At 40.0% G+C, this 72,089-nt stretch overlaps 1 protein-coding gene across 1 annotated transcript; it reads right to left on the bottom strand.

Moving 5' to 3' along the window:
* Nucleotides 1–11,536: 11,536 nt before the first annotated feature.
* WASL (WASP like actin nucleation promoting factor) lies at nucleotides 11,537–59,511 on the bottom strand. Its single transcript, XM_066318574.1, has 11 exons — nucleotides 59,107–59,511; nucleotides 33,819–33,953; nucleotides 32,483–32,569; nucleotides 31,874–31,970; nucleotides 26,930–26,953; nucleotides 21,950–22,118; nucleotides 18,703–18,745; nucleotides 18,160–18,313; nucleotides 14,584–15,113; nucleotides 13,391–13,499; nucleotides 11,537–11,954 (listed from the first exon to the last, which is right to left on the bottom strand). Exons 1-11 carry the CDS (start codon nucleotides 59,218–59,220, stop codon nucleotides 11,893–11,895), a joined length of 1,524 nt encoding a protein of 507 aa, XP_066174671.1. The 5' UTR covers nucleotides 59,221–59,511; the 3' UTR covers nucleotides 11,537–11,892.
* Nucleotides 59,512–72,089: the final 12,578 nt, after the last annotated feature.

The raw sequence follows: 72,089 nt of genomic DNA on the forward strand, positions 1-72,089 counted from the left end.
TTCAATTTGACTATAGCTTTTTTAATAGGATATTTTCTTCTTTGAAATTCAAGCTTAATGCCTCTCTTGGGCAAACTCGGTGTCTCTCTCTCATTTGATTTTAAATTAAGAAGTCTGGAGAGTTCATTACCTCTGGGGCAAATGGTTAAACTACTCAATTCTTCAACAAGCCATGAGGTGGAAAACTGCAGGGCTGTTCAGTCCTCTTGCTGGGTCTGGGGGAGCTGCAATGATCTGTGAAAAGAAGATTCAAATGTGTTCACCTTGTTGCAGTATTTGTCAGCAGATGATGCTGCCTGCTGTCCTGAGGTCATGGGAGGTTTCCAGGGCCTTTCCTGGCCTTTAAAAGCAAGCAGTGGGCTTGAGTAGTTATTTCTGACACACAATATCATACTTTAAAAGCAGAACATCTGGTTTAGTTGAAACCAGCTGGGGTTGACCTGAAGGCAAATCAGGAGTTGCATAATTACACTTAGCTTCTAAGTGAAATTAGGGATTTAGTCTGGAAATTCTGTTGAAGCTCTTGCTCTGCTCTGATCTCCTGCCTCTTACACCAGCTATATTATAATCCTTCAACATGCAAACACTGAGCTAACCAGTGCTGGCAGAATTTCCTTCATGGTATCTGTACAGCTGCTCTTGAGCAGGGCCCACACTGTGCTGCAGAGGGGAGTGTATTCAAATATAAGAGGAAGAAAAGATGCTACACCCCAGCCCAGGAAGGACATCTACCTTGAAATGAGTCCAGAGGACGCCATCAAGTTGATTAGAGGGATGGAGCACCTTTCCTGTGTGAAAAGGCTAAGATAAAGGAGATTGTACAGCCTGGAAAAAAGGTGGCTTTGGGGCCACCTAATTGCAGCCTCCCAGTACCTCTAGGGAGCCTACAAGAAGGTTGGAGGTGACTTCTGTAGATCAGATAGTGACAGGACAAGGGGAACGGCTTCAAACTGAAAGAGCAGGTTTAGATTAGATATTAGGAAGAGATTCTTGACTGTGAGGGGGGTGAAACACTGGAACAGGTGGCTCAGAGAATTTGTGGATGCTCCAGCCCTAGAAATCTTCAAGGCCAAATTGGATGGAGCTCTGAGAAACCCAAGGTGTCCCTGTCCACGGCAGGGGGTTGGAACTAAATGATCATGAAGGTCCCTTCCAGCTCAGGCTCTGTGACTCTCTGATTTTATTTGCCTTTCCCCCAAGCAGTGTGTGAGGGATCACCTGCTGTGGGGTGACCACCACCCTGCCAGTGATCTGACTTCTCACTTGAAGGGCTTTCTCACCACCTTGGCCTCCATGCTGCACAGCACCAAGAAAAGCTTGACTATGGTCATCAGTTTTTTTTTCTTTCCATCTCTCTTGCTATTGCTCCAATTACCACTTCCAAAATTATGAAGGAATAGTCTCCATCCCTTCAATTTTCTTCTGCTGACCCTTCCCTTCACTGCAGTGTTTTGCACAGGAGAGGCTGGATTTTTTCCACGTTTGCTTTGGGGCATTTGTCTGTTTAATAACTCTCTTGGAAACATAATCAGTGTGATTTGAATGTTATCAGCTTGGGCTCAGGGGCTCTCATCAATGTCAATCCTTTCCTCACATGTCTGTCTGCTGAAGTCCACATTTTTATGTCAAAAGACACCCTGCAACGTTTTTTTCCCCTCTTTAATCCTCATTTGGCATTGCTCAGGTAATGGGAGATGAAAGTATCTGAGGTAAGGGAAAGCCAAGCCAAACCATGATGACAGTCTGAATCAAAGCTTCTTCAAGCTGCTTTTTCCTTCCCACTGGCTCTGAACCAAAACAAAGAATAAAACATATTTTTATTTTGTCTCACTACTGATGAAGAATATTCTCTCCTAGCAGATGTCTCACAATTCCTGAACTGACATCTCTCACTGTGTTTCAGGTAAAAGGGTCGTGTCCTCGTGGTTGTGGTATCAAGCCCCTCAAGATCTGAGCCCAACAAAATATGAATCAAATGGAAAATTATCTTTTTGTTGTTAATCAGTAGCTAGAGCTGGACAGTTATGAATAAGCAATTGCATTGTGAACGTTGTGTGCTTGACTAATCTTTTAAAGGAAAGGGAAGACAGTCCCAGGCTGGATGGGCTGTTTGGACAAGAGCCACCAGGAGTGAAGTCAGCAGAACTGAGCAGGAACTGGGGGAAAGGTAATTCCAGCAGTGGGAGATCCTGACCACCTACTCCAAATGAACCCAACCCAACTGGAGGGAAGAACTGTGCGTGCAGAGTAATTAACATGAGAATGAGAGAGGTAACTTGGAAACAGGAGTTTCAGTAGCAATTAATGAAAAAGTTATGTAATCTGTAACCAATGAATGCTGGTGCCTTTGTTAAAATGTATACATAGCATAAAGTTTTGATGGTTGAGGATCAGCCTTTTGTGAGTTACATCCCAGCTCCCTGCTTTGCACAAACTAGAGTAAAAAAAGAGAAATACCTCATCTTGTTGTGAATTGGTAACAAGCCTGTGTTTGGGACAATAGCTAGAAATGTGACAAACATAAATGAGAGGCTTCCTTGGCATATAAAGATAAAACTGAAACTTCCACCGTGAATCTAAATAAATGTGCTTCAGCATTAATTTCTTAAAAGCAAAACATTCACAAAAGCGTTTTTAATATAGATTTGCTTCTGTTCTGTATTCTAAAAATCCTTTTTACAGACTTTATTGGAAAGCAGTTACGTAATCACCTGCACCACATATAAAATATAAATTGTATGTTGGAGGACAAAATAGGCTTGTTCTGGTAATAAAACTTCTCCATCAGTAGAATTTTATAAATACAGTGCAGCATGCAGAACCAGCCTTTTTTTTAAAATGCCTCCTCCAGTATCAGAAGTATGCCTGTCTCACATCTGCAGTCTCTGGTCAGCACAACAATGACCAAATGTTTTGCCAGTTTGCAAGAACCACCAAAACTGTATTGAGAACTTGTGGAACTCTTGCTATAACCTTGCCCACACTGATATCCTTCTGTGGAATGGGGCCCTGGTTCAGATAACCTAGCCAATCCCTTCTGAACTCTCCAATTCCAGTCTTTGTTTTGCCCTGTGAGTTCTGCCAAACCCTCGTGTGCCACAGCAGAGAGACAGGGGCTTTGTACACACTCTGCAGGTTGCTTCAGGTGCTCCCATCTGCAGTGAAAGCTTGGACCTTGTGTCCCAGCTGGGTGCTTCTCTGAGTTAGCAGCACACGCTTCAGAAGAGGAACAGCGATGAAAAGCAGAGACAATCCCATAGCACAGGGGAGCTGCTCTGTGGTCATTATGAAAACTAATCCTCCAGGGACTCACTTGCAGCCTAGTAACTCTATTCCTGTGGGTGAAGTATCACACCAATTAAACACATATTCTTCTCTGGGACTGGGACTATTGCTAGGGAAGTACAGAACTTGCTGCTGCAGAGCTCCCATCCTGCTGTTTCCAGGACATCCCAACAGCATCCTCATGCATGCACAGAATGAAGTGGAAAAAAAAAAAAAAAAAGGTGTTAGTACCTCTGTGAGCTTCTGCTGAGCAAGACCTTAACAAATTGTGTAGGGCAGAAACATTTTGCCAGTTTCACTCCAATTAGCAACACAGAGGCCAAAGGTGTTTCTTTTTCCTTCTTTAATGCAACACAATAAGAACCCCTCTTCATAGTAATAAAACAGGAGGTCAGATTTAAAGAGCTGTGCTTGCCCTTGTGTTTCTTAGAAGCCTTCTCTGTCTCCATGTTGACAGTGCAGCTGTTCACTGAAAATTATGCAGAAAGCTTAATAAAATCTTAGCTGGAATCTAAAAACTTATGGCCAAGTCCAAAAGTTTTTAAGTAAGCACGGATCATGTTGTTCAGATGCAATAGCTGACACATTTTTACCTGGTTGTGGTAGTTATCAAGTGCAAATTGTAAAAAAAGAAATGTAATAGAGGGAAGTAAATTAATCTGACTTCAGCTACATCCTGTCACAATTTCTGCTGTCCCATGATGCTCCAAGAGGCTGGGGAATATAGTGTGACTATCATCCAACAGCAAAAATATTATCACACACTTCAGAGCTACTGTGTGCCTTTCCTCTAACAAAGTCAGAGGTCTAAGGCACACCCTGATGAAAACAGGATGACCCTTTTCCAACTGAGATGACAGACGAGGCAGTAAGATGAAACCAGCAGCAGCCAGCACACACAGAGCTGCAGTCAATCTGAGCCACAAACAGAATGCCTCCCTCAAACCTTCCAAGGGCCCTGCACTTTCTGAAAGCAGGGCACCTTTGACCTTGCAGATCTGTTAGGCAGTCAGAGATGCAACAATTCTGGTGATTTTAAAATGAGTCATGCCCATGAAACTCCCTCTTTTCGGGTGTTTGGGGAGGAATGTGGCTGTAGGTGGGCAGCCTGGTGCAGCCCCGGGCACAGGCACATGATAGTGCTGCCCACACTGCTGCAGGACTCCCTGTTCAGGAGCAGTTAAGCTTCTGACACCGTCACTCACACTGAAGTGCTCCTGATGGGAGCTGTGCTGCAAACTTGGCCTGTAAACCAGGGGATTAGCAACTCGTCTGTAGGTCCCAAACCTCCTGTCTTTCACACAGTGTATTAAAACATTTTTAGTTTGTTAACACTAAATCCATGGGGAACTGCACGCTGTGGCTGGGTTTCCAAAATATTAAATCAAAGGCAGTTTGATGCAACACTAGAGCATGACCCAATATTTGCACACACAAGTAATCAAACTGCTCAGATAAACTGCTCTACAGACGTGATTCATGTTCTGATTTTCATTTTGAGAACTTCAAAATGGCTACTGATTCTGAAAACCAGACCTTGTAGAAACGAAGAAGTCTCACCTAATGTTTTTTGTTCTAAGAACAGATAACTAAATTTGAACAAGGAAAACGGCATTTAAAAATATTTTACGTGTCACACGTCTGGACTGCAGTACACGCCTGGACTAGATGTATTTATATGCATTGTGCTATTAGCACCATTAGAAAAATGAGCAAGGGAGGCACAGGGCAAGACAGATTTGGTTTCATTTAAAACACCTGCATCTAAGTGTCTGTAGTGCAAGATGGCACCTGCTCAGCGTCTACACGCTCATTACAGCGGGTGGACACGAGTAAGGGTCAGAAGAGTGACTGAGTTGGACAAATGCAGGATTCCACTTTGAGCTGCATCCCTGATTGCTCAGTTACACATCGATCACATTTCTGGGAGCACAGCCACCCCTCCTGAAGGCTGGGCCATGGGGTTTGGTGTATGGGACATGACCCCCACACTGTTCCCTGTACTTTCTGTACACGCCACTGAGATAATCTGACACAATCCGGCCCCCATGGCCTGGTGCCTCTTTGAGTCACCTTCAAAAGAGCACCAACAGAGAGCCTGAGTGATGTTAGACAGGATGCTTGTCACACACAGCAGCAGTTTCATTCAGGGCTCTTTCCTCCTGCCACCAACCTGAATTTGTTTTATGGCAAAGAATGGACAAGACAGCAAACGTACAGATAGCTTGACTTTTCCGTCAGAAGGCACTAGTTCTATCTAGGCAGAGAAGGAGTATTTGAAGAAAGGGCCAAAGGTTAAGAGGCTTAGTGCTGAAAACGGCTTGGGGAAGGACAGAAGGAAGCACATCATCTAGTTTTGGTGGAAAGTCAGGAACTACTGGAAATTCTGTAATGATTTCATACTGTAATGATTTCATATTGCGTCACTCTTCTGGAGGATTTTAGGACGAACAGATAGGCTGTTCTGACTAAAAACACAAGGGATGCAACTAACAATCTGATCTACCAGAGTATTTCATTTCAGTCAGGAGGTTGAAATTACAGCCTTTCAGAAAAGAAGCTTACCTTCTGTGTCTGCAAGTAACACTGTGACAATTCACTTCTGCTTGGCAGGTCTCAGCAAATCCTCCCCAATGCAGCACAGCTGAAGGTAACTCAGGTAAAACCTATCATCCTGGGCACAAAGTGTAAGGAATCTGCTCTGAGCTCATTCCCAGTGCAGGTATCATCTCCAGACTGGACAGGCAGCTTGACTGAGGATGCACAGCCTATAGATCAAATGCTGGAATGATGATCAGCCTGACTGCCTGCTGCACAAGGTGTGTGTGGTTTCCTGAGATTCGTAAGCCAGGAGATCAAGCACACACAATACCAGTATCAAAGAAAGGCTGTAGTATTTTTCTGTTTGTTTTCTATGCAGTGATCTACCTTGGGTTGATTCCTCTTGGATTACACCTACCCTTTAACCAGCCACCCACTCACCTCTCACAATGGACATGAGAGCAACCAGCAGAGTGTTTTCCTAAGTGGTCACTAAAGATCTCTGTTGTTCTTCACCTTGGTACACGGGTAAGACCTGTGTACTTTTTTCCCAAAGAGGAATCCACATCAGGACAACTTCTGTTCCCTTGAAATGTGTTAGCTCACAGCTGTTAAGCTGCTGAAGGTATTTGTGCCAACTGTATTTCTACCAGGAGGTTTAGGGGCATTGATAGTGAAGACAAGAATGGTCAGGGTAAGGGCTGAGATGTGCTAACATCTGAGTTATCCAGGCAGGACATTAGTGCAGTGTGAGTCAGAAGAGTATCCCAGCTCCTGTAAGGCAAGCATCTAAGACATTACAGCACAAAAGGGATCCTTTAACATTACAGAAAGATTTCATACTTTTTCTTCTACCAACTGCAGGCCTGAGCACTGTGAACACAACTGACAGCAGAGAGGTTTGCTCTCCAAAAACTACACTGCTTACCTGAGACAGTAGGTGAGTTTCAGTAACATTCTCTGGGGATCAGGTACTAGAAGCTACTACAGGTGAAGAAGACTGCTATAAATTAGCAGATTTCTGCTTTAACCATGGGCCTTTCACATTCATACACAGGAGATGACGCACAGAAAACATATTTCATGTTAATTTGGTGTAGTCTGCTTTTTCCATTTAGTTTTGAATCTTTTAAAAAAGCCAGATTCTCTGCTGACAGCTGGAGAGCTGTAAGCCTGAACTGACTATATTCTGAGGATTATTTCTTCTTTTGATTATTAAATAAGCACTGTTTTAGTCCAAAGGACTGCTACTCTGTAGTATTATCCAGAAAAGAGAGAGAACAGAAAATGTGCAAGCTTCTCAATGGTTTGTCAGCCTGTGCTTCTTGTATCTACCAACAAAGTGCTCCAAATCCAGCTCAGATGCTCCAGCAGTTCCCTGGTTTTTGGCATCAACATCCAGAAGAGTCAATTCCCAATTCTGTGTTTGTGCCAATGTCATTTAAGCAAATACTTTGTCTCTAATACATGATATAACCATTACGCTATTTCTTAAGCTTTAAACACCAAATTTTGTTGTGTTCCCAAAGTGGTACATACAAAAATATAATGCTGGTTATGTCTGGTTTTTTAAGCAAAACTTGCACTCCCTCATCTAGTCCTTAAGTAATAAATTTAGAATTTACACTGCACAAGTAACCCAACTCAAGATGATTAAGCTTCAGGGAGGAAAAAGCACACACATGAAGTAATGGCTCAAGAATTTCACTCCAGAGAGAACTCCAAAAACCCTTTACAGCACAAGAAAAAACGCCTTAAAGTATTATTTGTTGATACTAACAGATTAAAGAAAAAACAAACAAGCCCCACAATAAATATAACAGATCAAATTTCCTAATTTCAGGCACTGTTTATAGATGGGTAAGTCCTGCAGTTGTTACCTAAAAGCATGTTAGAGAAAAATTTCAGTAACTGATAAATTACTAGTCTAATTCATTTTAGCAGGTTACACCTGCAAATAATGTAAAATTCAGCATAAAATAAAATCTGTCCGAAAACCATCTAACTAATTATATTTGGGAATATAGAATAGAAATATTCTATTTCTCAACATGCATCTGAATTGTTTTCAAATCTTTTTTATGATTTCAAACCACCAACAGTTTGTTGGTTTTTTTTTTTTCCAAGCACAATACAGCAGACTAACCATAGCAATTTGGCAATTAAAAAGCAAACCAAAAAGGCTCCTTCACAACTGGGTAAACAGCCTCAAACTTTCAAAGACTGTCTCAGATGTGTCAGGCTAGAGCTGGATATAAACACGGATATTAAACCTCCTCAGCTCACGTTCTAGTTCCTACTACCCCATCCTTTCCATCTCCTCACTCACTGAGAAAATTGCAGGCAGTAAATAAATCCATAGCAACAGGAACCCTTTCTGCAGTGCTAGAGGGTGACACTGGCCCTTTGAGAGACAAAGGCTGAGGATCTTCTAAGCTTCCCTAAACCATTTTCACTTTTCTATAAATAAAGCTGCTTATCACTGTACTTAAGCTTCAGGAACTTTAATTAGACCAAGAATTCCTCTAATGATTAGATAAAGGCTGTTGCAGTGGACTGCTACCAGTCTTAAAAGCAATGGGATCTTTCCTCCTTTTTGCTCTTTACAAAAATCTTGCTTGGGAAAGTAACCACTGTCCAATAAAATAAAATAAAAAATAAAAGCTTCCTTCTAAAAGCATATTTTAACCTTCTGCTTATGAAGTGGAAAGGAAATGATTATATACCTCAGCTCATCCTGCAATTACCAATTCCAACTTTGCCATGCACTTAAGGCCTAGAAATCAGATGACCACTGAACCTCAAAATAAAGTGTTCACCAGGTAACAATTCAAAACGCTGGACTCTTCAGATGCTTCAGGAGAGAGAAGCAAACTTCTGAAGCATCCTGAACACAAACTCTGTAACGTGCAGGACGAAGATTTACATCTCTATAATCCAGGTTAAGTTAGAGCATTCACTGACAAAAGTTAATTACTTAGAACTCCTTCTAGAATGTTTATGCACGATCCCATGTTCGTTTGACCTTGAAATGTTGCTGGTTTCTGGCACTTGCCTGCAGCAGTAGCTGTTTCCAAGGAAGCCGCTTAGCCGTGGTGAGATCTGCCAGGAGGACAGGGTGTCACATTCTTACTCATTGTGTTTACTCAACAGCACAATCCAACTTTCCAGAGACATGAAACTACTGCGAGCTGACAGTGGCTATTTACTGCTTTGTGAACTTAGCCAGGTGACCAAAGTCACTTTTCAAGTGTGTAATCAATCTACGGAGCTATTTTAAAACCTGTGCCGCAATCGGCACTTAAAAACCACACAGTTTTACACTAGTTGGGTCAAATTAATTTTATTATGCTTCATGATGAATTGCCACCAGTGCAACATCCTATTCACTGTACATTTCAAAAATTCACATACTAAAAATTTCAGTCTGATAAATGGAAAACTGAATGATTGAGAAGTTCTTATGAATTTCATACGTACAAGTGGCTAGCTGATATTGTCTATGCACATAGAGTGTTGAGATACAAAAGCCTCATGCTAGTTTGTTAATTGCTAAGGCTATCTGGACAGTCAATTAACCAGAATATATAAGAGGCCTTCATTACAATGTTTAGCAACAATGCACCAAAATCATGAAATGCTTTTTTCTGCTCGGAGTGCAAGTGGCAGAGTGCTGAAGCATGCAGCTGTGACTAACTGAACTGCCATGGCAGTCTGGATGCCTGAAATTTATCATGAACAAACACTATTTTAAAGTAAATACTAACCCGGACACCACAGGTGTGAGTGTACTTTTTGTACGAAGAAATAGAAAACCCAAAAAAACTTTCTTTGGCCAGTATCTACAAATCAAAAGTTTTATTCAATAACGCAACTTCAGAGCTCCTAAAATCCAGAATAGAAATTGGATTAATGAATTGTGATGCTTAATTATTAACTATATTACAGAAATTCCAATTCTGGGAACATAACAGCTAAACATATTTAGTAAGTAGCATGTTAGGAAAAACCTCTAGGCCTCATCTGCTTAATTTTAAAATGCCCTATATGCAGTAGAAATAAGAGTGCAGTGCCAGAAGTTATATGAAAGCCATACAAATATTTTCCTTATACACAAGTTGTTAGCTCCACTGCCATTAGCTACACCAGGCTGCACTTGCACTTGATTCAAAGCTCAAGCCATTACAGCAGCAAAGCTAGCAGGAATTGTTTCCAGCAGTGGAGGCCAATGCCAAAGTTACTGCAAGAAAGTGAGACCACTTGGCAATTTGTTTTTTCTCAAGTTATGTGCTTAAATTACTCTTGGAAGGAAGTTAGCATCCTCTGAATAATTTAACTACAACCTTACCTCTCCCACTACTTTTCAGCAACTTTCTTTTCTCCTCCTACGACTAAATTAATTTGCTAAAGACTAGGTTTTAACTGGGTTAGAAATCCGAGCCGTATCATGCAGGTCCAGCCTGTCAAGATCAGGTCAACACTGGGTTTCAGTCAGTACTTTTCTGATAACTTAAATTTTGTTTGATACCCTGACTACAGTCAAAGACCCAGGACACTATGTATGAGCTACACTCCAAACGTAACTGACTTAACTAAACATTCTGTGTCAGATAATGTGGTTTTCAAAAAAAGATTTTTCTACCTGAAAATTACAGTAAGTACAGTAATTAATGCTGCAGATATTAAATACCCACGTAGCATAGATTAGTATTTCATAAGAGGCAGATGTGCCAATGTTTACTGCACTACTAAGTACAATGTATATAAATGTGCAAGCTGTGAAATGAAAATCCCATTTTCTGTCCACTTATTCAAATACTATTCGTGTGAATCAGGTTCTTGATCTTTATCACAACTCTTGGTCTTAAAGCCAATATATGAAGATAAAATACTGTCATAAAGTTCAGTACTTATCCAAAGTGTATAAATCTGAGTTAATGACTTTCCAACCTACAGGATGTAGGATTGGTGTTTCAGCATCTGCTGTGTACCATAAAGCAAAGACTGCAAAGTAATACCACTTGTGTTTATTAGTACACCAAGGTCCTACAAATTTTAAAAAGTAATTAAATGCTATTGAAGCAAGCCTTAAATGCAGCCCTTCAGCCTAAGAACCCCAAAAAACTGATTTTAAAAATAGATCAAACTGTAGTGATTGCCAGCCTCCAGTACAGCCCCCAGCAATTTAGACATCTTCATTCTGAAAGTATGAGCAGGGAAGAAAAAAAACCCCCAAAACCGAAAAAAAACCCAAACAAAACCCCAACCAACCCCTCCAAAATCCCCCAGAAACCCTCCCCAAAACCCCAAACCAAAACAAATCAACCAAAAGTTGAACTTGTCTGCACCAAAGTTGCCTTTACCACTACAACAATATAGAGCCACCCTGTTTAACTTCAGATAGAGGTCCCCAATTGAAGAATTTAATGACTGCTGCTGCTCAATAGCAGTCAGTCCTATCCTTAGGGCAAGGTAATTTTCACAACTAGCTGTGCATTTCTGTAGTGCTTTTGAGTTATGTCAAGCATACTGCTAAGATTTGAACTGCAATGTTTTGATGTATTTGAAACCATGCAATAGTATAAACCAGCCTCAATATTCACATAGCATTGCATTTGAAATCAAGGGGCTAAATAAACTAAGAGCTGCATCACTTAAAGAACATAGTGCTATACTAGGCTTTAATAAGAAAATTTAGATACAGAAAAAGTAGGGTATGAAAATAGTGTTTTCCTTCTTGCATTATAACTAAATTACATTAAGGTTTTTGTCAGTCTCACATATTACATTTAAACTCCCTTATTGATGGAATGGAAAGTATTCACATGTACATGATCATCCAGGTGTAAACTTGCACACATTTACAGGGAGTAGCTTTGTAGAGGATTATGACAAACCTTTACAGATTAAATGAGGTATTGCACAGATTAATAAAAAAGCAAAAGGCAACAAAAATATACAGCAAATTGGTAGAACATTTACATGATAATTTTACAGAATCCATAGACAGAAAGCAGTGTTTAGTATATCATTCACCTTAAAAAATATATATATAATAATATATGATCAATCATCCCATTCGTCATCATCCTCAAAGTCTTCTTCATCATCTTCATCCTCATCTTCATCTGTAAGATAGGAAAAGCAAGTCACTTGCATGCACAGAATTACCATGAGAAGAGGATCACTGATTTCTATCACAGTTTTCTGAAAAGAGAATGATCAGTTCAAGGTCGTCATGACAATACATTCAGTAATACTCTATTTTAAGATTGCCAGACATGACACACAGTTTAGAGTTACTACCTAGAAGTTAAATCTGATTTGTTTCTTTTCTCACTCTTTTCCTCATGTAGGAAAAAATGTGTTTTGTTTTAGAGAAAAAGAATCAGAAGCTCTCATTTAACAGTTAACTACTTATTACTCTTTCTTAAAGAATGTGCAAGGTGCAAGCTTGTTCCAGACTGGGTGTTAAACTTCAGGATCAGATTAATTTCTGGAATGTAAGAACTGCTTCCCCAGGTTTACTACATAATGGAATTTTTTACTTTACAAGCAAATAAAAAAACAGCCTCCCAACAAAGGTCTGGTGAGCTAAAGACCATCATGGATACTGGAATATTCAAAACTGTGTAATGAACATCAACTTCAAAGTCAATGCTTGCTGTGACTTTATTCAGCATTCCACTTTTTTTTATGTGCATGATTCTTTAAAAAAATTAGCCTATTAAAATTAAACTACTTATTTGTTGGGCATTTCCTTCCCATAGGAAAACGCTGCATTTAGCTCCTTTCAGGTATTTATGTTATGTACCAAAACTGACAATTACTACATAGGGCAGCACATCAACAAACCACACTGCTCTTGGTCAGACACTCTGCAGACTGCACACCCAGTTCTGATAGCAAAGTGAGCTCTAGAAATGTATCAAAGCCTAAACACAACAGATGTACCCAAGCAGCTGCACTGCAGCTACTGAATTACATTTATTACAAGCTGGTATTTGAGAAATGCAAATCCTCTTGCAGCCTTAATTTTTCCCAGCACTTAGGCACGGGAAGTTGATTCAGTCCAGGCAGAAGCCTAGTCAAATAACACTGAATATCTGCTCCTTATCCAGGAGGTGGCAGCCAAAGCCCACCGGGAGCCACAGCACAGGAGCTGAATAGTGACGAGAGATTTAGTGGCAACAAACAGAAAGCATCAAAAACTTGCTTCCAAAATACTTTTGGCAACTTATTTCATCAGAGAGCCAGTAAATAAAAACAAGTCAGTTGCAACAACAACGAAGTGTTTATAAGGATATTAAGGTTGCTCAATAACTCAGTTGAGGATTACTGTGAATTGCTACACCCCAGTAACTCAAAGCAGCACGAAGGAACCGTTCAGCCCATTGCCAGGGCACTGCTGAGAGCACTCTGCCCTGCACTGTATGCTGGAATCCATGCTTTTCTCCAGGAGTGTTTTATGATAAATGTTAATAGATAAATTTATGATAAATATTAATATGATAAGTCTTGAAAACCTGATGCCATGAGGTCAGAAAAATTCCATCAGGCTCACCTGAAGAATGAATGGCTTTGCTCCTTTTCTGCATAACTTCCATTAATGCACCCACAATTCCTGAGGTGGGTGCAGGTGTAGGTGGTGCACTCTCCTGACCATCAGATACCTTGGGAAAGAGGTTACATAAGAAAGACACAATTAGCAAAACAACCTCTGTATTTCGAGACAAGTTTCCTTGTACAATTAATGAATTTATTTTCCACCAGAAGAAAGTGTGGAACTGCTTGTTCCTTTAGCTCAAACTACAAAATCTTTATTTATAAAAAGTCAACCTTTTTACCACGTAACAGAACTGTAGTTAGCCATACCCAAGATTAAATATTCCAGCTCTGATGAAGTGAGCACTCATCTAAATGAAAGCTTCTAATACAGCTGTACAGGCATGACTTGTGTGGCTCCATAACCATTATTCATTTTACCTTTGGTATATACACAAAATATTTCTCATTGTTTGGGTTTGGGTTTGTAAACTGAGACTGCTTGGGGCTGATAATCCCTTCTGAAGTAACTAAATTTGATAGTGCCTACCTCTAATGGCAAATAAATATGAACACACCCTTATACATTTTACAGCAGATGCCTCAAGTGCAGAGGAGCGGCAACAAATAAGTACCAACAGGCAAAATAGTTTTTAAGAAATTATTTTTAAGATAATCAGTGGCATCAGTAAGAAACAGTAACAGCCTGTGCTGCAGCAGGGACAGCTATGGCATCTCTTAAGGGGCAGCACTTGTTGAAACACAGGCAGCCACCTTCTTACAAGGCTCAGTATTTGAGAACACAGGTCCATTTTAAGATGAAAATAAAAGCTAATAAATCTAGTGTTTTCCTTCCACTACCATTGCTCCTGAACTCATCCCCTGCAGTTTAATTACTTTAATGAATAGTCAGGAAAGCAGCAATATTTCATAAATCTTGCATGAGTTCTGTACAGCCACGATACTAGGCATCATCACTGTAGGATTTACGGCTTTTACTCAAAAATGACAAATGAGTTTGAAAGGGTAATTTCATACACCAAGACTCATCTGTAGTAAATATGTGTTCTTTGCATTTTCTCAGTACTACTGTTTAACCATCACTTCAGAAACTCTAAAACCTACAGTCCAGCCCCCAAATCAGAGCCACATCTCACTGCTCACACTCTGTACCTCCCAAGGGGACCAGGACGAGAAACAACTTTTACTCACAGATTTCAACTGTATACCCTGTCGTATCTGGTCTAGCAGCGCATCTCTTCCTGAGCAGGACACGGGTCGGCTGTTCTGTTCTACCTTCTTTAAGTGCGCCCCCTCTCTGATCTGGTCGAGGAGCGCCGCCTTGCTCCCGGCGGGCGCGGGGGGCGGGTGTTCCCCGTCGGCAGGCAGACCCGGCGGAGGAGGGGGGCCGGGCGGCGGCGGAGGCGGCGGCGGAGGAGGAGCAGCGGAGCCCCCGGGCGGCGGAGGAGGAGGAGGAGGAGGAGGAGGGCCGGGAGGGGCGGCCGAGGAATGCACGGGCGGCGGCGGGGGATACACCCGGTTGGGAGGAGGCGGCGGCGCGGCGGCACCGGGTCTAGACGGCGGCGGCGGCGGAGGGGCGGCGGTGGGAGCCCTGGAAGGAGGCGGAGGCGGCGCCCCTCGGCCCCTGGCGGGAGGAGGAGGAGGGCCCGAGCTGTGCGGAGGAGGAGGAGGAGGAGGAGGAGGAGGGGGTCCTCCTCTGCACGGCGGCGGCGGCGGCGGAGCTGCAAGGAAACAGAACGACGCTGAATTACCGCCCGCTAAAACATCCCCGAGGCTTCGGGAGCCCAGCAGAAAAAGAACGCGGGCTGTGCGCCTCGCCTTTTGCAAGGATCTCTGTGCCTCTGCAAATGCGGCCAGTTCTGGATTGAACTGGATACAGCTGAATAGAAACTATATTTTTGCCCTATAGGGCAAACTCAAGCTAAACGTAACCTATGTCAGTTGTGTATTTTGTAAAAGAGTCAACCACTGCAGGAAGCAGGTGCAATACACGGAGTGACTGATAAAATTCCAGAAGACTCCTGTAAAATTTTGTTGAGCGAGGACAGAACAGAAGAGAAAAACTTTTCAGAAAGTATACTTTCAGTGAAATACAGAATTTCCACTTTCTAAACTATCCATTATTTTATTAGGTAATTACAGAAGCAAGCATTTTTTGAAGCAGTATCTTCTAGTAACACCACCTCCCCCACCAACTAATGCATTCTAACGCACCATAAACTGACTCGCAGTCTCTTTTACTGAAAATTACTTCCAACAATATCTTTATGGCAGGGGCTGTCAAAAGGAAACAACTTTAGGGCTACACACGGGATCACTTCTCTGTGAAGTGGCCTTGAAATGTACTTGCTTTGCTAATGGCATTTTAAATAGCGCCGTTTCATTTCCTCTTCCATTAAGCATCTAATGGCTCATGCTACTTTAGGTTGTGTGGTTGCTGCACGTAACTACTTAATAATCCAGGTGCCATCATATAACTAAGAAAATTCATGTTGGATTTCACATGCCTTTATAAAAAACCCCAGTATTACACTCAAGAAGATACTTCTTTACCCCTTATTATCCCCTTCATATTACTTGCAAAGAAAGGAGGCTGGCTGCATTGGCAGAGAAGGCAACATCCATAAAAATGGGGTTTTTGGGAAGCAAGAGTCATCAGTATCTCAATGCCTCCTTCCCTGTTCATCCTCAGAGAAAGCTACTACTCTTCAAACCACGTATTATGTTCTTCAGTTCCACTAGCTGCTGCTTTATTTTTTTCCATCCCTCCCCAAGAGCAGCACAGAGAGACCTGCCCCTGAAACGCGATGTATTTTCCCAGAGACACTGTGCCAGCATTGGTGATTTTTGGCGCTGCCGTGGTTACGGCAGTAGCTGTGGCTGTAGTTCCCTTTGCGGCCGCTGGAGGGCGGTGCAGCCCAGGGGAACAAGCACCACCAGGGTTTTGCGGTGCACTGGAGACACTCGGCGTGTCACGGCTCCACAGGCTGTGCTGTCCCTACACTTCCAAAACAAGGTTTAGGTCCTCCTCCGGGGAAATGCTTTATTCACATTAGAACAGAGAGATGTGCCGCATCCAATCTGTGGAAACAGCGTTCTGCCTGTCTGCACTCAACTGTAGTGAAATGAGGGAGAGAGCATCATTAACTCATCCTCTCTCCCGTCCGCCTCAAACAGATGGTACAAGCAAAGCAAGAAAAGAATTTTAGGGGTTTTTTTATAAATGCACACTAATCTGTACACTGCTATTAACCATAAAAATTGTATAATCATCTATAGATGGTACTATTACCAAAAAAACCAACTAGTACCAAAACTGGGGAAAGGGCAGGGAAAACAGGAAAATCATTTCCATCACAGCAGAATGGCTTGTCTGCAACCCTCTAGTCAGCATCCTAGAAGGGTGAATACATAAGCACAGAAATTCTTGCAATAAACACAGAAAAAAAATGTTTTCCAGTTGGGAAAGAACACTTCAAACAGCAGTCAAGCCCATACATCAAATAACATGACTGTGGATAAAGCCACTGAAATATTGCAGAATTTTATCTACCTCTATCAAAAAGCACAGAGGTAGATTATCATCATGCAAATTATAGATGAGGTAGTTTTTCTTTTAACTGCATACATGCAAATAAAGTTAACACATACAGAATAGAAAAATAGGCATTTTTAAAATATTTTAAGCTCCGAGGCAAGTCTCCTCCAACTAGTTTTAGAATCAGCAATCTGGGATCAACAACCCTGTAAATATTTAAACAGAGTTAAGACTCTATAGAGAAGCTGACAGATTTCCTACTGAGAAAAGAATTCCTAATTGGGAGTTTTGCTTGCAATTTAACTAAGAAGTTCAGACGTAATTTTTAGTATTGCATTCAAACAGGTGCAGACTAAGGTATCAGCTAGGAAAGAAATCACACAACAGCATGAATACTTGGAAGCATATGCTGAGATGCCAGTACATACCACTCCACCGTGGGGGACCTAAGGAATAAATGTAACAAGTCATTGTACCCTGATTCTGTATATCTCTTAAATCACTGAACAATGTACTCACTGCTTTCAAACCACTATAATTTCACCTGAGGTAATTTTTCTGTTGAGAAGAGCGCTAAGCAAATTTTTGGAAGTTTTACACTTAAGAACTTCTAAGAAGTTTTACATTGACTTGCTATCTTCTACTAGATAATGCATCAGCTGAGGTCACATTTAAAAGTTAGGCAGGCAGCAGCTTATTTGAGAAATTTTTTTTGTAGCAGAAGCATGTTCAAACCTAGCATTTTTAATTTCAAATTAGAAAAACCCCTAACTTTAAAAAACCTAAAAATGGCAGGTCTGTAGCTGTTGCAAGGCTTTCTAAAGAGTGCTGCCAGGGTAAATAGGCAGGATACATCCCATACAGCCATCTACTATCACTACAGCTGACAACAGCATTATGGCTTCCAACACTTTAATTTATTTATAAGATTGAGATTATAAATAAATATTTAACGTACACAGGCTGAAAAAATCTGTATCAAACATCCTGCATAGCTTTGCATTCAGACTAAGTGCTACTGGAAATGACTTAATTGGCATCAATATCCTTATTCCTCAGGGTCATGCCTATACATAGCATATAGTGTATGGAAACATGATCCAGTGCAACTGCAGTGACATGAAACCCAGAGAAGAGAATCAAAAACTGCTCACCACCAACAGTTTTTACTGTAATCCTTAAGGCAAAAAAATCTGTTCATTTTTACGTGGAAAAAAAAGGAATCCCACCTTGTCTGCGCAGTTCATTTTTAACAGCTTCCACACCTCCTGTTTTTTCAATGAAATCATATATGACCTTTGAAGTTTCTTTGTCTTTTAGTTGAGCCTCTGAAATTCCACACAGATCAAACAGATTTTTCAGTTCTGGGTCTAAGTTGTTTACCTGCAAGTCAGATACATTAGTTTTAAATAGCTTGGAATGTGGAGATATTTTTAAAAAATCATTTGTATTAGGGGCAAAAAAATAGCCACAAATTATATAGTTAAAAGGAGCAGCAAGGTGATGTACATGTCTCTGAGTCAACTTTTCAAAGGGGAAAGTACTATTTTAGGACAGGTAAGTACCCTGCATGAAAAACAGAAGGTTTTGAATCTTTTCTCCCCTCAGACCCCCTGCCTATTCTATTTTACTCCAACATGTCTCTGTTTACATCACATCATAAAATCCCAATATATAACTATTTAATTGTACAGTTCACTTTTCCTTTAATGCAAATCTTTAGTGCAATAAGTCTTAAATCACTGTCTTCAGTAACTTATTAAATTACTTACATCAAAACCTGTGTTTGGATCCCAACCAACATGTCCAATGTGTCTAGAAAAGCAGAAAAGACCATTTAATCAGCATAAAAAGCTTCTTGTTAACTAAAATAAGAAGACACCAAGACAACTGGAGATGATTACCAGCTTCTAAGCAATCCTTATTCCTCAGTGCCCCACTTGAGAGTGGAATTGTGAAACTTCTTTACTTTTATACTTTTTGTCTCACGTCCAGAAGACCAAGTGGAGAATTCCTCACCTTAGGTTACAATCTGTGGCACAACATGAAGGCTTCATGCCACCCTGTGGTGCACACAGATAATGATGAAAGGACTGCACAGGGATCAAGGAGAAGTTTAGCCTTTACATAGCAACTGGACCTTGAGCTATTGCCAAATTTTTCAGTGCCATGCAGGTAGAAAACCTCCTCCCTGTCACCACTGTGGGTTCTATCACCCCTTTCCCATTCACATCTTTCCAAGATAAGTCAGGACTGTTTTCAGCTGCCATCTTCCTAAGCTCCTAGTAACTATTTTATGTGGCTACTAAAGTATTATTTTATGTGATGCTATAACCAGGTAGAACACAGACGAGTTTTGTGCCCTGCACAATACTGCTCCTGGATATGGAAAAGAGCCATAATGTTATCAGGGCTCCACCTTTTGTGATTCCTTTCACAGACAGTGACTTCCAGAGGCAAGATAGTTTTTAGGAGGTTCAATTCAGAGTTATAACAAATACCAGGTGATCTGTTAGTAACCAATGTAGTCTAAATTACAAAGACAGTTTGGCTGCTGTTAAACAGTGCCTTAGACAACAGGCCTTGTATTCTTGTTTGGGTCTCTTTTTATCAGCAGAACAAGTTTTCTTCATTAAAATACTGAAGTACAATGAGCAGTTTTGGTTTTGGTATAACTGTGACTACTTAACTACTCACTTTAAGGAGCAAGAAAAGTAAAAGGTTTGGTTTAAAGTGACATTATGCCATAAAAACAGAAAACCAATGGAGTCCCCATTTTGCCTAATTATTTAAATACCTAACTACCAAAATATGGGATGATCTGTTGATGACAGAATTCTGAATGCTAAGCTACAGTTTGGTTCACATCAATTAAACCTGCATTTCCTAACAGGGTCTCACAGCTGATCACAACATATTAACTTGGTATATGTAAATTGACATTAGTTTACCACTAATAGAATCTTACCCACATATTTGTGCACATCTGTGTGACTTGGGATGCTCTTCCAAGAGGCTGTGAGCATACAACTCAGAATTTACTGCACTTAATTGACACCAAAGTTTTATATGCCATCGTTTTAGTATTATTTTTCATTTACTTTTCACTCTTCAGATAAGATCAATTAGTTGTAACTCACTGACTGTAACACACATTTTTCAGATCTTTTCAATGCAAATACATACTTATCAGGTAGCCCCAAGTTTTATGCTTATATATATACAGTAATAAGTTACATTTATGTTGAGTACAGATTGTGTTTTGAGAAAAAAACAACTCACTCCACATCTGTCTAACAGAAGGCATTTAAAAATTTTATCTACTGATTGCAACTTTGATCTGGCCTAAAGAGTGACCACGTTGATCTTCACAAGTATCACAGCACAAGTGATACAAGTTATCCTATTGGCTTATTTGCCTAACAATACCAAATGCCAGTTTCCATATGTTTGTACAAAACCAGCAATTAAAGTATCTTTCTTAGTAAAATGACACAGCTGCTGCACTCTACAGGAAATAACCAAAATAAGCCAAAAAGACTTTCAATGGACTCCTTTTGTAAAGGTTCACCATTTACAGTTTAATGATACCGGAACATGTATTTTGTTTGAACAGCATGAAATATTTTATCACCTTACTCTCAGCTTCTCTAGGTCCCAATCTGATATACATCACAAACAAAGTCTCAAAGTAATTTTATATCTATGCTGCTGCACAACCCCTTCCACAAATTACCAACAGAGATCTGACGGGGTAATGCAACTTTTGTCAGCATATGCTCAAGTCTGCATCAGTGCAGTCACAACAGTGACCAGCTACCAAGGACTCTTCATTTCTCTTTCCCTCTTCCTTCTTTTCTGCATTTTCTGCATTTTCCTGTTCAAGTGACACTAACAGATGCAGCACTTCACTGATACTCAGATTAGTAAGAAGAAGGTTGATGCCTAAGCAGAGCTCATTTAGGGAAGTGTTTTAGCCCACCTCTTTTATGTACCATCCACTATCACCATTCCACAGAGCACTGTCCAAAACACTGTGCACCACTGTTACTGTAACTAGCAAAGCCAATATTACTTTAAAGGAATTTTACTCTGGGAAAACACATCAGTGTAATGAAGCAACACACCAGCTCAAAAGAGTAAGACATCCATTTGACATGTAAACGTCACACTGGTTTTCTCATGCCCCACAGAAACTGATCTCTCCTGTAACTAACTCATGCTCTTTAAGTTCCTGTTGCTTCAGCACATAAAGCACATATTTGCTTTAAAAGCAGAAGATTATTACATCAATTAATGATCAGGAAAGCAACGGTTAACTGAGCAGAGTGACCAAAAACAAGTTTCATGAAAGTGAAACTTAAAGTGGTACATCCTAACTACTTTCATAAAGTGGTACATCCTAACTACTCCCAAAGATTAAAGATATTTTATAAATTACAATAGGAAAAACTCCTGAAGGATGTATGCTGTACTTTCATCACAAGATACAGGTCCTAGGCTGCACATCAGAGAAAGTTTGTAAACAGAAAGCCAAAGATGAAATTATGGGAAGTAATTTCTGCAGTTATGACAAGTCAGGACCCAAATGTGTATTTCTCATGATAAAGCACAGCTAATTATGTGCTGTGTAGGAATCACAGTGATAAAGAGTTGACCACTGAGGCTGAATATGGGTCTCCACTGAGCTGACAACTTCAGTAAGGCACCTCGATGCAGCTGAAGTGTTTTCTAAGCTGATTTTGGAGAGCAAGTTAGTTTTTGTTTACAGCTGCAGGAAAATCCTCATCTGTGCTAAGCTAACCTTCTTTTAAACCCCACAGCATTCCACCTAGTTGAGGTTTTAGTTGAAGTTTACTTTACTTAGTTAAGGTTCCACAGATTCAAGAGTTGGCCATTTTCAAGTGTAACTGACACAAAACCCCAAAAAATCAGAAAAGGAAAATGCCAACACCCCCTCGACTACCCCAAAGAACAAAACTCCCCTAAAACCAAACACAAACTCAAGAACATACTTACTGGAAATTAGATGGAGTTCCAATATCTGCCTTCGTCAATCTTCTCTTTTTAGTTTTTCCTTTCTTCTTTTCTTTGGTATATGAAATATTGTTTACTTGTGGAGTATAAAATCTGTTAGTCGTAATTTCTGGGTTTTTGATATCAACAGTTGCCATTGGTAGATTTGGGCCTGTAAAAGTAAGGAACAGGATTTTTATTACTGTGTTTCACCAATGCCAGGTTCAATCCACAAACTCTGGGAGTTGTTTTTGTGCTGTAGAATTCTTGTACTCTAGCTGTAGCTCTACATGCCACATGCATCCAGATGGGTTCTGAATGTCAGATGCATAAACTAAGATATTTGATGAAAAAAAAAAATGTTCCTAAAGCAGAGCAACAGGAATATTTTCTGAACTACATCTTGTTCTTTGCCACATTCACAGAACACATGATGAGACACATTAAGTGAGATAAAACATAGCTACAATCCTAGATAAGATCAAAGATGTGACTTCCATGAACAGTTAGAGCCAAAAAGCCAGCAGGCCATTACCTGGGCAGCACATTAAACTGATTTTTCAGGAGACAGAACCTTCATTTAATAAGCCCTTCTGCCACCACACACAAACCCTGAACATCTCAACAGCTCCTGAAGGCTGCTCTGGACACACTGCTGTCTTCAAATATAAGACAATATCTGTGGAACTGTTCAGGATTTCTTATGTCTTACTCTTTAACAGGTTTTCAAACCAATGGAATCCCAGATTGCAGAGACAGTAAAAAGAGCACTAGAACTACAATTAATAATTTGTGTGTTTCATTTATGTTCTCAAACTTTGTTTTTCTGAATTATTTTTCTAGTTAGTTAAAATGCATCTGAATTATACTTCTGCCAATTTTAGCATTTTCGTTTTATGTTATTTTTTTGTGCATTATTAGCAAACATACCTAGTACACATTCCATTCAGGTTTTTTAGCTTTGACAGAAGCTAACTCTTGACACAAGCAAGTGATAGCAGTACTTAAGTACTAAGAGGCAATTTATGCATTTATCATATACATACACATGGACACATATATATATACACAGATGTCTTTTTAAAGAAACCTACAAAAAGGATAAGTAATTTCAGTTTAGGAAGAAAGAGATTAGGCAGGTCATTTAAAACCAGTTTGGCCAGAAATAGTTTGAAAACATTCCCCACTTCCCTGTGAGTTAGGACCCAGTGGTTAGTAAATCAACTAAAGCAAGACACAGTCTCACTGAGTAGATGATTAAAAAAAAAAAAAAAGTCTAATTAGACTTTGATAAATCTGAACGTTTTGAGACTATTTTTTCTTAACTGCATTCAGAAAGAACCAACAAGCCTTATGTTCACAGTCCAATATGAAAACCAGAAAGGACAAGTAGACAACACTACAGATAACAGAGATGACACTTGCAGGTAAACACCTCCGTGGGAAGCACCCAGTCCTGGCCAGGACAAGAAACAAGAACAGAAACATGACACTGGGCTAGACAAAACTCATCTAAAACATACGACAACTCCAACAGTCCTGTAGGAGTCTTAAAGGACAAGATTAAAACTGCACTGAAACTGCATGAAAAAAATTCTAAAATTACTTCTGCTAAGCAGAAATGCTTTTATTTAGAAATGTTTTGATCTAGACAATTGTCCTTTGAGCATACCAAAACAAACTGACCACATAAGACTACACAAAACAATTTGCATTGTTAGAGTTTCACTGAAAATGAGCACTGAATTGACTAATCATCAAATATTATCAACTCTAAACTTAACAATAAGTTCAGTAAAATCTTCAGAATGAGTTGAAAATAAAAGTCTTAATTTCCTTGGTACAAAACAAAAAACACTAGGAGCTAATCTTCATTTTAATCACCTCTTACATTTTCTGTTCTATTCTGCCCATTTTCATCTGTGATATTGGTATTTATAGTTTTAATAGGTGTACTGACATTCAAAAACAAACAGGTACCTTTATAATGCTAGTAAGTAGCTGATATTCTTCTCTCAATTTCTAGCAGTCTTTGAAATGCATCTTTTTATATATAAAATCCTGAACTAACCAAACATGGTCAGTCAAACAAGCAGCAGCAATTTGCAAATGGAAGTTTTATTTGGCTGAGCTAAAAATCAAGGACTGGCAGCCTGATTCCTTGATAATAATATTCATACAAGAGCTCACAGTAAACTTAAAGATGAAATTTTTTTCTTACCGTCTGGTTTAGACCTTAGCTGTCCACGAGGGATAAAAGACTCTTGGAAAGAACTGTACTCTTCTAGAACTGCCATATTTATATCCAGTAAAATTTTTCCCATCATTACACATGCACCTTCCCCAGCAGCTGTAGACAGCTCAATAAATGAAGATGAGAGAGGCATATAGAGCTCATCATTAGGAAGTACCTGACAGTACAGTGGTTTTAAACATCCACTGTTATCAGTATCTGTGACATCTTCAGAAGGGCCTCCAGAAAACGTTGTACAGAACATTTTGAAATGTTAATTCTAGTCTGTATTTTATTTAGAGCCTCTCTAGGTATCTGTCCCAGACTACAGACAAGCCCTAAAAGAAATGCAAACTGTTCTAGTTAACAGCTGAAACAAAATTCTGCCACATGGCTCTTCATGATTCTCTCAAAACCTAATACTCTGACAAATCCTCATTTCATCCAGTACTTCATACTAGGTCAGTTCAACCACAATAACTCTTCTTTATTTGCATAAAGAGACCTAGCTATTACAAATGAGCAGAACACAAATCCCAGGAAATTACAGACTAATACATTTTACATAACTGTTAATGCCAATTTGAGTTTAATCCTGCAATTCTACAAAAAAAAAAAAAAAAAAAAAATCTTAAATCCCTATCACTGAAAACGTCATACAAAAGAACAAGTGCTTTTTCCATGCAGCTTCAATGTATGCAAAAAATCCAGACTAACAAGTCCCAGTAAAACAAAATTCCTCACAGTATTTCAACCGTGGGTCATGTGAGTACAGAAATGTGACTGTTCTTGTTTTTCAGTTTTAGAGCTAATAATGCATTAATACCTAGCAGACAAAACCCCCCAGCTGTTTCATCTTTTCCCCTCCAACAGAATTTCTGAACAGAAACTGCAGACAGAGAGTAAAATAAAATCTAGCTGTTATTACAACAGGTTTGGTTTTTATTTCCTTGGGTTACATGCTGACAGTATGTATCTGCTCTAGTCTTAATTCCAAATACTGAAATGCAAAGTCTGTGCAGGGTGTAACAACCTGACACTATAATCCCTGCCTTGACCATGTCTCATCTGTGACTACTGAGGACATGGCCACACAACTTTCCACCAGCAGAGAAAATAGGCATTAGAGAATGTGACAAAATCAGAAAAGGAAAAGGTTTTGACACAGAGTATGTGGATGTCCCAAGGAAACAGCTTATTAAAAAACAGATGCTGAAACCTTTGCAGTGGTTATAAAACTGAAACACTGAACATAAACCCTATTTCTTCCACAGAACATAAAGGATAAATTCAGCATAGAGACAATGACCGCAAGTTTAGTATGACAGAATTTTTCTCAGAAAAATACTGTTCCCAAGCTCTTACAGCATGAATTATGGAGAGTATTTTAAGCACAAAAGTTATTGCAGGCTTGGTTTTCTTAAATCTTGTTCTATTCAAGGATAGCAACATAGACCAATAAATTGTTTGTGTTAGAATAGAAACAAAGGCTAAATTTTTTGTGGGAGGTGTTACTACATGATCAGCGCTGCTGCTGTAATTCCCATCTGCTCTGCAGACACTGCTGTCAGGGAGGTGCTGTTTAGGTGAGCAGAGCAGTTAAAACCTTCTGAAAGCTCAGAAAAGCTGGCAAGAGCATCACAGATGGTTTTACTGTGAGTGTTTCAAAACTTAACAGCCCAGCCAAAGTTTAATCTATACTAAAAATGCCTGGCCTAAATTGATGACTGCCTGTATTTCCTCAAAACTTAAGATTTGTGAAGAAGAAAATGTAATTTTTTCAGAAGTATTCCACATGACAAAGGTTTTATCTGGGTATATGAAACGAAATCATTAGTTCCCATAATTCAGGATTAGTTATGAATTACCTATTTTGGTGACCTACAGAGAAATGCTTGAATGACTTGGTGCGAACACATTTTAATGCTGCCTCAAGTCATAAGCAGATTTCAGAAGATCAGTTGACTCTACCCTTGCTCAAGCAGCAAACTCACAGATACATGATATGACCTATGATCTGGATCACTGACAGAAATATGACAGGAGAAATCCCTTTTTAACTTTAGTGTGAACTCAGAAATCAAAACCACCAAACTTGATATTCACTGATGCACCTTTATCATGATTTTAGAATGGACGGCAAAAAAGTTCTGTGTCAAAGTGATACATAGTTTGATTCCTTCCACCAATTTAATAAGAGAATCTCCTGAGGAACCTGTATCTTCATGTTCCTGAGAGGCAAGGAGATTCAAATAATTCTTCATTCAAAAGGAGTTTTATATTGATGAACATATGACACAAACCCAGAAGACTATGTTACTTGGTTAGCCAGATATACTGAAATTGAAATATATATTCTTTAAATCCATCATTATTATGCCTGCCATTAAGACAAATGGACTAATTTTGTACAGTGACTCTATACAAGTATATTCTGAAGATCAAGCACCAAATGTAAAGTACAAAGTTTTCTTCTCAGTTGAAGCTGAAGAGCCCACTCTCCTACTTGCAACAGAAAATGCTCCTCCAGAAAGAAACATTCTTTAAAAATGCCAGCTAAGCCACAAAGTTTTCAATCCACAACTAAACAAATACCAAAGAACACAAACAGAAAGAATACTGTAACCTCCAGTTTACTGCTTTTGTCACTACATGAGTATCCTGAACAAATGTGAAACAAAGCTATACATAAACAGTAAATGACAGCAGAAGGAAAAAATAAAATGCAGTGAATCATGCAAAAAGCTTACCATTTGGTGGGTCTCGTCTTTTTTCTGTTGAAAAAGAAAAAGAGCCATTTAATCATAGGTATCACAGGAAAAAAATTCTATATTTTAGTGTCCAGTGAACCCTTCAATGACCTTGACCTCAAACTTAGGAATCTATTAATATCCTTAAAATCTACTTGTGCAGTTGAAAGAAAGTATTACAGAACAAAACCCCCCAGTCTTAGACAATAAGCACTGATTTCAAGCATCCAAACTGAGGAGGAGCATAAGGCAATAGCTACCAACTTGGTTTCAGGCACTTCAACCATGAAGTAGAGTGAAATATTAAAAAAGTATCTGTTTTAAATACAGCCTATCAAAGTAAGATTTTTGAAGCATTATGCTTTCTGATGCCCACTGAATGAAACTGTTCTTTCATTTTTATCTGAAATGTATTTAGCACTTTGATAGAGTATTGTTCCCTCACAGAACCTAAAATTTAATTAATTTTTGCTTTATGCATAAAAAATAGGACACATAGTGGCAATGCACTTCACCTATGCTATCCAACAGGTAACTGAACAATATGGAGAGAACAAGAATCTCCTTAATACTAATAATGTTCTATTCATAGCACCACAGTGTTTTACAGACTATGCAGAATCTGCCTTGATGATTTAAAATGCAAACATTTCACACCTCAATATTCTCAGCCTATAATAGTAAGTTCCTCTTTATAGGATATTTCCCTCACTTGCTATTAATTCCAATCCACCCCCAGTACACATTTACACTATCTATCTATACACACAAGAAATTTGGATTTAGCAGCACCCATAAAGGCAGGCAGTGTATCCTCTCACTACAACAAAAGCCAGAGCTCTTTAAGGATCTGGAGCATCTGCAGTCTAACAGGGGCTCCCAGGAGTTGTGTAAGAATTTTTAAGAGGCACTTCACTTTCCAGTAAGCCCTAAAATAACAGTTAACTTGTTATCTTTTTCCAGACTCACAAACATTAGAAGGGAGAGGGTACCTCCACAGACGGTGCTGACCTTGTCCTAGGAATACTTAAAACCCCCAAAATACACAATCCTAAGTATGCAAGGTGAGCCAGCCTCATGTTGATCTTCAGGTAGGAATAAAGGAATCTGTCAAGATCATCAAGCCTTCACAGGAAGGTGACCAAAACCCATTGAGAATCCACTTTTGATAAATAAGCCTTCCAAAGACAGTTGAATTTTAGGTCACAGCAGATTAAAGCATAGAGGTGGAGAACCTCTGCAAGGTTCTCAAAGGTGCCTCAGTATAAGGTATCAAGTCTGAGGTGAGAAAAACAAAACAGGCTTTTTGGCCAAGTACTGTGCTCTCTCTTGCTACAAGATTCAGTTTAAGAAACCACATCCTGTACTGTCCCCTAGAAATATTTTTTTTTTTAAATCAATCCCCAATTCAACATCTGGACCATAATCAGAGTTCCAGACAGCAACTCAGAGACAGCAAAGGAGAGTGTGGGACTGGTTGCAAGTATCTGCCAGAGGATGGGAAGATGGCAAAAGCAGGAGGCATTCATAGGAAGTGTTAGGTGGCCTTGAGTCAAATCATGGGAATCCTTTACAATTTTCATTATAATAAATAGTTCAAGAGAAAAAAAAGTGGGAAAACAACCCAAAACATTATATACACTTCCTGTCATTTTTACTAGCTTGATTAATTTGTGGTCCAAAGAGACTAGCTCTGTTTTTCTGTGGTTACTACTGCTGACAAGAAAGTATGAACTTTTGTCCCTGAAGTGCAGACGACCTGATGAGAGTGGCAGATTTTCTGGTTTTTGAAGTTGAACGTGCCTACTGATCTAAAAGAGATGAATACCAGCAGCTCCTATGTACAAGAAAACCAGCTCCCTTCAATGAGCATTCCTGGAAATGAGAATAAATCTCTGCCAAGACTTGAATCTAAGGCAAGTTGAGCAGGTTAGAGATGCTGTTGTCACCCAGACAGCAAAAACAAAAGCTGTGACCAATGATGAAAGAAAAAAAAAACAAAACCAAAAACAAGCAAATTAAAAAAACCCTCTCCCTACGAAGTATCTACCTTGAAATTTATAAAGTCCATTATGAAGGTACTCAGGAGCTAAAAGCTTATGAAAGAAAAAAGCACTTTCATGGAAGGTTAACAGAGCTCCCACCCATGAGCTACAAGCAGCACATCAAAATTAGTCAAGAAGTCTCCTAGTTCAGAAAGAACCACCTGCAGTTAAGAACAAGTGTCTGTTTCCCTTTTAGGGATGAGTGCTCAGCATGTGGAGAAGGCACTCCTGTGCGTGTACACACAATAACATTTCTGAGGCAAGATAATAACAATAAAAACTAATGGTATCTGTGTGCAATACCCAAAGTGAGAGTGTGCTACAGTGACAAGCACTGAGATCAGACACACTGTGTTCACCCTGTTTACTGGGGCAACCACTTGGGATTGGCTTAAGAAGTAAATTATTTTAGAGAGAGATTATTTAAGGAAATCTACAGACAAATTAATGAATTATAGCAATTTCTTTCTAACCTAAGGTTAAGAATTAATTTGACTAACAGAAACACCCAAAACCAAAACACCAAAGCCCCCATAATGAAAAGGCCAACCCAAACCAGAGTTTAACTAGATGGAACTCTGCACAATTACAAAGATTACGATAATAGATCAAGAATTCTTTCTCTCCCTTTGTCCCTCATTCTACTCCTTACTTGATACTTTGTACATTTGCAAGCTTTTGTACATTTTCTGCTTGGAGCCAAACTTTCACCTCTCTGGAACTCCAGATGCACTTACTCAGGGGTTGTCTGTATACTGGAGTGCATTTCATGCTGAGTGAGGAAGAGCAGAACACTGTTGTGTCTTCTCTTAGCTGTCACAAAGTATTTTGTGTACTAATCTCAGCACCAAGCCATAGCTTTGTGAGCCAGAACTGCTGTTACTGCTACCTTTCAACAACACAAGTTTTCCAGCAAGACTCCCAGAGAAGTCTCCTAGCAAGCCCTGAATGGCATAAGAGGCAGATAAATGACCACATGGAGGGCTTAGCTGAGTTGAAAAAGCATCTCAAAGTGGCACTACCAAGAAATGAAACATAGTTTGGAAGGTATGAAAGTAAAAATCCCACTAAAACAGAAAAGTATCAAAATCATCAGACTATTACCTCTGTGATTGAGAAATTAAGATCTAATAATATTATAAATTAAATACAACTCTGGTATCATTTGTGTATATATAAATCAATATATAAGTAAATATATGTTTTATATAAGCATTTATAAATAAATAAAAGCATAAACACCACCAGCAAATCAGCTTTGATTTGAACAGTGCAAAGCCTGTTATTTTAGAAGCACAATTAAATAGTCACAAGGACAAATACAGAACTCCATCTGGTGGCTTGACTAAGCATCTCGTAACTGATTTAAATCCTTGGTCTGCAGCTCTTAACAAAAAAAACCTGAACTGTTTTGAGGGGGTTTATTTTTCATTTCATTTTCTTTTTTAAATAAAAGTTGTCTTGAAGTTGCAAATGTTTGGGGAGGTGGAGTTGTTTGTTGAAACAATATATAAAACAACATGAGCTTTAGCATACAAACCAAGATATTATTAGTTCAGAGAGTAAACAAGAAAACTTAACGTGGTCCTGTGGGAAAAAAAATCACTACGTGGAAAAAAAAAGCTCTGTGAACAGAAGGTTTGACCAAACTCAGATTTTTAAACAAAGTTTGCTATGGCAAATAATGCAAACACACTTCTTCCCAGTCATGTCTGTGCATTGTAGCATTGTGTTTCAGACATGTAATACAGTAAAACTTCAGGAACAGTAGATGCAAAATTACTTTTGCAATGCGAGTATGAGAAACTTCATAATTGCCTCTTCTTAATGATCCCACTTCTTCTCATTAAACCTTATGAACTTGCTCTGAGCTGAGGGAATCTTAAAGAAGTCATTTAAGCTCCCAGAAGAAGTGCTCTGCTCCTGAGTCACCATGCCTTGGTGAAATCCAAGTGCATACATACAGATAATGCACATGCACAAGAGTACTTGCAAGGACAGCTCTCTCCAAACCCTCCAGGATGAAGGCTTCCTCCTTTTACAGAAGTTCTACACTGCACTGCTAGTGCAATTCCAGAAAGGATTACAAAAACACATCCTGGAGCTCACACAAGTCCACACTACATCCTACAGCAAGGCTGAACACATCTATTTGTTCCAAGCCTGTATTTTGTAGCATTTTATCCTTCACAGACATACAGCTGTCAAGACAGGAAAGTTTTTTTATGGGCTCTCTGGAAAATAACCAAGACAAGATCTGTAGGAAGCCTGAGCTGCCTTTAAAGCACTAACCACATTCCCAAGGCATCTTGCAGCTGGCAAAAAGCACACTGTGCTTCACTGGCTGTCCTGTGCTGCTAAGGACAGTATAGGCACATTATGTCTTCTGTTCTTGGCCTGAGCCAAGATCACTAGTTCTGAATAAAAGATATTTCTCTACTAACTGCTGGATCAATGCCAAAAATTCATGAACTACTGAACATACCAGATGGTAAAATTTTTGTTACAACCCACTTGGGCTGAATTTAACAAATCGGTTATAAACAGCCCAGGGCTAAGAGAGGGTTTATTCAAATACGAAAACAACTTAGAGAAAGATTTCTAGTTTTCCCATTGTCAGCTTAGAGGTTTTGTTTCCCCTAATCTGTATTTCCAAATCAGAACCTTGGGGTCTCGGCTTACAGAGAGACTTCTAGAACAGCACAGTAAGGTGAGTCATTTCAAAAAAATACTAATTTTTGCACAATAGAGAAAGAAGCACAGTTTAATAGCATAATTACTTCAAACTATAAATATGGCAGTACTGCCTCCAGTGGCTTTCAGACGTAGCAGTAGCTTCCTGCCTCCCCCCCAAAACAACATACACAAGCCTGAATTTAAGATTAATTTGAATATTTACCAGATTTTCTCTGCCGTCGTCCAAGTAAATCTGTTACTGTTTTGCGGAATAGTTTAGCTTCTTCTTCATTAGCAAAATTAAGACCAACTTGACATGTCTGAAAAACATTAATATTTCCCCCCCCATGACTAAGAAAATGTTTTAAAGGCTTTCTTAAATATTGTCTTACACCTTTCTAAAGGTATAACAAGAAAAAAATCACTGCAAATTTGGAACCAAGTCTTAGTGAAATATTGTATCTTAGGAATGTCTGTCTACTAATCAAGTTTCTAAAAATCACAGCTAACAGAAATGAGCAAAATCCTGCAGCTTCATATCAAAGAGGGGAGGGGAAAGGAAAATTTGTGTCTTAAGAACACGATATGTCATAAATATCATCTGCAAGTCAAAACGTAAGTTCATTAAAGAAAGTTGAAAATCAAGAACCATGTTTTATGCTTCTGTACTATACATTAAATTTTCTAGTTGAGATACCACAAAAATTCCTTTAATAAATATGCTTTTATGAATATTTAATATAATTAATTAATAACTTCAGTTACATTAAAAGAAGATACTGTTCAAACCAAAGGCATTTTAAAATAGATGTTCAAAGACATTGAGACTCACATCTCCAGCAAAGGTATGAAAATATCCTCTAGGACTATTATATACAAAGTTATTGTACAGCTCTTGCTCCCACAATAATTTCCCATCCTGAAAAGAAGAAAACAAACAAAGAAGACAATAAAACTTCAGATGAAATTGCAGAGTTTAACTTGTTTTACAATAGAACCTATTAAGAATTGCACACAGCATAGTGTTAAATATCTGCCTTGCTATTAACCCACTGGGTAAACTCAACCCAAATCGATACACAGCAGAGCTTGTGGAAGAGCTGTGAAAGCCTCTTCTATTGGGTCACTGTGCTCTGTTCAAATTCCTGGATGTTTCCAAAAACTTCTTTCAAGTTCTACAACTCTGCAACAGTGATACTGAGAGTAGTAACAGTGACCAGTCACAAGAACACAGTGACAAAACAGCAATAAAAGAGGCTTCCAGTCTCCTGTTCTTATCTCAGGCTTGACTTGAAAACAATTCACTTAAAGAGAACAAAAATATCACCTTTTTAAGAAGCCTCATGTATTTAAATGACATTATAGTTCAGCACCCAAGGAAGAGGTTACTGAGGAGTCTTAACAGTCAAGTAACCAAATCACAAAGTCAAATGCAAGTGCCAACTGGCAATCCTGAACAAATCTGAGACTTCAAGCACTGAATGCTGACAGATAAGGAGCTGTTTCCTGGCTGCAGAGATAATGGGAAACTTTCCTAAGTCTCAGTGCAGTCAGTCATTTTGGTTATGAAAACACATCTTGGACACTTTGTCTCTCAGTTCCCACTCTCTTGAGTGGAATATTGTAATAGGACAAAGATCTTCAGTATGAGTCTATTTTTTGTGGAAGCAGAATGAAAGAAAAAGCCACCCACCCCACCCCCCCCAGAAAGTCAGAACACACAACTTGTTTATCCTGCAGTTTTCACATGCACCAGCACACTGATCAAAAAGATTGTTTCCATCCATACAGAAGACAGCATCTATTTTCTTAAACCATCCAGTGGTGACACCTTCTAGAATTTTGATAGCTATCCATATCAGTGACACAATACTAATTTCCACTAATGTGACGAATCAGATCTGTAGAGGACAGTTTCTGAGAGCTGTAAAAAAACCTGGTATTTATTTCATCCTTTAAAGATGACATATATGGAATTGTTTCAATTTAGAATACCTGAAAATGTTGCAACTGCCTATTGATAACAACTGCAATTGCAATGCTTAAAGCACAACCACTTACTTGAGAATCTCTATGAATGCATAGCTCCAACCTATACTCACTGAATTAAAAATGGAGAATGGATACAACCAAACTTAAAGGCTCTGAAAAAGAAAAAAGATGCTTACCTTAATGTCAAATATTCTGATAAAATACGACCTCTGTGGATTGTCCTTTACAAGGCAAGCTACACCACAGCACTTCTTTGACCACATGGCGTTGCGATCTGCTGCGTAAATCTGAACAACTGCTGAAGACATGGTCTAAAAAAGAAGAGAAATTACTTTTAAGGAAAAAAAAAAAGTAAATTCTATAATTGATCCTTTCTCAAAGCCTCTCTTAGTGTCCTTGTTTTAGGCAGCAACTTTGCTGATTTCCCAGGTAGTTAACCCCATAAGGTTCAAATGACCCCAAGTCACTCCTATGCTTTAGATTCTCACTGCTATGCAAGATTAAGACACCTCAAGAACTCAAATGAACTTTTTATTCTTTTTCATGAAATTTAGCAAAGAGATTTTGCCTGTAAGAAGTAGGTCAGTAACTATGATGGTCACATGGAGCAGCCCTACTGTGCAAGGAAATGTCTGTTTTAGTACTTCAGACTGAATATAAACACAATACTCAAGATGAAACTCTAAATTGCACAGTGCCTGGACACACTCTGGGGTACTGGAGTGCAACTGAAATATATTGCTTAATTGTTTAAGTGGTCTCTGGCACAGTTTTAACCTATGCCAACCAGTGAGGTCTGAAAATTCTTGGGCACGGTTTGAGAACTCACATGAGCTAGGCTCATTCCCAGCTGGCAACCAGAAATTGTCCTATTTTCAAACTGAGATTTTTTGAATAAGAGGCGAAGACTATTCCACATCAGATTGTTCCAGTCACTGGAACATTCTTGAGCATATTTTCGAGTATGTATGTGTCTTACCTTAAGAGTCCCATTAGGAAAGTAAAACAGAAGCCCTTGAAAATTATGTATTTAGCAGGGAAGTCCTAAGGACATAAAGCTTAAACAATCTGTAATGGGCAAGACCAGAGGTTATCTAGCCTAGGATCTACACTCCAGCAGCACCAGATGCCAAAAGAAGGTAAGAATACAACAACATACCATTACAACTATCCCCAGGAACTGCCAAGCTGGAGCTCAAAGCTCCCCAGGCCATCAGCACGAAACTGCATTTTTCCTTTGTGACTTTGTCTATTCACTCTTCAGACCCATGTGAAATTCTGAGCATGGTAACACTGGACAGGATTGTGTTTCACAGTTTTCTAATGCACTGTGTGAATAATTAGCTCCTTTTATCTCGACTTTTGCCACCTGCTAGTTTCAGTTGATTTTCCCTCCTTACTCTTACACTAAGAGATGGTGTTGATGGCTTCGTAGCTGTTCCTTTATGCTGCACATCCTTTTATAGCTGTTTGCCACACTTCTTTGGCCTCTACACTCTCTTCAGGAATTTTAGGAAGCAACACTAGTTTTATGTCATTCTTGTACCAAGAAAAAAAAAATACTACACATGCCCTTGTCACTCTTACATGGATATTAACTAGTCCCACCACACCCTTCTTTGTATGGGTATGAGACTTATGCCATATGAATCCAGTTTGTTAGCCCTCTGAACACAGTCATAATAATAGTTCTCTGCTTTGTTCTCTACTTATTTCACTCTCAGTCAAAAAGTGGCATGTCCTTTATCACTAGGAAACATTAAGCAGACATTTTTTTTTAATCTGTCATAGTTCCAAGACCTTTCTGGATGACTTATCTCTAATCTGACTAATGGGCTCCCTACTAGGTTTTCCCCACCTGCTCAACGAGGATTATTTTGCCTTCATCACCAGGGACTACTTGCCAAAAGAGTAGACAGCTAGAATGCAGGCATGTCTTCTGGCATTTTAAGATTATCTACTATCACTGTCACCATGGTCATCCATTTCAAATGGCTTAAAACCCCAAAAGAATAGCCTAAGTTTCATTGGATTTTTTTAAAATCAAAACCTCTTCAGTTTTGTTACAATAGAGTCAACATAACACAGTCAGACTGACAGCTACACCTCAGGGGAGCTATACAACCTTTGCCCAAGCACTGAAATGCTAACTTTGACAAATCAAGATAGAGTTCTGTTTCTCTTTGCAGCCTCATCAGAAGTTGTCAGACTGACAACTAATCTTGCTGGTAACCTACAGAAGAAGTTATAGACTGTCTGATGAAAAAAGTGTTTTGTAGTTGCTTCCTCAAGTGCTCTACAGCTAAGTGTGGAGTAAAACTTCTCCCCCTATAATCTACACAGTAATATGAGTAATTTAATCATAACTGCATTTGTCAAATAAGTAAAAAGAGACCTAAGAATTAGCCATACTACCACAAGGAAACAGTTATATCTACAACTTAATGTCATCTAAGCAAGTAAGAATCTAAGGGATGCCATTTTCCCCTCCATGTTGCAAACAGACAATGACCTAATTTTGGGCACAGTCAGGCAGATTTTGTTCAAAACCTCTGCTTCTCTAACAGCCTTTTCCTCTCATTTCTCCAATATTTTCTAATTATTAAATTGATAACCTTGTAGACACAAAATACACAGGAGCAAAATGGGCTATTCTACAGTACACATTTAGCCACAGCAACTATCTCACCACCCTGCAAGAAATCTTCTTTACACTCCAAGACAAATCCAGCTCCACTAACTTCTACCCAAAAGGACTTCTTACAGAAATGGGTGGTCTTGGCAGGAATTATACAACTTCAATTTAAGACACAGGAGAGAGTGACCTGTGTCAAGATATGGCTCCTATGCATTGCTTATCATCACATCTAACAGCAAAAGCACCAACTGGATGATCTGGGTAAACCAGTAACTGTTGTAACTTGACAACTGCTTATCAAACCTTGAACCAACACCTACCTCATGAGTACAAAGAAAAATATTACAGAGAGTGTGTCCTCATTCCGCATAATCATAATATATTCAATGTGTACTTTGTTACTTTATGAGTAGAGCTTGATTTACAAGTTAGACAACAACTCCACTGAATCTAAAGTAGGTTTTGTTTTGAGGTCTACCAAGTTTAGAGTTCAATTGCATTTTAACTCACTCATTAGCATTGTACAAATTCCTAGTGTTGACAAGCGACAATGAGGCTTTTGCATATTAGAATATAAAGTTACAAATCCCACTGTCATACTACGCCAGGTTTTTTTGTTAAAAGGACAATACAGGAAAAAAAATACAAAGTGTATTTTGGGGGACAAGGGGAGAAGGACAATAAAATCCAACTCCTTTTACTTCATCCTCTTTTCATTTTCACTTTGTAGAGCAGTGGTGCCAAGCTTTCTGCTATTCAGTTTCTGGAACAAAGATGGTAAAAGTAATCATCCACAACATTTGGAAATTTACAGACTCATGGTGAAATCCTAAACTTGAGAAAATAAAATTTCATCTGCCACTATTCAACATGAATCCTAACCACATAAATTCAATTTGAAAAGTTCAAATTTAATTCCATAATTGCAGCATTTGAGGATATTTACAGAAATAACGTAATTTGAGTATTCTACTGCATTTACTGAGTATTCACTATTTTGAAGCCAATTAATATACCCAGCTCAGCTACTTAGAGCATTCATGAAGAGAATCTTGCATTTACAAGTATGGGCTCTTTTACATCGAAATATTTTTCCAGAGTCAGACCACTGAATCAACATAATGACTGTATTTTTTTCTGACATGTAGGTCACTTTGTTAGTACCGTATTTTCAGGAGGAGGATTTTGAAGCTGTCACTACTGCTTTTTTAAGAGTTTTGGTGAGGACCTTGTCATTTTTATATAGCTGTATATTTAGAAAAGGTGCATAGGGGAAAGAAATAACGTAGTCCACCAAAAAACTGATGGGCCATGGAGGTGCAAACCAACCCTGCTCAGTTCCCATTATTTTTCCACAGTCAACCTCCAGCTGGAGGACATACCATTGATTCCAGGGACCTGTCACACCCTGATGTCACATAGCTGATGAGCCATGAAGCAGTAAGGCTGTGCTGTCAGCTGTACACTGGCTGTCTCACCGGAAGAGCTGGTCCTACCCTTTGACCCACACTGCAGGATACATGGTATCAGCTAAAGGCTCACAAAAACACCTTCTGCCTGCAAAACTCAGCCACAACCAGTCATCACACAATTCAGAACGTGGTCACAGCAGCCACTGACAGTTTCTGACTGAGCAGCACATAGCTGTGTACTTTGACTGGTTTCTGGTGTGAACATTTGCTGCAGTGGCCTGTCAATTTAATGACTTGCGGTAATTCAAGTGTTTCTCAAAAAATGGTGAAGCAAGCCAACACAGACGGTGGCACATCTCATTACAAGGAAGAATCATTACAATGCATGGCTTATGGCTGACAGACATTAAAACACAGTGAGCTGAAAGTCACAACAAAGAGTGGCAGCAAGATTAAAGCTGCAAGATACTCAGCCACCTCAGCAGACACCAGAACAGAATGCAAGACCCATTGGGATGGTTTTCTGCAGTGGTAACGTACAGCTGACAACAGGCTGTGGTGCAAAGATCAAAGACTCAAAAAATGACTTTGGTTCCATGTGTCCAGGCCAAGCTCCTGCTCCAAAAAGGGAAATTAAAAGCCTAGCATTCATTTGCTCAAGGTCTTGTCCAGTTAAGTTTAAGGGCTAGAAAACCACTTCTGAGTTTAATCACTTCCATTTTGGTGCTTGAACAAATGCATCTATGTTTAATGAACTTCTCTAAGGGTTCAGTATTGTTAGTGTTACATATTGACAGTACTATTGAAGACACAATAGCATTAACTTTCAACCTTTTCCCAATTTTAAGAGTGATGGTTTTTTCCCATAAAGGTGCAGAATCCTGCATAAACACAAGTTAATCCCACATGATGAGGCTTGCTTTTCTGAAGTTATCTTTCCCAGTAAAGTGTCTTACAGATAAAATCAGGAAAATAAAGATTTAAAAAAATGAGAAGACTGTCCTCTAAAGCAAGAATGCAAGTAGCAGCAGTTGCATCCAAGCAGAGTAACCTCTTGAAAAAACCCATGCTTATACAACAGCTGTAGCTTCTTCACAAAGTCAGTCCAAGGACTTTCAGCTCAATTAACTACTTTAACATTTCTGGGGGGAAAAGCAAGCTATGGTGAATAGTTGTGTGCAATCCAAACCCTGTAAGAACAGAAATCAGTATTTCTAGTCTCTTTTCTGTAACACAGGTATCTGGAAACATTGTCCTAATCAATACTAGAGCTGGTGAAGAGGTACCTCTGGCAGGTATTTTTAAGACATGTTGTGGTGGGAATCCTCATTATGGCTAAGCCAACAGGTTGCAGCCTGACCAGACGATGTTGGGTGCTCCTGAGTCACACATTTGTTCTTTGCCACAAGACAGGAAGACAGCCCACAGTTTGCTTGTAGGGTGACTGTTCAAACACAAAGGGCTGTGGCTGTTCACTGACATTACAGCAGCAGGTAAATTTTCCTCAGAGAGCAGGGTTAAGGAACACAGGCACACTAACATCAAGTACCACATCACTGTAGAAATGCTTACTAAGGCCTGACTTTAATCTTGACGACAAGAAGAGCAGGAAGCTTCAGTACCAAAGCAATCTCTAACAGCCCAGCATCAGCTGAGTCACCAAAGAACGTAAGGAAACAATATCATTAAGATTCATGAATGAGAAAGACAAGAAGCAGAAGTGAGGCCATGCTCTACAGAAAACTGACCTTCATTCACAGAAAACCAGGCAATTAGGATTCAGTGGCTGACATTTTTTTCTCCAGATGACAAATATTCTGAAGGAAAAATCCAACCAAAATATAGCACTGACTAATCAAGCAGAGACAGCACTTGAAATCTTAGAATTTTTTTCCCAAAATAAGCTTAGGTTTTAGCAATTACACTTTTAAATGCAGGTACTTTAGTTAACTCATGTTATTCAATGCAGATATAATTGTAATTAGCCAGTGATGCTAACTCCCTGTTGTTTTGCAATTCCCTTATCTTCAGCATCATAAATATATAGGGATTCCAAAAACATTTCTGCAGTGCTCAGTATAGCTATGTATTTTATCTCATCACTCAACAGAGAAACAGAAAACCTGCTGTAGGGACCAGGCTCTAGTATATCCACCCCTTTCTCGAGGAAAGACTTTGGTGCCCTACACAATCAAGCTCTACTTGCTCTTTCTGGCAGTTTAATTTTTTCTTCTGCACAGTGGTCCTGTTACAAGAAAAAATGTAGCTTTTTTCCCTTGGCATTGAGGAGTCTGCTCTGATGTGGGAACAATATGTTCCCTTGCTGCTAGAAGGGCTGATAACCCACTTCCAGGGAGAATGTTCTCTCCACCATGCACTCCTACAGAAGGCATGCACTGCAACCTCCTCCAACAGCAATTTGAAATGAATTCACTAAGCTTTTCAATAAACCACTACTGAAATGACCCCTAACTGACTAGGCCACATAAAAAAACATGCAAGGACGCTTCCCTAATAATTGCAACGTTTTAAGGAGCAGAGGTATTTGCTAGAGTAGACAAAAACATTTCCTAGCACTTTCACAGAAACTTGGAAGAGTTTAATTGGGTTCAGAATCTTACACCATTGATTAGCCCTGGAGAGGAGGTAAAGCCAGCCTTCTTAAGGTGGGTGTCTGGTATGATGATATTCAGCAATTCAGGCCTAACAGCGAGAAATAGGAACACAAATTAACATCAAGGCCCAATTTTAAAAAGCTCAGGAAGTATTCACAAGGGTCAACTTGCACGCACTTCTCAGTTACAGATGGGAAAGGATTGAGATGGGAAGAAATTGGAGAGAGAGAGGACTGGTGATGCTGAAGGCAGACTGTTCTTGTGTATTGCTGGCACCTTCATCTGAAGGACTGCAAGGATTAGGGCCCCAGACAACAGAATAAGTACAACAGATGCATCCAACTGTCTTTTTAGGCTTTTTCCCTCTAAAAGCAGTGTACCAGGCTATTTATGGTTACTGAATCTTGTACAAAGAACGTGTGATGATACTGTCTTGATAGCATGTACACACAGGGGCGTGCAAAAAAATGCTCTTCAAGGACTCTGTATTCTGATTTTAAAATTAGATTTTCGTCAGTCAGATTTTGCAACTCTCAGACTGCTTTATAATTTATGTTTTCACACCAAGTTGCCTCCAGAATCATCATAACTGAGTCTAAACGTGACAACGTTCATCCACTGGGGATTTGACCACTACTCAATTTTTGATTTGGACAAACTGTAAATGCTTCAATTTTAAAACTATCACAGCTTCTGAAGATATATTTAGCAAATTATTAAGAATCTCCACTTTAAAGACAATTGTGTATTGCAGAAAATTCAGATGTTACTGACACGATTTTATTTTAAACTAGTCTCCCATAGGAAAAAGACACACAGAACTTTAGAAGCTGGCTGGTAGATTTCAGTAAGTTAAGCAGCTAGAAACAATCTTCCAATTTTTATGCCATTTACTGCACATTGTTTTCCAAAGACCAACTGATTGCTCCAAAGACAGGAAAACTAATGCAAGACTTCACAGTGTTTGACAGAACTGACAAAAGTAAGCCTTTTGTAAATATCCAGTTACACGAAAACTTCATTTCATGCAAATTGAAAAATTATGCAGCTGAAAACACTGAGGCATCACCAGTTCTACTGCTTGTGAAATTATCTGCTACTATTACCAAGAGTGTTCAATTTTAAGCTTAAAGCTTGCTTTTCGTCTTATTATATTTCCCATGACTGCCCACTGATTTAAAAATGCTGCATATATAGGTGCCAGGAAAATAGCACTTTTTTCACCTATACATAAAGTCATAAACTTAGGCTATTAGAAATAAAACCACTGTGTAAGAGATGCTGCTTTTTCTTATTTGAAGACAGAAGGAAGAAAGAATTTTTTTCAGAAACAAAGCCACTTCAGATATTCCTTGTCACTTCCAAAACATGAGAAGACAGTTCTGTTTAACACATAGCCAAAACATTTAAAAAAATAGGAGATCAAAACCAATTTAAAAAAAAAATAAAGGTTGATACCTAAGAACAGACTCCCTGTTATCAGAGCCTGTGCCCTGATAACCAGACAAGTCAGCTGCAATATCCTCACTGAGTATCTTTCACTGATGTGAAGAAAGTACCAGTGATCATTAAGTGATGCTACAACAAAAAAAAGGATGAAACAACGGATTGCTGCTTAACAGATCTAAGCCATAAAAGTACTCGTCTGAACTTAAGTCTGCTGTTGTCCAGCAAAGAGATCCTTCACTCCTGATCCTCAGTCAGCCAGTTACAGACAGCTCACAATTTAACAAATGTCTTCAGATACAAATCAATCTGCCTTTCCAGCACCTCCAACCCCCAGCTCGGTTAGAGCTGGCCAACTCCTCTTCGAAACATTGCTCAACTGTGGATCACAGAAGACCAACAATTAAGGTGTGGGTAAACAGCAGAACATATAAGCCTAATCAAAGGCTAATTAAGCCTAATCAAACAGCACAGCCTTTTATCAGACAGAGCATGAAGATATTTTTAAATCCTACGTCCTCAGCTGAGGACAGCACATGGAAGACTTCAGCCTTCCTGAGATATGACATAACCATAACCACAAGAATGCTGCAGATTATAATATTCCAAGCTATCAGTTCAGCAGATCATTTCCCAGCTGACAGACACAACCTGAGGCTTCCACTGATGAGCAAACTCAACACTGTCACTTCCTGTTTACTGGTCCAGCATCACTCCCTGAGCTGCACCTCACTGCTGAGTGCTGCTGAAACCCTGGCTGCCCACAAAACAGCACACACAGCAGAACAGTTACTTGTGCTCTGGAGCTGAAGTCGTTCATATAGTTACTTTCAGAAGTAGAAAATGTGCTGCATTACACACTTTCCATAAATTTGCCACTGTCTACTGCCATGGAACAGAAATTCTCACTAGAGACATTTTGTCTTGCAGTTCCACTCCCTCTCCAGCCTCCCAAAACCCACTCAGATTCAAAGCATGTAAGACTGTTCTTGCCAAAGCTCAGGGAATTTTAAAATGAAATGCTGAAGTCTCCCTTTCAGTTTTGATCCATTTTAAATTTATCAAGACTCCCAAGATTAGAATGAACCTTACACAACCAGCCCATTGTACAGATACACAGATTAACCAAAACTACGTTTCATGGTCATAAACAGAAATTGCAGATTCAAGTCAAGAATCCCGATTTTCATGCAATGCACAGGACAAAACTGGAGTTTGCCTCTGTTCTGTCTTGTTCCACTGCCCATCCAGCTACAAGCAAACCCAGCTTCCTTCCCTCAACATTCCCTTCTCTTCTACAGCTCACTGCCTTCATGCACTAAGGTCCTCTTTCTTCAGCCTTCATCAATCATTCCATTCTCTGCACAGTAACATTTTGTAGATGCTAGTTCCATATTAAATACAGATTCCTACAAGCAAATCCTCATACCCACTTTGAAGATATGAGAGTGCTTTGAGAGAAAACATTAGAATTCAGGCCCGTATTTTTAGAGTTAGATCCACTGCAGCTCCTAATCGACCCACTCAATGATACAGGTATCATGAAGTTCACACGTGAAAATCTGCAGAACAACAGTTAAATTGATTAAGGAAAGGATGTGAAGCATAAACCTCGGGAATTCATGAATGATCCCAGCTCTGGAACACTCATTAATGAGCCCTGGAGAATGGTATTCAGCACTTGGTACTCCCAGGTCCAGATTTAAAATACAGATTTAAGAAAATGAGTATTTGCTTTGCAGAGATGATGTTAGGGGAACTTCATTTACGATCTTTACACCTAAAGACAGAAAATTATATGGAATTTTGACTTTTGCTACTTAGGGAAGATTGAAATGAAACAGCTTAAATTGTTTTAAAAGGACTCTTTTATAAGAACACATTAATTACATGCCAACATAAAACAAAGAACTCCCTTCAAAATATTAGGAAATATGAGAAAAGGCTATTAAAAGTAAAACCTCTTTGAATAACAGCCAGCAACTGGTCTCACAATTGTGTATACAACTTGTGTCCAGTCCTGTAGAGCAGACTCAATCCACTTACATAAAGGTACTTAGAGATGCAACCCCCTCACACACTTTCACTGTGCCACAATTCAGCATGTATTAATCCCTCCTTGAGCAGTTCACAATTGCACACAAGAGTTATGGTAATTCAAGTCAGATACAAGAAACATGACTGCATGTAAGATTTTTTTTTTTTTTTTTTGAAATATATACCAGCAACTGAGTCTGCAACGAATAGTTATTCCCAGTGAAAAGTCTTAAAAAGTAGATATACTACACAGGAGAAAAAAAGGCATGAAGATGTGTTAAGTTCTATGATCCCTCATCATATTCAAAGTTTACTGCAGGATAAAACATTAGACACCAGTTAAATGCTCAGGAGACTGCTGGCTTTCATTTCATTCTGGCAACAAGAAGTTGCATGCTGGTGTTTGTTTCTCCCCAGTGCCTTAGTTTCCTCATCTGTAACACGTAAGGCAGACACTGGCCTCCACCTCTGCTAAGTGCTTTGAGAACTACTGATGAAGCATTGCACTGTCACAGACAGAAAGTATTTTTGGAACGTGTGGGATATGTGTCAACATTATCATCTCTGCTAATAGCAAGGGTTAAGACAGGTTAATTTCCACATCTGTTTCAAGTAAGGAAATGGAGATATTCTTTTTACCATGGAGGTTGCCCCTGGAGTCTAGTGACATTTATTACAGCTAACAGTTTAAATTACCACTCCCCAGAGGGGATCCTTCTTTGCAGGTAGCAGCACTACATTTACCAATATGCTGTGGAGGCCAAAAGACACTTACATTCACCTGTCTGTAAACAAATTTTAGCAATTTGGAAGCAGTGACACAGAATGGTGGTCTTAGATGGCCAAATGTATGTAGATCTCAGGTTTAGGATTCACATCACCTATTTCCATTCTAGACAAACCATGGCTGCAAATACGTTGTATCAAACTTACTCTGTAACAAACTTGCTTTTGCAAGTCACCAGCACACTTATTTTTTACACAGTACATTTAACCCTGATTTTTAAGATGGAAGACTAAAGAGTACAAAGTGTATAACTCAGAACTTCCCCTGCACCTGGAATTTCTCAGTGGTCTGTTCCATGACAACCTGTCAGCAACAATAATCCATGAAGTCTCAGTATGAAAGCACTGAAAGAAATCTAAGACAATATACCAAAAAAAAACCAAAAAAAACCCCACAGTCATTTTGAGAACTAGACACTCTATCCTAGTTCTGTCACAGCCCTTCAGTAAAGTCAACCTCATCATCCCCATATATCTAGGTATATCTACAAAGGATTAAGACTACATTGAAAAATGTTAGGGAGAGTTTACTTGAACATTTGGCTACTTGGTCCCCACCTGAGAGCTGAAAACTCCACTAGAGCAGAGCCTTTACATTCAGCTCAAGATTTGTGTGTAAACTCAGGTCAGGTATTACAAACCTTCAATTTCTATTACTAAAGAAAAGCCCCCGCCAAAAAACAATTTGTGTTTTTGTTACACTCTCTCCCCTTAATTGTCTACATGACTAGTACAAAAGCAATATTTGAGTGCAGTTAATTGAAGGGAAAAAACCTTAGGGAAAGAACTGCTGAGTTTGCAATATTCGATTTCCAGGGTGAAAAAAGCAATTAGTACAACTGAGCTCTGCCAAGCTGGGACTTAGTAAAAAGTTAAGATTAAGAAATATTTTCAAATTCAATTTAACAATGAAGTAGACAATTTCTTTTCCCAACTTACTATCCACTATCTGAAAATAAATGCAGAGGGCTGCTGAATGGGCAAGCTCCTTCCCTGAAGCCCAAATTCTTCTGTAACTCCTTATGGTGCCAGAATGTTTCTTACAATGAAGTTGCCTGCTCTACTGAACACACCTAGAAGAGCAAAACCTGTAAAGAATCTACTTACTTAAAGATAATGAGAAAGTTTATTTACACAAGAAAAATGTAGAAAGAGGGCAGCAGGATGTCTTTTTCCACTGCACTTAACACTTTGGTGCCCATATCCAGCCACTAGTTTTAAGAGAAAAAAAGCAGTGCTCATTTTTTTCTTTCAGTGCAGAGCTGGCAGTACAAGTTCACACAGCAAAGGGGAGGGAACAGATACAGTGATATTGCTCTCAATCTTTAATTCTTAAATATTAATGTCTGGATGATCAGAACAAAATCACCCTCATCTTCATTTGAAGATAGTTAGCTCCCAATAACTGCTGTGTTCCTGTTTTTTGCTTGTGAATGCTTTTCAACACCAGTAACATATATGTTACATGAAAAGTTATGTGTACCAACCTGAATTTACAAGAAATACAAAAATCATTTCACTCTACTTACAACAGAACTAGTAGTGCTGGACTCATGTGAGAAACAAAGCTTACAATAAAGAAAGCCAACATCTATTACACCAATATAAGAGTTTAGAATCCACAAAGTCACATCAATATAATTAACATAGACACAGTAAAGATACTTCAACAACTCTTGGGACAGAAAATATTTGTTTCAAAGAAGAGCTAAGAGAAACATCTGGTCTGAAACTGATGGTATTAATGGTATTGTCTGAATCAATGAAATACAGGACATTTAGCCCAAATATTAACTTAAATGAAAAAGATCTTAAGACAGCTTTGCTTGTGATCACCGTGAAGTTGTAACACTGACAACTGCCAATCTGTATAGCACTGCACTCCAATCAGCCAGTATTATTATCCTAATCAAGCACTAGATTTGAAGCTTTACATGCTTCAGGTCTCTGAACTACTTTTCTGCAAGTCTCCATGTCTGTTCTGGAGCTGACAGAGGGTAACACACTCACCCTTACCAGTTCCTGCTGCTTGGGAGAACTGGCAACTGCTTTCTTGCCAGGTGAACTGTGTGTCACTATTCTGAAAACCTCCACTCATGCAATAAATTACAGTGCTTTTATGACAGTATAAAATCAGCAGGTAAATTGTTACACCATACTAACATAATAAAAATGTACATAATAAATGTTATGCTAGTTATAATCATTAAACTTACCAGTTGAATTGTAACTTAGAAGTTATTAGTGAAATATTGATTATTTTTTTCAGATGTGTAACACTTCTGGAAACAAGATATTCCTCTGTAAGGGCACTGATGAACCTTAAATCCCAATGACTGAAAGAAGGTACCCTTTGTCAAAGCAGACTTTGGATTTCCAGTTTTTGTGTGGATATTCCCTTCCTTTGTGATCAACTAACTACATCAATTGCTCTGAGCACCTGAATGGTCTCAATCTGTTAGAACAGAAACAGAAAACTCTTGATGTCGAGTGCATGACAGATAATACCACTCCCATGAGTATAGAGTTTAGACAAAAAATAAGCTGGTTACCTCACTAAGAGAGAATTCAAGAAAAATTACTCCCTACATGAAAGACTTTAGATGAACATACAAATAGAGTATCTCTCCTGATCTCGTGGAATAAATTATCACAGGCGTGACACCTACAGAATAGCAATACCTTGGCTAGAAGTTCAATATGGTTGATTGTATCATCAGATTTAAGCCTTTATAACTGGGTCCTCAAAAGACCTAGAGGATAAATTGCCAGAAGCTTTAACACTGGTACAAACACTTCCTATAGGGAGTTGGGGATGGAGAGTGCCAGTAACACAGCTGGATCTGGAGAAAGCCTTGCAGGGGGGATGAGAGGAGGCAGAGTTTGGGTAAATAAAAAAAATCTTGCTTTCTTGATAGTTTAGTATCCATTCCTGGGCACACAGAGCAGATTTACAGAATAAACTGAAGGCTACAATGGCAGTGTCCCAACTGAATGTCTGTTACTGAAAGCTGCATCCTTCCGAAGGCCACGGCCATCCACCATGCTATGTGCAATATGATACACAGCCTGTGAGCTTTTACTACATGATGTGGAACCACGATCTCTAAACCTGCCAATGCCTACAATAAAAGTTTCAGTTCTGTAACAAATGCAACAGGCCTCTGCAGAATTCCAGACTCCAGGAAGTGACATGTCAGTCAGCTCATTCCAGGACCAGGTTACTCGGACAAACCAGGCACCATGCTGCACCTAAAGTGCCCAGAGCACCTGAACTGAAAACCAGCCTTGATGATGCATGGCAGACATTATATCCATTGCTGATTAATTTGGACTAAGCCAACTGTGCAACACCCTTTGCTAACTCAGACTTGCATCATAGTGATATTTTTTGTACACGGTGACCTTGGAGAAGTTATTTCCAGTCAAATGTATACTGGGAGCATCTAGCATCATTTCACTGCTACAAGAATTACTGCGGCCAGAATTAACATGCAACTCACCACCCTGAACTTAAGCCTAAAAACACCCAGCTTTCTAAACCCATAGCAGATTGTTATCTCCCTTCTGCTCTGAACCAAATGCTACCTACCTGTTGTAGGAGAAAGTTGCTTGCACAGCACTGAGCCTCAACAGGGCACCAGCTCCTGCCACTGCTGACTTTTAAGGGACACTGGGGAAAAAATATGGCCTGAAGGGAGAGAAGGAATAACCAGACACTCAAGGGGAAAAAAATTATAAATGAAAACTTGAGAGAATAGTTTGCAGAACTGAGGCATGCAAACACTGTCTAACAGATCTTGTGGACATAGAAGACAGAATGATCTGAAGTTTCCTGAGCTCAAACCTTTATACTCCCGACAGAACCAACGATTAAGGTGAGATACCAGAACAGACAGAGCATGTTATGATGAAATTATCACTAATTACACTACTTCACACCCTAGAACAGTCTCTGGAGCTCAATCAGGAAACAAATTATTGCATCGGAGCTGACTGGAAACTGCTACAACACTCCAAAATGCAGTTTCAGGTAGGATTCCAAGAGAACTGCACATCCCTGAAGGCTCTGAAGATACACAGAACTTTTCTTAAATTACTTACAAACTACTCATCAGAAAATAAACTTTCAGCAGGACACATTTTCTTGGTAGGGCATTGCTCTGCAAATGAGAAGTGAAAGAAATGCAGCATCCTTTAAAGTCATTATCCCTGCTGTATCTCATGCATCCTGTAGAGGCACAGCTACAAGTCAGCAACATGTCCTTACCAGAAGGCAAAATCTATTATTTTTTTTTTTTCCTCCTGAAATCAGAAACCTTATGAGCTTGTTTTCACAGTATCAGTATCAGATAGACTTGAAAACTGTCCACTGCAGCAGGTGATTACATGCATGGGCACACTTCTGTCTGCTGCAAACTTCTGGGCACCTGCATTTTCTCAGGTTTCCAAAAGCAATTTCTAAGAGCACAAAGACAATATTGAATTTTGCTGCTGGCAGGAAAACCAAGTTTGACTTGAACTTCATGTCAAAGCAGACAGTTATGTGCACAGCAGCAGAGCTGACCCTTATGCTGTGATCTACATGGTACTGACAATGCCAGAACAGACAGCTCACATCTCCTCATCCCCAGAACTGCCTTTGTCTCCTTGCAGATTTCCCTGCTTGTGCAGATATGAGTTACTAAGACCTGGATATGATGGGAAATGCACATATGCATAGAGGAACAAACTCTCTTCCCAACACAGCACGAACTGGGTAGTGATGGCCCTACCCCACATGATGTACCAGGAGCTGTTTACACCATTCTAATCTCAAACCTGCATTCACAGTAATTTAAGCAACAACTAGGGTGGCACTTGAAATTGTGCCAACAAACTGAACACCATGGATGGTTACTGGAACAGTGCCTGAGTTCATGCTACTGCCACACTTGGGTTTGTTAGCCATCAGAATGTTAGCACAGCTGGCTGACAGATCAGAGGTGAGAAAAAGGACAAGATGCATGCTTCTGCCACCAAGCTTAAATGTCATCAGCAACATAAAGGTAGGGTCCTGACAGGTATGGCCACTGAGAGGCTCCTTGGTAACACAGTGTGAAGCCTGGAGCAGCAGCGTGACCACTTACTTATTTGATAAAAAAAAATTAATAAACAATATGAAAAGACGACAGAGAAACAAACAGGATTTGTCATTTATAGGCTGAAAAGACCAGAGGTGTTCAAAGAGGCTGTTAGAGAAAAGCCTCGATGACAAACTGAGGCATTCAAAGCAAGACCTCCTAAATGACAAAAAGATCAAGTTAAAACCATGACATAGAGTGAGATCTACATATCCCAGCAAAACATTTAGCACCAAATCCATCTCCATGCATCCTATCAAACAAAACTGTAACACAACTGCAGGTTCCATCTCGATGCTTAAACTAAGGCAAGGAAGGGCCTGAGCAGAGACAACAGTTGTATTATCAGTCTCTCAGGTACAGAAATATTGGCACCTGAATGTGATATGGGCATATCTCTTAAAGACAAAACTATTTTTTAAGATAAAGAAATTGTGTACTGAATCGCTACTGAGTTCTAGACGTCAAGTGAAACCAGCACTTTCTGTCACAATCACACTTTAAATTTAATGTTATACAAGGTTTTAAAATTCCAGCTACACAAACTGAGCACAGTGCTAACAGTACAGTGTAACACAGGGGTCAACATTGTTTAAGAATGGTCAAAATTACAACACCTATTATATGGCTAAAAGATATTGGTTCACCAATATTGCATAAAATTAAGCCCGAACCCTGAATTTTTAAAGCCTGTTAATTATCAGGCTGCTAAAAACATAAATACCAATAAATCCATGTCCAGTTATAAAATTAATTTCATATCTGAGATACTCTTAACTAAAACCTAAAGCCAATAAAGAAAAAAATAGCCCTGCATTTAATTTGTTAGAAACTACTGCTTCTGTCTCTGCAAAGGCAAGGGGAAGCTTTTGCCCGTGGTATTGCACAGAACACACACCACTACAGGATGTTCATAGTTTTCTTCCTCTTTTCAGTTAACCACAAAAATCAAGTGCAGTTTTACAGAGAGGAGCTTATTTGGATGCCTTTGTGTATATTTAGTGTCATAAGCCAAGTGATGTTTCTGTTTGCTTTGGCTGACTGAGGGGGAGTAAAGGGAAAAAATGTCTACTTAGAAAGAATGACCACATCTTAGCTGCGCTCAGAGAGAGAGCTGTCACATGGTTAGAGGAGCAGGAAATAACTTACAGTTCAGCTGAAGCAGGACTAAGCAATTCTGTGGTTTCAAATCTGAGCCTGTAGAGTTGCTGAAGCTGTATCTCCCAGTATTCAGTTTCTTAATATAGCAGCTCACAAACCGGAGAGTCCGGTCCTGCCTGGAGAAGCAGCAGTGCAGGGTGGAGCAGTGCAAGAAGCCTGAGGAATACACCATACTCCTGCTTTTGTGCACCCTTCTCACACCCACTAAGAGTTCTCTGCCTTATAACAACACTAACAACGACTTTGGCCACTGAAGACGATACAGGGGAGGAATGTGTCATGTCCAGGTGTCAGGCTCAAGTGCACTCTGTGTGTGCCCCAGCCAAGAGCTGCCTGGCACAGACACTGCCTCCCCTCCCAGCACTGCACAGGGGTAGGACTATAATTCTGGTGAGAAAAACCAGATCCTCCTTCGTTCATCCTCAAGAACAAAGCAGCTGAACTGTTGAGGGGGAATAAGGGAGTGCAAGACAAACAGAATCAGTCCTGCCTGGAGATTTTTGCACAGATTATAGATGCAGGAGCTGAAGGGAGAAAGAAGATTCTGAAAGCACTTGATGTGCAAGAGGAAAACAAGAGAGGAGGAAACCCTGTTACTGGGAGAGGACAGAGAACTTAGTAAAAACATAAAAAGAGCATGTGTGTTAAAAGAGTATAAGGAGAATGGGATGAAAACGGAGACACGAGATTTGGAGGGCAGAGGTCACTACACAGGACTTCAAGGTACATCAGCAGGATGGGGCTTACAAAAGAAATAGTGGTTGAACTGATTCCTAAAATAGAAAATTTTTTTAAAGTCATTAAATCACTCCTTCTGTTACTAAATGTACTAAAGAGGTTGTAAAAAATCTCTCACTTTTCTTTACCTCCAACACAGAAAAATATTAAAACAACAAATTAATTTCTTATTCAAAAATCACACACAAGTAAACTGGCTGTCACCTTGAGAGGGGAGAAAACATTTAAAATTTACTGCCAATTTCCCACTTTCAAATATTCTTGCTTCTAGACACCAAGACAAGTACTAGAGCTTGTTACTTAAGCTCAGCAAGTGCTGGCTAACTTTTGGGAAAGCCATTATCATCAGTTATACTTAAAGTAAATGGGTTTTTTCAAAGGATTTGCAATTTCAGAGGCAAGAGTTATCTTTGCATAATTGAAAGTTCAAATAATGAAAAACAGTTCTCTAAGCTGTTCAAAAAGGCAAAAGTCATACTTTCTTTTGCCAGGTTGGTGTCTCTGCAATTGCAGGCATAGTACCTTCACATGCAAAATATGTTTTTATTGGAGCATCTCTGTGCTCACTAAACACACCAGGCTGATGGTGCATAGTGGCTAATGAACAAGGGGAGATAAAGGCAAAACAACACATTTGCATTGAAGGGAAAGGAGATGAATGCAGGGAAATCCTGAATTACACAAAGTTCTGCAGGGGGAAAATGGTGTGTGAAACTCTCTTACAGAAATGGAAACACAACCTCAGTGTGATCTTTCAGCTTTAAGGTAGACACACTGGAGAACTGAAAAACGTATTAACACCGTTTCTCAGAAAACCTAAAAAGAAAACGCTGCCCTAAGAGTGAGGATTTTAAGGACAGCTAAATAAACAGCAGAGAGAAAACAGCCTCAGCAAGGTGGGGATGCATGTATGAAAGCAAGTGCCTGAAGTGAGAAGCAATCTGCAAATGTGTTGTGGAGCTCTGCAGCAACAGTTTCCTTGCCAGCAATGATCATCTCCACAGAACATTATGTCTACAGGAATTGAGCAATTCATTTAATGAACTTATTCCAGAATCATATATTCTTAACACAGACATTCCAATTTGAGATGTCTAAAGTGTCACTTACTGCACAAAGAGGTGTCAGCAAAACTGTCTACCTTTAACTCAGAAGTGTCAGAGAAAACATTACTAAATTTTATGAATTAAGCAAGTGAGCAGCTTTCTAAGAAAATGCCCCTACGATTGTTTAAACTGCATCTTTTCTTCTTCTATTTCGACCTTCTAGAACACTGCTCCTGTCACGTGATGATCACACTTCAGGACCTTCAAATTTAATACAATTGCCCCTGAAGGTAACTGCACACTTACTGTTGCCATTTTATTGGATAGCCAAGCATCAAAAACATGTCTGGAAGCCCCAAAAGATGGAGTGGCACTGTACCCAAGCAAACATCCTGAGAAACTAAACTATCTTGTACATCACCTGAGTCACATCCCAGTAGAGTGGGCTGTTTAAAACCACCCGTGAAGACACACTTCTAGTTCCACTAAACCCACTCTGCAAGATTTACTGTTACAAGGAAAACAAACTAGCCAATTAAAAAAAAAATAATTAAAAAATCCCTCTGTGCATTGGTGACACTATGTCAAACTCTCTTCAGAAAACTGTACCCAAAGCTACCAATAAGCAATTCTGTCTAGTGCCTGTGACACATTTTTGTTACTTCCTGTGTTTTATTATCTAGGTATTAGGTAATGAAACCATAGGTCTCCTGTATGCTAAGCTTTATTTCTATACTACAAAGATTCCTCAAGAGAGGAAAGTCTTGAAGCCTATGAAACACACTCACTGGAGGAAAGGACACTATAAATCTTACCACACAGCTTAGAGTCAACAGCAAATTCCCTCAGCAAACTAAGCATTTAGAGCTCCACAAACCCCATCCACTCTGCAGACAGTTCTGCCTATAAAATACCAATGACAGGATTGGTCCTTTTTTCACACTGATTAATGAATCAGTACAAAGTTCCTAGGTGGCACTCACTCATCACATACAAATATCTTCAGTGCTTCACTCCACCCACTCCAGCACTAAGCTAGAAGCTGCCAGTGGCAATTGCTGCCACTGCTGGTACCTGCAGCCACTATAAATGAAAGCAGTAGATGAGTTCTTAATACTGGCATTATTAGAAGTGGAGCAATAAGGGCCACAGAAAGTTCTAAAGAAAAAAAACAGGTGAATTTTTTCAAGCAAAAGTACCAGAACTCTTTCAAAAAAGAAATTCAAAATCTAAAATTAGAGCATTCTCCATTATCATGTTTTTAGCCTGAAACTGAACGGTTCTTATGAGATGGATCTTACACTATTCACTTGCAACAAATTTGGCTAGTACTAATCTTTCAGAATCCTAGAAGAAATAACCAGGGAGAAAAATATTCTAGAGATAAAAAATTCAAAACAGTATTTACAAGCAGATAATTACATCTATTTTCCAAATTGATGGAAAATTACATCAAAAATTACATCAATTTTCCATTAAAGGAAAACCAAAAGTAGTCTTTACATTTACAAACTTCCATGAAATAGCAAACTCAACCTTTATCTTCTAACAAGAACCTACCTGTTCCTTGGGTGTCCTTCTAAGCAAGTGCTATCTGGACATCTTGGTGAAAAAACTGCAGTCAAAACTTGACTATTCATCTGAATCCTACATTAAAACTTTACCCTCTTCTAAATTCCTTAATGTGAGTCTTAGCTGTGAAAAACCAGCAAGTTACAACACAACAGCTTGTGACTACAAATTGTTTTCATCCTGTTGTGTACGTATACCATAGGATTCCAGAGCACTTATCAGGAGCATGAGTGGCATACCTGACCATCTGACTAACCACAGAGATGCTGAGAGACTTTCAGCACTTGACTGTCTCCAAAACAGAGAGAATATATCTACAAAGATGCTCAAAAGAGAGTGCAATAATGCTGAAGCCTTAACAGAGTGAGATGTACCTTAGCAGATGACCCTTCATTCAGCAACACATAAATGCTTCCCAACAGACACAGTGACTGACACTTGGAGCAGGACTCACTCCTCATACCAAGACACAGTTTGTCCAGCACATGAGGCACAAGAACAGCCAGGACAGATGTAACCACTACAGTCACTGGAGCAAAGATAAAAACTTCTGTTACCTGAGCTTCTATCTTAAAGTCAGCTCAATAGGAGATTTAGATGACTGACAGTGAGGTTTATTTTAACACCTAAATTTCTCTTTTACTCCTTAAGCATATCCCACACTTGGTGAATTGATGTTTTGCCTCAAAAATACATACAGCTACGAGATGCAGCTTCTAGACTGTTCCCAAGTGGTCTCAAAACATTTCTCATCCACAGGTAAACAAGCTAAGGCAGGAACTATGCTGTAAAGACATTAATAGCAAGCCGTGAGGAAAACGAGCATGAGAAACACACTATAAGGACAATGGTTGTAGCACTTGCTCTACAGAGTCTGATATGATCCATTACTGTGAAAATCAGTTTTGTAGGCACAGGTTTGGTTCAAAGGAACTGCCAAACCCCACTGTCATTCCCTCTAGAATGGAAGATTATCACTGATAAGTTGTTCAGGGAACTCACTCTAATAGATACTAGTGAGGTGTCTAAAGATGCTGCATGTCTTGTAGAACAGGGGAAATCACAAAAGAAATCCAGGCATAATTCTCAATACTCCCCTGTTCCACAAGACCCCATCCTATACTGTTTATCTTCTTCTCCCTCCACATCTCACTTAAAAGCAAATGCAAAGGTGTGAGAATCACCACCGAGTTAATGACTCAGTTCTCCCTACTTGTTGTACAGGGGGTAAATCCTTTTTAAACTGCAGTGTTGATGTTTTTTGGATATACAGACTGCAGCCTAAACTCACACTGAAGAGTCCCAACAGTTCTCAGACACGTGAAGCTGCCCATTACCCAGACTTTAAGTCTACCTTCAAGTCTTAGCTCATGCTGTTTTCATAAGCACAAGTAATCTTACAAGTCCCTTCCTGATAAAACATTTAATTCTTATCCACCAAGAGCTATAACCACCATTCAAGTTTATACTTTGTTTTATCTCAACTATTACTGCAATTTGTTCTTTGGCTCTGATACACACACTTATTCTGGTCACATGCACTTCTAAAAGCAGCCAAAACAGTTTTCTAAGCTTACTGCTGTGTCACTTCTCTTTCTGCATCCTTCACCAGTTCCTGTTTACCATTTGAACCATGGCAAGATCTTTACAAAGAACAACACACTCTTTGCCTTATTCATTACACCTTATCTAAGTGTTGAGTCCCACTTCTAACCAGCATAAAATATCCATACTCCATTTTACCTACTTCTAATGCTACCAAGTGCATACTCCTCATGGTTTTTTTTAATTTACTAAGGCCTCTCAAAAATTATTTCTTTGGAACAAACTAGTTTTTCATTACTGATGTCTCTAACCAAATTATAAAAGTTACTTCTTTATTACAGATTATAAAAGGGACACCTAACATTCACTTTTTCTTACAAAACTCATTGTTATTTAAACTAATTATTTGTAACTAACTAGAACTTCCACAAAACTTCTAAGTAGGGCATAACCACACAAAAAATCCTTATTATGCACAAAACTAACCTCATAGCTCCCCTCGGTGTAAGTGTACATAAAATTTTATTTCTACATTATTATTAAGAAGTTATTGAAAACTTTTTACAGACAGCAAATTTTGCACCTGACCTAGATAACAAAGGTCACAACCCTGAATGAAAATTAGTTACATGCCAAAACAATGGAAGTCCTAAAGGGCTTTATGCTGGATACATTCTGTAAGTAATTCTACATCTGGAATCATATTTCAGCCAAATTAACTCTAGCTACAGCTTTGACTGTTAGTCAGTGGCTTGCTTTTGAAAACCTGATCTGTCATGGGCAAAGGTATTGTAATTGCTTAGAGAGTCAGATAAACGTTTTACAGCTCAGCAAGGGGAGGGGAAAAAAAGTAAGGAAAAAAAAATCAATTACTGTCTGTATGTACCCTTGCTTACTGGTGAATTTCTCGAAGTACCAGCAGTAGTCTGCAAAATGGGATCAACCTCAGCAACACACAGAGTGATGGCTCTTCACCATTCCCCCCACCCACAGGAAATTTCTTTATTAGGCATCATTACTTAAGATGCCATTGGAATTATGTCCATCCCCAAGTTCACAGACTCTGAGTACTCAAAGATACACTGATAAATTCCTTTGCTTTTCCATAGAGCGAAAATCAGACAGTTGAATCCTCAATGTTATTTCAAAACAGCTGCCTTGTTACCAGTGAGAAACAAAGGAAAGACTGAAATAAATCAGATTCAGAGCACCACAAGCTTTCTTAAGCCTTCAGGCCTGATAGGAGCACTATGGCATCCATTAAGAACTCTAAAAATTATTACTACAAAGAGTATCTAGAAGCATGATTTAATGTCTCAATTTTCCTCTGGTGTTCATTACATGAGGTCCAGTGAAACCAAAACCTAAAATCACGTCCATGTGGCTGACACACATCACATCCAGTAGCCTCTCCACGCCCCAGAGTGACAGAAACACAACCTGCAGCAGCAAGGCAGCCCAGATACTTCAGGAGATTGCAAGAGCAAGCACTTAGCATCCCACAGAACTCACAAAGCTTTCCTTTCTTAAAAAGCAGCACTTACAGTCTGAAACTTCACTAATGAGTAATTCAGATATGGATATTGTGAGATCCAATATCATGAACATTACAGCACAAAGGCACTGATCAGCACGGCATATTGAGTCAGGCTAGAAGGTCAAGAGTCCTTCTGGGCTCCAAGTTAGACAGCCCAGGCTGTCACCATCTCCAGGTACTCATTCCACTCCTCCAAGGGACAGAATATTCAATCTGGTCACTTGATTCTCAATGTCTGGCTCATGCCACACAGTGAGCCAAAAAAGCCAGGTTAAATCCCTCTAGACCTTCAATGCTCAAGTCCTCAAGATGGAGCAGAGAACCTCAACTGTACTAAAATAAGTCTATGGTTAACTCAGAGAACATAAAGGGCTGCAGAAAAGGGGAAACAACCGACCACAATGATAAGTGTCATCCAAAACTCAGTGTAAATCAGAAGAAGGTGTAACTTCAAGCAAGCCATAAATCCCACGACATCCAGATCCTGTGAAGATATTTACCTCCAGTCTGCTTTCAATACACTATTTATGCAGAAAAGTTAGGAGCTTAAACGAGGGGAGTTTTAGAGCCCAGTATAACAGAAATTAGAAGTGCATTCAGCTAACAAGAAAAAAATCAAGTTACAGAAAAACAAACTGGAAATCAATTCACACACGAATTCATGCACTATTACTTATATTTCGAGAAAAGCTGATGCTTTTTTTTTTTTTCTTTTCTTTCTTAGCAAAGAAACTGAAGATATGAAACACTGCCTGACATTAACCGAGGCATTTCCACAAATCTGTACTTTTCAAACACATACTTTAGGGTCATACCTTCTGACACACAACTAAAGTTACTGTGACAGCATCTGATCTAAGCCACCCCAATGTAAATATTCTCCACTTCCTGTTCAGCTGCCGCATCTCAGGCTTTCCTCATCTCAGGCTTTCCTCGCAGCTTGATCAACGATACCATCTCAAAGTCCAGAGAGTTATGTAGAATCAGTGTGACTACACGGATATCCTGCTTTAAGGCACAGTTTTAAGTTCATGGAAGACCCTTCGTGGCTTTACACCAAGTGGCTAACAGTATTCTAGGTACCGGACACGATGCAGCCAAATAGTTATTGCTTTGAAAAGTAGGATTTTTTTTTTAAAAAAGCAGCTTCTTTTCTAATGAAAGGCGTTATATTTTGAAGCTTTCAAATAGTTTTTTGTGATACAGATAAGTAGTTTTAGTACAGTTTCACCTTACATGCGAGAAGGTATTCTGAAACCGAACTTACTGATATAGAAACAGGAAAATACGCAGTATTTGAGTATACACAAACCTGTTGTTTAGGCTAAGAAAAGTACAGACTAAACCCACGGCAGGCCTAGCGCTGAGACGAGCCTTCCTACAGCTTGGTCCAAGCGCGCTCTGCGGTACCGCTGGTGTACCTGGTGCACCGTCCCGGCCTTTTAGCCCCGAGCCCCGCTCCTCGGCGGCCGGTTCCCGGCAGAGCAGCGCAGGGCAGCGCAGGGAGCTGCACACGGCCCCGGCCAGCCGGGCGGGGAAGCACGGCGCCCACAGCGCTGCCCGAGGCGGTCTCCGCAGGGAGCGAGGCCGGGCCGGGCGGGCAGCGAGGCCTGCCAGGGCCGCCCCCAGCCCGGCACCGGGACGGGGCAGCCGAGCGGCATGAAACTTCCACAGCCGTAACTTCGCAGCGCCCGGCCCGGCTGTCCTCACACGCCCCCGCCCGGCCCCGGGCCCCGACCCGCCGCGCCTCGGCGGGGCCGCCGGGGGTGCCCCGGTCTCGTCGCCCCCCCCCCCCGCTCGGGACTTACCACGCATTTCTTGCCGAGGAAGCCGAAGAGGCTCTCGTTCTCCTGCGGGGTGAGCAGCAGCGAGCCCACGTTGGTGGGCCGCCGCGGGGGCTGCTGCTGCGGGGTGCCGCTCATGGCCGGGGCCGGCCCGGCGCTGCCCTCGCCGCCCTGCCGCCGATGGCGCCCGCGGCCCCTTCCTCCCCTTCCTCCTCCGCCGCCGGGGCCTCACAGCGGCGGCATCGCGGAGCCTTCCTCGCGGGGCCGGCCAAGGAGGGAGGAGAAGAGGGGCGGCGGGGAGGCGGCCGGCCGGGAAAGGGGGGTGCCGGGCAGCGGCGTAGCCTCGCCGGAGCCGCTCCGCGCCGGGGCCGCTCCCGATCGCTCCCGCCCCTAAACTTCCAACTCCGGCCCGGCCCCGGCGGCCGCGCGATCCAACATGGCAGCGGGGGCGGGCGAGACCACGGCGGCGGCAGCCAAGGGGGAGCCCGGCGAGCGCGCGGCCGCCGCGACCATGCGCCGTGCGGGGGGAGGGCAGGGCAGCGCGCCGCCTTCCGCGCCCGCCCCCTCGCTACCTGCCGCGCCGGGCGGGGCCGGGCACCGCGGCCGGCGGGGGAGGGCGCTGGGAGCGCGGAGGAGGAAAACAAGGCGAAACGGAGGAGCCGCCGCCGCCGTAGGGAGCCGTGGGAAGCGTGAGGGGCAGTGCGGCCCCGCTGCTCCGGGCCGAGGCGGTGCGGAGCGCGGCTCCGTGAGGAATCCGCCCGGGGCGCCGAAAGCATCGCTGAGCGCCGGGGATCCGGGCCGCCCGCGGGTATTCGGCAACCAGCGTGTGCTGGGAGCTCTTCAGCTGGCAGTGGAAGCCGCGGGAATGTGTAACCCCGAAGTCTTTGCTCGTTTTAGGGCGGAGAAGAGGCGCGATGCCGGGGAGGCCGGGCACAGGTTCACCCACCCCGGCCAAACGCTGCCTGAGGTGAAACACCTCCAAATACGAGGTATTTCACCCTCTGTAGGGGCCAGCTGCCGAGGAGAAATCACAATCAACAGCCTTTGTCAGGCAGATTTCCCCCTGCTTCTCCCCGTGTGACAGCAGCCAGCTGCGGTGAGGGCTGAAGGCGTTTCAAAACCCAGGGCGCTGCTGCTTGTACTCAGCTTCCAGCTGCCCAAAAGAGACATTCGCGTCTCTCACCTGCAAGGGTGAAAAATAGGTACCAAAGTGAGCCCCTTGCTAGTTTTCTGTGGATTTAGGTGAGGAGTGTGTCTCGTCTGATAAACTAATTGTCTGTGGGGAAGGTGCTAGGTGAAAGACGAAAGGTCCCCCACTGTGATTTACTGTACGTGGTAGAGTAGAACTGAAGAAGTGCAAGAAGAAACGAGCCAGGGAAGACAGGAGAAAAACCTGGGAACACAAGTCTTTATATGATGCTGTAATGACTTCATATCTTCCAAAAGATCAGGGCAGCCCCTTCTGCTCTGCTAACCCTTCTGCTTGTAGTTCAGAGCTTGTAACTGCCTCCTAACGTGTAAGAAAGGAGGATATGGAAGGAAATCCTGATTTTACACCATAAAAAGAGTTTTGAAGTGCATGCATATGCAGGACTCCTCAATCTGCAGGTCTCTCAAAGGTGGCTTGAGTCTTGCTGTAAAGGAAAACCAGTAGGAACCAAGTGATTCCAGCGTGCTTCACAGCAATGCTAGGTTCTTCAGTTTTACACACTCTGTGTAAAGTACACGCTTTCTGTGTAAGTATGTGTGTATTTTTAGTAAAATGGGAAATAAGCTATAGAATCTTGGCAGCGTTTCTTTCCTTGCAAATGTATGTAAAAAGATAAAGCACTTGGAAGCGCTGTACAAGATGGTGTTCTGTGGGAGTTTTTGTGGTTTTTTGTTTTTTTTTTTTTTTTTTTTTTTTTGAGGTTGGTTTGTTTGGGGGCTTTTATTTCATATACCAAACAATTATTGTATAGCTTAAGCCGTTTAGGGGAAATTCACATTCCTCCCTTGCTGGTGGTGTAAATAACAAAAACTATAGTACACCTTCAATGAGTATATGCTGGTACTGTCCTCATCATCTCATCTCTTGTATTCCTTGATTATTTTTACTCTCTAAAGACTTTAGGTGTTTGCTCCTATGTAGATCTTTCCATACTGCCTGGGTGATGCATTTTGCTTCATACTGTTCTTTTCAGACCAGCTGGCTGGTAGTTATTCTTAAGAGACTTTTAACCTTCAGGCTCTATTGTTAGGGTTTTGTTTGCTTTTTTTAATAAGGGGAGGCAGGAAAGGGAAGAAAAGAAGTCTATTTTCAGTCCCTGTGTTTCATTAATTATTCAAAAACTGTTTCTGTTTTTATATCATGGCTAAGCAGCAAGTCCTGAAGGGAGGGGAAAATACCAATATTTGTCAATACATCCAAGGCATTCACTGAAAAAAAAAAAAAATTGCCTTTAATATATATGTGTGCAGTAATTTCAGCAAAAACTTGCTGTTTCTGCATAAAACATCCAGTTGAAGCAAAGTTCTCTCGAGGAAGGCCACCAAGCAGAGTTACCTGCCTGTATTTTGAAGACATAGGAGTGCTCCTGATGACTTAGAACAATTTATTGGAGGCTGTGTTCTGAATTTCTCACTCCTTAGGGGTCAAATCGTGTTACTCATTGCTGATGTCTATGTCCTTCTAGGGAAGCTGGTCTTCTTTCATATTTTTCCATTTCAGGACACTATATGCAATTGGAAATTGCATAATGTGTATCAATATAAGTAAGTGTCATGATTTTAAAAATCTATGTTATAAATACTTATTTAATAAATTTTATTATTCTTGTCAGAGTTACCTTTGACAGAAAATAAAATTTGTCTTTTAATGGGAACTTCTACAGTAGTAGTTCATGCTTCAAGTTTCACAGTTTAAATAGTCACACAATTTCAGAAGTAACATTCTACAGTTGAAAAGGGAGTAAGGATGTGAGGAAAACTTCCTACTTAAAGTTCATTTTTCTAGTGCTATAAATCATACCTTAAAGATTTTATGAATGACCGAACTATGTAAGTGAAAAAAGAATTAGTTATCCAAAGATTTATTATTTTTTTAGTAGCATCATTGCATTTCCCAAATCATGATCTTGTCACAGTTCTGGTTTTAGGTCACAGTTTGGCTTTCTGGTTTTCCCTAAAATGAAGAGACAGTTGATTACACCAAAGAACAAGCAAGGGTAATGGGGAATATGCCTTTTCACGGGAAAAAAAAAAAAATTCCTACCATCTCATGCTATTTGCAGTGACAAGTGGAACAGCCTGGGACAAGTGCAAACCTCACTGCAGCAACCACAGGAGCATGGCTGGGGGAGATCAGGAGCGAGAGGATGTGATTACTGTGACCACACAGGAGTGGGATGTCAATAGGGCAGCCTGGGAATGAACAAAAGTTCAGCAAGTTGCCTTTCCCTCTATTCCCCTTTGGCTGGGCCTGTAGAAAACACCAGTCTGCTCATTGCAAAACCCCTTGTGGTAACTGAAAATGAGGAACCGTCTTTGTGGTTGGAAGTGGGTTTGCAGCTGTGGAGACAAGTTCTCTTTTTTGAGGAAATCACATTTTTCTCAACAGAGACCCCGTTGAAGAGGATGGAGTTTGCACTGTTACTGACTCAATGTCAGATAACATATTAGTTATTTGACTGATAATTGCCTCATTCACTTCTACTCTCTGTGTTCTGAGCCTTTAAAAGTGGAGGATTTGCTGCCCTGAGAGGTACCCCCTGGAGGTAACTGAATCATCTGTTAAGTTAGGGAACATTTCAGATTCAGTCACTGCATTTCCTTTCTCAGAAATTTTGCATTATCTCTTTCAGGCGAGGAATAGTCTGGAAGAAAGAGGATCAAACCTGTAGTGTTTTATTTTCTGTACGTTGAATTTGTGTGCTGTAGATTTCAATAACAGAACAAGATGGTTTAGCAACAAAAGTTGCCAAAGATGACAGTTAAGTTTTATTTTAATTGGTCAGTAAAGCCTCTGCTGATTCCATGTGGATGTGGAAGTGTGTCAGCAGGAAGCAGCCTCCCCCTTGGTGGGCAGGCTGTGCAGCAGAGTGTCCTTGCCACAAGAGTGAGCAGGCTGCAGCCTGAGAACCAATGCTCTGGTACAATAAGTTCTTTCATTTCTTGCACGGATCCTGTCTTAAGTGCCAGCTAGAACTTTTCCTGTAGTGCCTCGTTGTATGTGTCATCCGTTTGTGTCTTTTCTAGCCCTTATTTTTGACATCAGACTGCTTTCTTGAAGAAAAGTAATTTGTGCCCTTCCCGTTTACTCAACAATAAGGTTGGTTTTGCTTTGGATAGAGTTGTACTTTTGAGTTATGGGCAGAGCTGGCCCTTTTCAGAGCTCCTCAGCAATCCTTTGTGGCCTGAAGCATCAGACATATTGCTCTTCTTTTCAGGACTCTAAGGACAATGGACCAAAAACATGCTGGAATTTGAGGTGTCCTCTCTCTCCTCTTGCTTATTGATCATTGCCTGCAGCAGCTATGCAACAGTTCTGTAGCTGCTCTGCAAATTAGAGGTGAACATTTTTCTTTCCCCAGCCCAGGTAGCATCTAGCCTTGCATTAGAGCTCATCTTCGAAACTGTGTGGCACAGGGTTTGTTGAAACACTCTTTATTTTCTTTGCTTGGTTTGTAACTCAGCAAAGATATGACTTCTTGAATTTTACACGCAGCAATAACCATGGGTGGAGTAAGTAAGTTAATCTTGTTTTATTTGCAAGTATTAAAGGGAATATTTATTCCTTCCTGTAAGTTTCCTGACAATTTTTTAATTCAATGTGATGAAATCCCGCTTCAGCCATTAGTCAGCCACCGTGGAGCTCAAAAACTTCACCACTTAAAAGCAAAAGAGAGACATGTTCTTTCCTTACTGTGATCTGCAAATCTGTTGTTAGAGCACATTTCCTTAACAACAAAAATCTTGCTCTGGCTTTGAAACGTCAGTTCTTATTTGCAGCGTGACTGACCTCCCACCCTGATCAGCATGGTTCTGACCAGGAAGCCTGGTCTTTTCTGAGAGCAGGGAAACACAGGCAAGTGCATTCAAAATCCACCCTTTTTACTCTAAGTGCTAAAAACAGAGTACATACTTGCCCTCTAAAATCTGCCTTGAGGTCAATAGTTTACTCCCACCAGGTCAATGAGCAACTGAGAAATATGTGATGCAGCTCAGCAACAATTGCTTTTTGGATCCTGATGGATGACTTGGTAACTTTTATATATATAGTTTTTATTTCTTTTCTTTTTAAATTTTCTTCTTTAATTCTCTATCTGGCACATAACAACCTTAGGAAACAGGCATGGACTGCACCTTTGTCCTCTGTTGAGGTTGTGCTGGGGCTCACACTAGCAGATCCTTACTGCAGCCCTGTGGTGTGTCAGGGCAGTCCTGCTCTGCTGCCGCTGCTCTCCAGGAGGCCAAAGACTGAGATCCTGTCAAAGGGCAGGTTTGGGTCCAGACCTGGGGCTTCTCTGTAGCATCTTACTGTCTTTGGTACTTCTTTAGTGTTTGCTTCTGTGCAGGTTTTGCCAGTGAATGCAAATATTTGGGGGAAAGGGAGGGGGAAAAGAGAGAGCAGTCTTTATGCAGCAGTGTTCTTGCAGGTGTATGGCTCCACCTCATAAAGCAAGATTGAGAACATGCATATCTTGATCAACCTGATTTTTGTGTTTGGGGAGGTTACTTATATAAGCCGCAGGCCAACTAGAGCAACTGGTATAGTGAATTATATTGTTTTCATAGGAAGAAGTGAATATGCTTTAAAAAATCTAAAAGCTTAACAAATGTATGCTGCGGGAGTTTTAACATATATAAACAAAAGAAAATTGAACATGCTTCAAACTGGCTTGAGAAGATGGATGAAAACTGTCAGTTTAATTTTTTTTCAAAACTACTGGTACTTAACACATCTGATCCATCAAGAAAATCTGTAGTCTGTGCAGTTGTTTTACCTCTGAGAGAATTAAGTCTAAAAGTACTTCTTTGTTTTTGATTGCATTCTAGTAGGTAAAACCAGTTAAATTTCCTTAAGACTTTAGGAATATCTGGAATTTAGCACAGACAGACAACTTATTTTAATGGCTACATTCTTGGCTACCCTATTATTATTTTCAATTAAGGACTCTTCCTATGATATGTTAGAATGGCACTTACAAATTATGTCAGTGCTTTATGTGGGTATCTAATTCACTCCTGCTCACCAACTTTACCTGAAGGAGAAGTTGTCAAATAAGAGCATGCCTACCTGACTTTTTCTTTCTATAACTAAAATGCTGGGATATATGTAGCACTGCTTGAAGCCCTGCATAGTTATGGTGCCCAACTGCCTTTTAGGTACATATGAGAACCCAGTGTCTGATTTGGGGAAGAACTGTTGAACTTGGAGAATATCCACAGCAGTCCCCCCTCCTAAAACTAACCAGCCTTTAATAAATGCTGACTCTGTGTTCTACAGCCTGAAGTGGTGAAATTTAGTTCCGTTTCTATACTTTGGGACAAATAAATTTTGGAAGATGTGTAACTTTTTTTTATTCATAGATGTCATAGTTTTTCGAGCCTATCATTCCATGTGTTAAAATTATATATATATAATATATTTTTTATATATATATGACAGCTTCAGACCTACCATTTTGAAATGTAGATTTGGTTTTGTGGCGTTTGCTGCTACAGCACAACACGTAACGCTGACCTGTTTTGTCTGGTTAGCCTTCTTGACCTTGAGTTTTCTCATGTCTATTTAAAAGATGAAACCCAGCATTTTTATTTAAAAGACTGTCACAATAATTAAAGCACAACGAGTTGCTGTTCAATAGCTAGAAACCTGCAGCACAGCTAATAAGGCTTTCTGAGAACATACTTGCTGCTGCTATAGCAGCTCTTTCACAGAGGTCATGGCGGGGAGCCAGAGGAGGTTGGTAGACAGCTAGGCAACCAGAAAAGAACAAGTTTGTCAGCATGTGCAGCTGATTAATGTGAGGATAATTTTCCATAAGCATAGCCTGCAGTGTTTGCTTAAGGTGGGGGGGTTTAATTTTTCACTAAACTTCCTAAAAGCTAAGCCATTTTTAACCGTGGTTAGAAAGTAGTTTGTTCAGTTCAAATGGAATAAGGCTCCATAAGATCTTTTATGGTATTTTAACTCTGCCTACACATTGCAGTAGGCTGAGGTGTATTTCATATACAGGCAATATAAGGTTATTCCCACGAAGATACATTATGACAATTATTTTTGATAGGTGGTTTTATTTCTGCAAGTTAGAGTGATCACAACAAGAAAACACGAGAAACATTTAGTGACAGAAGAGGCACCCTTTAGTTATTATGTTCTCCTAATTGTGAATGTCATCTAGATTGCCAACATGTAACAGGAAATAAATTAACTAGGTGGCTTATTGTTATAAATGTTACATAAGTCTGTGGGAATATAAATGGTCTTCTACGTTTTATGGTGTTCTCTAACCCAGAGTCTCTGTTGAAGTATAACTGAATCATAGTTCCAATCTCCAAAGCAGGTCTAGGTGTATTCAGTGGCTGCACTGAATCTGTACTTCTCCTTTCTCTGGCTCTCTCCATGTGCAAGGTCAAGGCTGAAAAGAGAATATTATTAACATTGTGTCATGCAGAGACTTCCTTCACACTGAAATAACCCAGATTTTGCCCAAGGAATGGGATAAAGCAGATGGACTAAAATAAATGCACAAATTCTAAACTTTCAAAACAGAAGACAAAAATCAATTCATGTTTGCCCTGTTGGGTGTTTTTAAAAACGAACTAATAACTCACTCAAATCTTAATAGTGTTCTTGAATATACCAGAGTCTATAACCATGCGTGATTTATTTCAAATATAGTGCAACCATAACCTGCATTCTGCTTAATTTTGCAATAAGAACTGTCTTTATCCATTATTTATTGTGTTCAAATATGAGGAGGATCAGAATATTAGACAGAAAGAGCACAGTGGCTTAGAGGATGAGTTGGAGAAATGAGATCAAAATGAGTGGTAAAGCCAGCAGTGCTTAAGTGTCTGGATTGAGAATGACTGAAGGGGAGATCCAGGAGTGGTTGAGAGCTGCCCTGGCAATGTGGCCTTGGAAAAGTGAATGTAGGTCCCTGGGGCTTCTGCTCAGAGATTCCCACTAAAGTCAGGGAGGCATTAGTGCCATTGTGCAAGGCCCTAAAGCACCTCATCAGGAATAATGTGTATGATTCTCTCTGGAAGTGCATTTAGGTTGGAACAGGTTCAGAGGACAGATGCATGGCTGGAAGAATAGGAAAGAGGAAATGAGATATCATGGCAAAACAAAATGACAGAAGACCAAAGAAAAGATATAAAAGTTTAGGTATAGTATAATTCCTGATCAATGGATATGTGTAGTTTCTGTTACCTTGATATAATTTCTGTTCCTACATTGTAATTTCTTAACAATCAACACTGACTGCACTGTCATTTTTCAGGTGGTGAGGAAATACATTTTTTTTAAAGTGAAAGATGATGTTCGTTCCAGAAAAGTGTTTAAAAATTAATAACAGATACATTTCTAGAGAAATTTAGAGATTCCTTATTCTGAGGAGAGTCTATAACATGTCTCCAGCAGAATTACGTGGGGACAAAACAGATTTTACTGCTTTAAAGCTGGACCTCAAGACAATATGATTCTTTCAGTTGCTTTTAACACCAAAGGACAGGCCTCAGTTTAGAAAAATCCCTTCAGTTTTTCTGTTCATCTTTGTCTTTTAGATATCTTGCCATCTAAAAAGTAATAATAAACCAAATCACTGCTATGGAAGGAATTTAAAATCCTTCTGTCTGAAGTTGTCTAAAACTAATAATGATTTGGGGGTCTGTTGAAGAACAGTAGCTTCTAAACAAATCTGTCAAATATTAATTTAAGTCTCTGTTTAGTCTACAGCAGTGATATTGCTTTGAATGGAATATACATGATAAAATATGGGTAATGGGTCTTGTCAAAAAGCTTTCTCATTCTATTTCACATTTTCCAATAACAGACAATCTCCACTGCATTTAATAAAAAGTAATAAAACTTCTGACGCCAGAACTGATTGCTGGTTAATTTAAAAGAAAGGAAAGTTATTACCTCTCTTTGCAGTATACTGCTCATTCTCTGCATCTAGAAGTCAGTGGTTAAATAAAGTCTCTCTGGGAGGAATTTTCCACTGTGACTCATAAGCATTGGATTGACAACCTTTATAGAAATTTAAATGCAGTCTTATTAAACAATACACTTTATAAATGCTGAGGGATGAATTTCTTTCACTGGGTGCGGGGGCACTGATGTCAGGGAATGGTTTGTAGAGAGTTTATGGAGCTATGAGAAGCCATAAGTTGGGATTTTCCTGGTGGGAACACCTGTAGTATCCCATCAGGAGGACAGGGTATCTAATGGTACAGAGCCCATCAGCCAGCAGCAATTATCTAAATGGTGTTTGCCCAGGGAATAAAGCAATGGCCACATAAATAAAAAATAGTTGGGTTTCTTTCAACATCACCTTAGAGCTGGATATTGCTCTTGCAAACATCACTTGAAACAAGTATTTCGGTGAAATGAAAATAACTATCACAAGCCTTCCTATCTTTTGAATGTACAAAATTTAGAAAAAAAAAGACCTCTAAACCTGTTTTGTGGTTTCATCAACTTTGTGTCCCATAACTATCAGTTTGGCTTAATTTTGAGTTTTCCTCTATGAACTCTGGGTAGCGTGTAAGTGGAAAATGTAAATGTGTGCAAAATTATTAAAATTGCAAACACTACTCCTGTCACAAAAAAAAAATGCTATGGAGAAATTACTGTTTCCCATATTTAAAATAATTGGCAAATGTAATGTGAGTCAACCCACTTGGGATGCTGAGTGTACACATGAAGGAGAAAACTAGAGAGATCACAGATGGTGATGCCCAGGAAGAATGCTGAGAAGAGGATATGTGAAGATGCTGGACAGCTTTCTGGACCGACAGAGAAGGCATCACCAGCAGGATTTGGGGAATGAGTAACATCCCTGTTCTGACTGAATCCAAGCGCTCACAAATGTCACTGTGTGACCACAGTTTTGTGAGGCTGCCCCTGGTTGCTGGTTGCTGGGCTCATGGTGAAGTTTTTGGACATGGACACTTCTTGGTGGCAATTCTCAAACTCTACACAGCTACATGAGCTTAAAACCCACCACTCCCAATATAATCCCTTCTGATATCAGTCAGGCACACGGTGCTGTGCAAGTTATTTCTTGTTTTCACCCTTCTGCTGTCACAACCTCTAGATTGCTTCAGATCTGGCACTGGTAGCAGCTTTCTGGGGAAAGGCATTGCAAGGTGGTTACTAGCTACATGTGTGGACACAAACCCCATGCAGCTCAGCACTGTGCTTCTCAGAAGACAGGAGTGCCAAGAGAAATGCAGTGAGGCCCTGCCACTGTTCAAGAGTGTTGCTATTAACATTTTCTGTCTTGGAGCAATAATTTTTGTCAATATCCACTTTTTACATGTTATTTCTTGTTTGTTAAAAGCAAATTATTTTTACTGCTAGTGATCAGCAGCTCTAACTTTCTCTTCTCCCTCAAAAACAGCTGCTAATAAATTAACAAAGTTTGTGCTTTTGCTGTACATAGATTTTTTCTCTTGGTAAAACTGAATAGCTTAAATTATGCCAAAAGTTTGAACAAGCCAATGAACAAAACCCAGTAAAGAATCTACACAAGTGAGTTGTGTCTCCACACATTCTTCTGAGCCAGCAGAACTTTAAAGTATTTGGAAACAAAACAATCCCTTAACCAAGGTAGTCCATAAAATTAATCAGCCATAATATACTCCCTAAGATTAGCAGCAATTTCCCATCAGCCATAATGTCTCTCCCTGCAGCAAAAGAGGCACTTTACAGGTGTGTGTCACTCTGTGTCCCATGCCAGCCCACGATCCAGAGAGCAGCACAGCCAGAGCTGCTTTCATTGAAATTGCCACGTATTGCAGAGATGGGAGCACTCGTGCATGTGTATATATGGATGTATTTTATGTATATATGGATGTATTATTTGTACATATATAATCAGTGATTTTTTTGTTTTTGTCCTGCACTTCTATTCCAATAAGGATGCATCCTGTCCACTTGGGTAAAGGAAAAACTCTAACGAGAGAAGAAACATTTACTTCCAACAATCCTGTAGAGCATCTCTTGTCTTTGGCCTTTCCAGTGCATTTTATACTGGGATTTCTGCAGCAGCAAAGGCTGTAACTGAACTTTCAATGTGGCTTTACTGCCTGGATGAGGTTTTATAGCCCCAGGCCTCAGGACAGGTGGGATTTCCAAGGTGCATTTTATTGGGAAGGTTTGAATAGCTCTGCTTCTTCACATGGATTTTTGAAATCACTGCTGGTCATGCAAGATAATTTGAATCCAAAGCCATGTGGAAAACCTCTTGCTCTCAAAGTCCTGATGCATTTATGAATTTTGTAAGCATATATTTGGCCTATAAATGTGAATTGCTTCCTGTGGTAAACATTTACAATGAATCAAAGGGAGCTGTAGTGGGTATGTGTTGATTTCAACAGATGTATGAGACTTCAAAGGCACTGCAAACATGACTGGTTCTCCAGTGTGTAGTCTTACCTGCAGTGAAGTAGATGATTTTTTTACTAAGAAGAGCTGTGGGAATATTTCCAGACCCAAAACCAGCCATAGCTCAGTACTCAACTCTTTTGTATTCTCTTTTCAGCCAGCACTGACTTAAAATTCTAAATTATTCTCTTTTTAGTTGGTTAGCAAGAAGACCTATATGTCTCTTGAGTTTAATTACAGACAGTGAAAGTACAGAGACTTGATCATCAGTATTAAGATCTTTTTAAATGTATGATTATTAAATGAAGAAATTTCAAATTATTCTGCTTTGCTTATGCCATATTTTTATCATAATGTTAACCAAATCTTTCTCGATTGATAAATATTGATGAAAATAAATCTGGATAAGTCTTGCCTTTCATAATAATATGTTTGTTTCTAGTGTTTCTAGTGATCTCTCACTTTGGCCCAACGAAAACACTGAAAAAGAGAAACTATTACAACTAGTTGCTCATTCTAGTACTGTCCATCAAAGAGGTGCAGAGAACATGACAATTAGCATAGCAATCAGTGGACCAACTGATGGTGGCAATGCTTTCTGCAGTGACAAACCTGGCTCTGGGTTCTCTCAGGCCTCTCTCAAAATTCTCTTCAAATTCAAGAGGCAAAGTTTAATGTTCAGAGGATTTTCCACTGAAATTATGCCCTTGTCTTAATTCTGTGAGGATGGGATGCCAGTGCCAGGGGGAGAGATTTGGGGAGAGGCATCACACTTGCTGTCAGGCCCAGGATAGTGCAGGAACAGTTTCTAATCTCGGTGACATTTTCTACCGAAGAAGCACAGCAGGAGATGAAAAGGTGGGTGGAGTGGCTGACATTTAGATGAGTCAAACTGCTTCTAACATCAAAAGAGTTTCAATTCAATAATTGGCCAAAGGGTCAACCAGATTCTTGCCTTGCCTGAGGCAGTATTTCCATAATGGTTTTGGTCTGTGCATTTGCTTCCATACTAACAGGAGCCAGGGAGCCTAGGCAAACTCCTTAATTCATTGAGGGCTTTGCATTGGGCTAGGAATTGTCATTTCCTTTCACATTGGACATGTAATTACACAGCTTATCTTCCCAAATTACGTTTATTGTGTAGTTCTGTATCTTTTCTCATTGTTTGGATAATTGGGCTTTATACATATATATATCTGTATATCTGTATGTTTATCTCTTTATATTCTTTTCCTACCTCATTTTAAAGTGGTGCCATTGTATTTCAGTGAACAAAAAGAACATTTATTGTTACTTCACACATTAATCTTTGTTAATGTCACTTTCTACATATGTTTAGCAAAGGCAAAATGAACAGAAAGTGCCTCTAAATGTAAAGCCAACTGGTGCTATAATATCTAGTTCC

The sequence above is a fragment of the Sylvia atricapilla genome, chromosome 5 (assembly GCF_009819655.1).
Source record: "Sylvia atricapilla isolate bSylAtr1 chromosome 5, bSylAtr1.pri, whole genome shotgun sequence".
NCBI lineage: Eukaryota > Metazoa > Chordata > Aves > Passeriformes > Sylviidae > Sylvia > Sylvia atricapilla.

Bases quoted from the DNA above. Each gene is read 5' to 3' on its own strand.
- WASL (XM_066318574.1), bottom strand. From the start codon at position 59,220: ATGAGCGGCACCCCGCAGCAGCAGCCCCCGCGGCGGCCCACCAACGTG. The intron at 32,570-33,818 runs GTAAGCATCTTT...TCTTCTTTTCAG, and splicing joins TCAGAATATTTGACATTAAG to GATGGGAAATTATTGTGGGA. The intron at 26,954-31,873 runs GTAAATATTCAA...CTTTTTCAACAG, and splicing joins ACGACGGCAGAGAAAATCTG to AAAAAAGACGAGACCCACCA.